At 35.4% G+C, this 72,089-nt stretch overlaps 7 protein-coding genes across 11 annotated transcripts in view; 1 reads left to right on the top strand and 6 right to left on the bottom strand.

Annotated features, from left to right (window-relative positions):
• Positions 1-8,501: 8,501 nt before the first annotated feature.
• On the bottom strand, positions 8,502-9,229 carry LOC112754098 (protein RADIALIS-like 3). The gene is made up of 2 exons (XM_025801688.2): positions 8,865-9,229; positions 8,502-8,638 (listed from the first exon to the last, which is right to left on the bottom strand). Exon 1 carries the CDS (start codon positions 9,118-9,120, stop codon positions 8,875-8,877), a length of 246 nt encoding a protein of 81 aa, XP_025657473.1. The 5' UTR covers positions 9,121-9,229; the 3' UTR covers positions 8,502-8,638; positions 8,865-8,874.
• Positions 9,230-22,122: 12,893 nt separating this feature from the next.
• On the bottom strand, positions 22,123-23,565 carry LOC112754097 (protein RADIALIS-like 3). Of its 2 annotated transcripts, none has more exons than XM_072219611.1 (2): positions 23,186-23,565; positions 22,123-22,388 (listed from the first exon to the last, which is right to left on the bottom strand). In XM_072219611.1, the coding sequence occupies exon 1, from the start codon at positions 23,444-23,446 to the stop codon at positions 23,201-23,203; it is 246 nt and encodes an 81-aa protein (XP_072075712.1). In that variant the 5' UTR covers positions 23,447-23,565; the 3' UTR covers positions 22,123-22,388; positions 23,186-23,200. The 2 variants fall into 2 exon arrangements, with proteins under 2 accessions (XP_072075712.1, XP_025657472.1); XM_025801687.3 differs by having other exon boundaries at positions 23,192-23,565.
• Positions 23,566-29,738: 6,173 nt separating this feature from the next.
• On the bottom strand, positions 29,739-32,080 carry LOC112755351 (uncharacterized). Of its 3 annotated transcripts, none has more exons than XM_025803386.3 (4): positions 31,845-32,080; positions 30,959-31,247; positions 30,296-30,489; positions 29,739-30,029 (listed from the first exon to the last, which is right to left on the bottom strand). In XM_025803386.3, the coding sequence occupies exons 3-4, from the start codon at positions 30,482-30,484 to the stop codon at positions 29,934-29,936; spliced, it is 285 nt and encodes a 94-aa protein (XP_025659171.1). In that variant the 5' UTR covers positions 30,485-30,489; positions 30,959-31,247; positions 31,845-32,080; the 3' UTR covers positions 29,739-29,933. The 3 variants fall into 3 exon arrangements, with proteins under 3 accessions (XP_025659171.1, XP_072077438.1, XP_025659170.1); XM_072221337.1 differs by having other exon boundaries at positions 30,959-31,226; XM_025803385.2 differs by lacking the exon at positions 30,959-31,247 and having other exon boundaries at positions 31,845-32,077.
• An 11,491-nt stretch (positions 32,081-43,571) lies between these two features.
• LOC140180286 (uncharacterized) lies at positions 43,572-48,841 on the bottom strand. The gene is made up of 7 exons (XM_072220744.1): positions 48,811-48,841; positions 47,960-48,155; positions 46,529-47,739; positions 45,471-46,417; positions 44,766-45,357; positions 44,111-44,682; positions 43,572-44,025 (listed from the first exon to the last, which is right to left on the bottom strand). The coding sequence occupies exons 1-7, from the start codon at positions 48,839-48,841 to the stop codon at positions 43,828-43,830; spliced, it is 3,747 nt and encodes a 1,248-aa protein (XP_072076845.1). The 3' UTR covers positions 43,572-43,827.
• LOC112755347 (protein phosphatase 2C 51) lies at positions 48,581-53,692 on the bottom strand. The gene is made up of 3 exons (XM_025803380.3): positions 51,848-53,692; positions 51,191-51,296; positions 48,581-49,325 (listed from the first exon to the last, which is right to left on the bottom strand). Exons 1-3 carry the CDS (start codon positions 52,739-52,741, stop codon positions 49,018-49,020), a joined length of 1,308 nt encoding a protein of 435 aa, XP_025659165.2. The 5' UTR covers positions 52,742-53,692; the 3' UTR covers positions 48,581-49,017.
• A 14,970-nt stretch (positions 53,693-68,662) lies between these two features.
• Positions 68,663-71,530, top strand: LOC112755345 (rust resistance kinase Lr10). The gene is given in 3 exon segments (XM_029294092.2): positions 68,663-69,352; positions 69,354-69,481; positions 70,214-71,530. Coding segments are annotated over 3 exon segments (1,809 nt in total). The 5' UTR covers positions 68,663-68,792; the 3' UTR covers positions 71,335-71,530.
• Positions 71,531-71,734: 204 nt separating this feature from the next.
• Positions 71,735-72,089, bottom strand: part of LOC112755344 (rust resistance kinase Lr10) — a 7,406-nt gene continuing 7,051 nt past the window's right edge. For both annotated transcript variants that reach the window (XM_025803377.3, XM_072221336.1), the window contains one exon: positions 71,735-72,089. This exon is cut by the window's right edge and continues 1,223 nt beyond it. In XM_025803377.3, coding sequence (XP_025659162.1) covers positions 72,057-72,089 — 33 coding nt within the window. In that variant the 3' untranslated portion in view covers positions 71,735-72,056.

Here is a 72,089-nt window from a genome sequence, read left to right as displayed (position 1 = left end):
TAGGACTAGGGGTGATCATGGATCGAACCTGAACTGTAGGTCTGCAGTGATTTATCCAGATTTGATTTGAAAATTGCGGATAAGATCCGATCTGTATAGTCATCGAATTGGATCGGATAGCGAATTTAAAATGGATACCTCATATCCGCAACAAATAAATAAATAATAAAAATATAACCTAGCAAACAAATCCTAGATTCTTTCTTCATTTCGACGCCTCACTGCCTCAGTCAGAATCTCACCTCATTCCCTCTCCAACTCACCGTCACTGAACATCACCATCATCCTTGTCCATGCTTTGCGCCACCATGCTGTAGGCTAGATTGCTCACCGCTGACGTTCCTCGGTCGCGCTCCTCGCTTCCTATTGCTCGCCAATCTTCTCCTTACCTCTATTCACCGCTTCTGTTCAAATGTTCTTTGAGATTCATTGTCATTGTTTTGGATTCTGGATTCTGCTTCTACTTTGGCTGCTTCTTCTGTTCCAGTTTTTTTTTTGTTCTTATTCTTTTAGATGCTGCTTCTACTTCGGTTGCTTCTTTTGACTTCTGCTTCTATTACTAATTTTTTTTTGGCTTCTGCTTCTACTACTTCTTTTTCGTCTGGCTTTTGCTTTTGTTTTTTCTTTCGTTTAAGTTCTGGAACTGATTAATTTTTTTTCTTTTAAATTTACAAACTATTAGATTAGATTAAATTTATTTAGTACTATTAGAAAATTTTAGTTCTCTAACCTTCTATACTATTGTTTGAATTATGGTTTTGCTTGTTGGTTTGGAAGAAGAGAATTTATTTGATTATTTTCTTAATTTTTGGTATCATTCTGTTTGAATTTTTTATGTTTTTCTTAATTTTTTGAATTTTTTCTTACTTTTTGGTTGGTTGTATTTGAACTTGTTTTATTTATTCTTAATTTTTGAAAATTTAAGAATATTTTATATTTTTTAATCGGATATATCCGAAATCTTATATGTAAATTTATAGATCGGATCGGATCTAAACTTAAAAAAGTGCGAATATTAGATTCAATCCGATGAGTTAAGTACAGATCGAATCGAAATTTGGGACATATTTAATCTGATTCGTATGCAACCTTATTGTCTTACCTAGGACAACGGTTGAGAGTATTTACAAGGCATTCTGATGTCAAATTCAATAGGCAAAATCTGTTGAGAATTGGAGAGAAATAGCAAAAGTCTGTTGATGACTTTAGTGTGGGTTAGTGTATTTTTTTATAAGCATGGGACATTGTTGATGACTTTAGTGTGAGTTAATGTAACTAATGGTGCGTTTGTTTACAGGCATGAGACACTGAAATAGAGACACAGAGTGTTACCTAAACTAATTAGTCATGTATAACAGTAATTAGTTAGGAAGTGCTGATGTGGACAAATTCTATTAGTAAGTGATCAGCAAATTAATTTGTTAGAATACCAATTAGATAATTAGTTGTACAACTTAGTTTAGAAAGCTATTATATATAGCTGAAAATGTAATATTGGAGGCAATTTTTGCAATCAGAATGTGAAAGTGCAAGAGTGATGGAGTTGTGACAGTTGAACATACTCTCCTCTGCATCAAGCTTCGTGAGGTTCTCACCTTCCATTTTTCCTTGAACTCCCAATTTTAACATGGTGCAGTGAGCGTGGAAGGAAAATCACAGTGAATGGTTGAGAAAATTCGAAAGAAGCTTATAAAACAAACTCTTGATTCTCTTCTTCTTGTGAATTCGTTTTTCCTTCAAGATTCTTCGATTTTTCTTCTCCTTTCTTCTCCTTCTTATTCTTCGTTCTTCTCATCTAAATTCTTGTGTTGTCGTGCACCGATTCAGCATAGACAAATATTTCCGATCAGCGAGATCGAGGAAAGAAGCTCTTTGAATCAGCATCAATGTTGATTCATTGATTTGAATCTCAAATTAGGGTTTGCGATTAAGAAGCGATAGAACCTCGAACAAATTTGTCGTTCTCTTCAGTAGATGTACAGGCATTAGCTGCATTGGTGAATCAAATCAATACGATGAATCAGTCAAATGCAAACAAAGCTCAAATAAAGTTAGCTTTGGAACTGGTAAGTCCTTATTTTTTACATCCTGGGGAAAATCCAGAATCAGCCATAGTTACAGTTACTTTGGTAGGAAATAATTTTCAAAAATGGGAAAGAGATATGTGGAGAACATTGAAATCCAAAAACAAGATAAAATTTGTTGATGGCTCAATCCAACGGCCACCAGAGGATGTGGTGTTGTTTGATGGCAGGCACAGTTGTGTTCTCTGATCAATTTTGTTTGCTAAATGTCTTTTATATTCCAAGCTTTAAATTCAATTTGATATCAGTATCAAAACTAACAGCAAATTTAAAATGCAAACTGATTTTTTATGAAAATGAGTGTGAAATCCAGGACAAGACTACCAAGAGAACAATTGGTGTAGCTGAACAAAGGAGAGGACTCTATGCTTTTGAGGACCTAACACCTATTCAAACTACATCACAAGCTACATCCACATCTTTAGCATCTACACTGTCTGCACAGCACAAACAAATAGAGCATTCTGCACTGTGGCATCTTACATTAGGACATTTACAAAATGATAGGATTGCTGTTATGAAAAGAGAATACAAAAACTTGAATTTTTCAATATGTAATAAGCTTTGTGATTCTTGCCATTATGCAAAGCAAAAGCGGTTGTCGTTTATGTCAAGAATCTTTATGAGCATGAATATCTTTGATATTGTACACATTGACATTTGAGGTCCTATCAATACTATTTCTACTTCGGGTTTTAGATATTTTTTTACTATTGTCAATGACAAAAGTCGATTCACTTGGTTATACTTTATGAAATTGAAAAGTGAAGCTAGTGAATTAGTCAAGAATTTTGTCAAAATGATTGAAACTCAATTTGGAGTGACAATTAAAAAAATCCGAACTGACAATGGACATGAATTTAAATTGAATAAATTCTATACATCCAAAGGCATCATACACCAAAACACTTGTGTAGAAACTCCCCAACAAAATGGTATTGTAGAAAGGAAACATCAACATATTTTAGAAGTTGCTAGAGCCATGAATATGATGTTTCATTCTAACATGTCAAAGAAACTTTAGAATTTTGCAATAAGGCATTCAGTTCATGTCATCAATAGAATTCCCAGTGTCTTATTGAAAAATCATTCTCCCTATGAGATTTTAAAAGGAAAACCACCTAACATATCTTACCTTAAGGTGTTTAGATGTCTAGGATTTGCTTCAACAAAATTAGCATATAGATCCAAATTATAACAAAAGGCAGTCAAATGTGTACATTTGGATGTTAAAGAAGGTGTTAAGGGATATGTTTTATGTGATATAACAAGTAGAAATATATTAATCTCAAGGGATGTATTCTTTTATGAAAATATATTTCCATTTTCATTGGAAAGTTCAAAAACAAATGACACTGTCACAAATTCTAGACCATCCACATTACATAATTTTGCATTTGATGATCCATTTCCTGAATCTCATAGTAGCATTAATCCTTATACATCACTATCACCTAATCAATTAGTTCTAATGCATCATCGTGAGCTTGACATATCTAAATGCTTACCTGCATCCGTAAGGTCGAATAATTCACCATTCATTAGTACTGCATCTGAGACACCTCATGTTATTAAGAAATCTACAAGAGATAGAAAGCGTCCTGCATATTTAGAGGAGTATCATTGCATGCCTATTGTGTCAGTGGATTCATACAACAATTGTTCCTCAAATTCAGGTCTTAACTCACATAATTTTCATCAGTTTTTTTTTTTTTGAAAATTTTGAAAACATGCTACATGAGCAAACAGCAAATTTTTTTTATTAGTCCACAATTATGTTTTTTGAGTCAATATCACCTTTTTCCCTTCTTCCCATTGATGCTTCTACCATTTTATCTACCACACACACTTCTCAACCTAAACACAAAGAGCCAAAATGTTATTCTGAGGCTATCTGTGATCTTAGTTGGCAGGAGGTTATTAATTCTGAATTGACTGTTCTAAGAGAAAATAGAACTTAGACTCTTACCAAACTTCCTAATGGGAAGAAAGCTGTGGGATGCAAATGGGTCTTTAGGCTAAAACTGAAGCCTGATGGTTCGGTTGATCGTCACAAGGCCAGGCTGGTTACTCAGGGATTTACCCAAACTGCTGGAGTAGATTATTTCGAGACATATAGTCATGTGGTTAAGATGAACACCTTCCAAATTCTTATGTCAATTGCTGCAGTGAGGGGCTGGTTCGTTCATCAATTGGACGTCAACACAGCTTTTTTGCATGGTGACTTAACTGAGGAAGTATATATGCGCCCACCACAAGGACTTGCTCTGCCCTCACCAGACTTAGTTTGCAAATTAGATCGTTCCCTTTATGGCTTAAAACAAGCCAGCAGACAATGGAACACCAAATTGTGCACCACTCTACTTAGTGCTGGATATTCTCAATCAAGACATGATTATAGTCTCTTCACCAAGTCATCTAATGGCAGATTCACCGCTATTTTAGTTTATGTAGATGATTTAATATTGGCTGGAGATGATTTGAATGAAATTACCTTTCTCAAACAGCACCTGCATGACCTCTTCAAAATCAAGGACATTGGGGACTTACAATTTTTTTGGGGTTAGAGGTAGTTCGAAGCAAGAGGGAGATTGCGATTTGTCAAAGGAAGTATTGCATCGACCTCCTCAAAGACTACGGGTTAATGGAAGGCAAGGCAGTGTCAACTCCAATGGATTATACCATCAAATTGACAAAGAGTACCAGAACTCCTCTAAGCTCAGTAGCAGAGTATAGAAGACTAGTTGGAAGATTGTTATATCTAACCAATACAAGACCAGATATAGGGTATGCAGTTGGAAGACTAAGCCAATTTTTGGACTATGCTACTGACAAGTACTTTGAAGCAGTCATAAGGGTACTCAGATATCTCAAGAATGAGCCAGCATTGGGATTGATGTTCTCATCTCAAACAGATTTAGAGCCTATTAGTTTCTTGGACAGCGACTGAGGTACATGCTCAGACACTAGAAGATCTATATCGAGCTATTGTTTCTTCATAAGAACATCTATTGTATCATGGAAAAGTAAGAAGCAAAATACAGTGGCAGTGTCATCGTGTGAAGCAGAATACAGGGCCCTTGCCATGGCTACTAGGGAAGCACAGTGGATTACTTACATTCTAGAAGACTTGCAAGTGAAGCTGGACAAATCGATTGTAGTGTACTGTGACAGCCAATCAGCAATGTATATTGTGGCTAATCCGGTGTTTCATGAGAGAACTAAGCACATAGATATGGATTATCATGTAGTGAGGGATAAATGGCAAGAACAAATAATCAAGTTGCTGCCAATCACCACAACTAATCAAACAGCTGATGTGCTAACTAAGGCATTGGCTCCCACCATATTTCAGAAATGTTGCAGCAAACTCAGAAGGGTGAATGTCACCGATTCTGGTTTGAGAGGGGGTGTTACCTGAACTAATTATTAGTCATGTATAATAGTAACTAGTTAGGAAGTGCTGATGAGAACAAATTCTATTAGTAAATTAATTTGTTAAAATACCAATTAGATAATTAGTTGTGCAACTTAGTTTAGAAGCTATTATATATAGCTGAATATATAATATTAGAGGCAATTTTTGCAATCAGAATGTGAAAGTGCAAGAGTGGTGGAGTTGCACATACTCTTCTCTGCATCAAGCTTCGTGAGGTTCTTCCCTTCCATTTTTCCTTGAACTCACCAATTTTAACATAGAGCCACAAAATCGTATTTGACAGATAAAATATAGATAAAGATATTGTGTCCAGAGATACTGAATTAGTGTATTTTGTATCTATCATGACAGAAAAGACCCAGAGACAATAACAAGAATACAATTTATTTTTCATTTTTTCATTTATTATTCTTGTCAATTTTTTATAATTATATTTTTTATTATTATATATATTTTTCTTCCTAAATTTTTTGAATGAAAAAATGAGAATAAATTAGACTTTTATAATTTATTCTAATTTATCACCAAACAAAATACAAAACACTAACTTTTATGTCTCTTGTCTTTTTTATCTTGTTTTTAGTGTATTTGTCTTATTCTATTCTCAGAACCAAACGCAGCCGAAAAACTGTTTGGTTAATCAAAACATCATATTGTCTTGATGGTAATATGCCAAAGAGACATTGTGATAGATGGATGTTTTTAACTGTAGGATTTGGGAATCTAACTCTTTAGGTGAATATGGGTCTAGGTGGGAAGGTGAGTAAAAGTGGGAGATAATTTGCGTGTATTACTATCATTTTCTTGTTGTTGTTGTCATCTTGAACTTTACTCCCCTTACAGGTTGATTGTGTGAAACAATGACAAGAAAAAGTCAGCAGATAAATGAGCAGAGTGAAATTAACTTGGATTTGAAAATTACCTGAGTAGAGTGGATATTTATATATATATGCACTACGGTAGATGGCCGTTTAAGAGTGTGAGGTTCTGTACGTTGCAGGTCGTTTAGTAGGAGGGTTGTTACTCCTTGTGTGAGGTTAAATTCCGCTCAACTTGCGGGATTATATTTTCGAGAGTTGAGAGTTTTTTAGTGTTCTTCAAGTCAGGTCGAGTGGCAGGTTATGAAACCCGACTGGGCATAGCTGACCCAACTTGGTGGTTGGGGTGGTTTTATTTTGTTTCAATGCTCGGAAAATTGTTTTTAGTGGCTATTTGTTTTAATTTTATCGACAATAACAATAGCCACCACTAATGTATTTATCGGCAATTACACATTAGCCATTTTATGCTTTATTGCTAAAAAATTTTAACAATTATATAATTATCAGTAAAGACTTTTTTTAGTGACGATAGAGAAATATATAATTATCATTATAATATATAATAATAATAATAACAAATATATAATAATTATAAAAATATAAGTTAAATAAGATATAGTGACTATTATGTCATTGTTATTAAAAATTTATCACTAAAAATAATTTTTGTTGTAGTGGGTGTACTTGACCTATTTGGTTTTTGGGTCATGCATGAACATTTTCTAATTTGATGTTGCTATCCAGAGAGAGCATTAGAGAATTTTCTTTTTTTTGAATGTTTTCCTATGTGTAAGAGAAAAGAGTATCTTTTTGGGTTATAAGAGAGAGTATTATTGATATCTTGATGTGTACAATAAAAAAACTAAAGTTCTTCTTAAAAAAAGGTAATTTAGTTTCCGTTTTAATATTGTGTGAAATTAATAATAGAACTCAATAATGACCTATAATTCATGTAATCAACCTCAATAAGTTTTTTTTCCTTTAGTCGTTGTTGTGAAAATTTTTAATTTCTCATTTCGGTATTCTAGATGCGTCGTAAGTTGGTAATGAGATGAACAGTAGTCTATCAATAAATAGTGACAGATTTTCAAAATCCTTTGTTAACAAGTTACAAACACCATTTTAAAGGCACACAATATCTGTAGATAGCATGGGGTGAAAATTTCGCCAGTAAATTTGTTGGAAACTCTAGTGTTTCTAGGAGTATTTATCTTGGCTTTGATGTCCCTTTTGTGTCGCAATACACATGAGGCTCAAATATGAACAAAATCTCTTGTAATTCTCTTTTTTTATATATATTTAAAAATATTATTTATACACTAAAATTAATGATTATATATATATATATATATATATATATATATATATATATATTTTTTTTTTTTTTTAATTTAGTTTTAATATATATTTTATATTTTAATATATATTCTATTCTAATGATTGATTTTAGTGCATCTAATATAATTGTTTCATATTATCATATAATATTAAAGAAATATTTTATTTTAATTTGTTTAATTATCCGTGATCCTGATGTGTATGATTTATTTATCCTGAATCGTTTTGAAATTTGTAAAGGTTTACTGTGTATAAACTATAAAGCACTGATACTAACACAATTATGAGATATAACATAGGACATGTAAGCGTACTAACTAAATTTTTTGTGAGATATTGAGACATATCAAACATATAAAATATTATTTAAATAAATTATAATGTTATCTTAATATTTTATTAATATTAAAATATATATATTTTTTAAATATTTTAATGTCTTTTTAAATTATATAAAATTTTTAAAATTTTTTAATTAACTAATAAATAATAATATATATTATTTATAAATTTATTTTATTTTAAAAATATAAACTAAAAATAAGATTAATATAATAATATACAATAATATTTAAATGTGTCTAAATATGTTAAGAGAAGTATTTTTTATTCTTATCAAGAGTCACTATAACATAAAAATCATGTGTGTCAGATAAATATCAAATAAGTTATTAACTAGTTCAAGAGACACATTTGATGTACATAAAAATTATATCTTTATTAATGATTTGAATCAGGATATTTATTTATCCTTGTTTGATTGAAAATAAATTAAAGTAGAACAGGGAATCAATGTACTTGATTCTTATGACCTATACTCCACTGCTATAGTACTTGGAATAAAATTACACCTATATATGGTCCTATAAATGTTGCTATTTGCAAAGAAAAAACGCATAAATTCTTTCTTGTCACTGCCAATTGGTCAATTGTGCTTCAGGTTTCCCAGCCTACAACTGAAAGAAAGAGACAAACAAGGAAAAAGTTGCCAATGCAAGAGTTATTTACAAAATAATATTTAAAAGATAATAAAAAATCAATTCAAATAATTTTAAATTATTTTATTTAATATTTATTAATTATCGTTAAAATAATTGTGTATATAATTAGCTATATATTGGTTATAAAACTGTTGGCTAAATAACATGATTCAAGAATTTACTAAAATATGCTTATTTTGACCTCTTTTGAGCTAATTAGAGCCTCCATTTGTCTTGTACTTTGGAAATGGCACTTGCCCAGATTCTATGTAGCCAACATCTCGGAGGAGAAGTTCGTAGTGGCGCTTAACTTCGTCGGGAGTTTTTCCGCCAACGGCGCGAGCAACGTTGTACCACCGGTCAGGGGTGTCCTTATCATAGACCGCCAATGCCCTTTCAAAGGCCTTATTGTCTTTAGCACTCCATGACCCTGAAGATGACATTGAACTCGATGCCATTATATTTATATAAGAAGGTTTTTGAATGAGGCAGGGTGAGCGGGCTCTATTCTAATAAGACTCGGAGGAATTGAAGAGCTGATGTTTGAAGAGAGGATGGTAACGTGTGTTCCTATTTATAAGGAGAGAAATGGAGTGTTCAAAGCTAGTTAGTTGGTAAGTATAATGTTTGGCCAAACGAAGTAGAATTTCAATTATTTGTTTTCTTAGGAGGAACCACAGAAAATAGAGCAGGACCAAGAATTTGGAAAGCAATATGGGAGAATCCGCATCTAACTACAGTTAAACAAACATAATGAATATATAGGACTTACCAAAATTACATAAATCCCTTCTTATATTATTGTATTCTCTCGCCATCATTCTACTTCTCTAAATGTATTACCTTCTTTTTTATAGAAATTTTCATGCACAAAAAAAAAAATTTCTTTTCTAGTTTTTAAAATGAAATATTTAGAAATAGGTTATACAAATGTGATGTTTTTGAATTGTACGTTTTGATTTGGTAAATTTTTTCAAGAAGTGTTTGTACTCTTTAAAAGTTTAAACTCCTCATTTTGTGTTTGGTAAATCAAGAAAATTATGTGCTTGTGCTTTCAACTTTTAAAAGATCGAAATACTTTTAAAAGTACTAAAATAGAATTTTTTAAAATTAACTTGTATTTTTTAAAATTTAAAAATCTAATATAATCTCATAACTAATTTTTAAATTTAATACTTATATTTATATCTATTATAATATTTTTAAATTTTAAAAATTATTTTACTAAATGTAATTGTTGTTATTTATGTTTATTAAAAATTATTTTTAATTTAATCTACCAAACATAAATGTTACCACTTTTAAAAAATCATCTTTTATAAACTATTTTTAAAAAGAAACTATATGAAATGTCGCATTTTTTACTAACTAAAAGATGAGGATCGCATTTTTTATTGGATACGTGCCACATATGTGCATTCTTTCTTCTTATTCACAACTGCATGCTTCTCCTTTTTTATGTGCATGTCTGCTCCACATACACAACAAGAATCTGGCTTCAAGAAGCAAAATTTTCAAACATTAAATTGAAACCTTTTGAAAAGTATTAACAGCTTCAAAAAATAAATAATGGAGAGATTGAAAAAAACTTTTACAGAAGTGAGTATATAAAAATAGAATAGAAGAAGAGTTAAAACATCAGAATAGCAAGTTTGTTTTAGGCAGAAGAGACCGGCAAACGGGCAAAGTATGTTTTAGTATGTGAGAGAGTATTTTTTATTTTAATTAAAATTACTGTGTAAAAATAAATTAATTTTATATTAAGTATATTTATGGTATAAATAAATTAAATGATATTCTCTCGACGTGATGTGGTAATAAACGCGATATAACAATAGAAATAAAACAATATATTGTTGAACGAGTATGTGGAGTTAAAATAAGTTTATATGTTTTTAATATTTATCGGTATTATTTTGAATATAATTTAAAAATTATTATTAAAATTTTGTATGTAAGTGTCATAATATGTGAAGTAATCAAATAATTAATAAATAATAACAACAAATAAAAGATATTAGATAGTTATTCACATTCTAGTAATACTTTTCAAAATTTTTTATCGTTGTTAAATCTATTTACAGATGCGATTTTTCGTTAAATCTATTTCTTTGTCGTTAAAGTTGATTCTCAAGAAAGAAATGTTATTTTCATTTCATAAATTTTCCATTGCTGTCGGTCGTGGTCACTCGTGGACGTGGTAGTGAGAGAGAGAACTAAAATTTTAAAAGAGGAGGAGAAAAAATAGAGAGGATAAAATTAAAAAAAGAAAAAAAATAACTTAATCAAAGGATAAAATTAGACCGTTTTGAAGTGTTCAGAAATATAAAATGTATTTTTTCTAAACTTTTTTTTTTTTCAATTTAGTAATTAATTTATAGATAAGTGGAATATGGTTACGACCGAGCAAAGTATCGATAAACAAGAATTTTGAATTGTGGTTCAGATACTGGCAACGTATATGAAAATTCCCTCCACAACTAGGTTTGCTAAAGCCTATATAACTTTATTTTTATGCCCTTCTTTGCATGGTCTCTTAGCGGGTCCAACCTACTGAATCTGCTGTGGTAGGAGACAACTATTAGCTTTCATGGAAGCATAACAAAATAACGATATGTAAGTTGTTTTTAAGAATATTCTAATTGTAAAAGATCAAATCCATTTTTGTTTCCATCTCATTATTTGCTGCTAATGATGATACTTTAATTTTCTTTTTTTGCACTTTGTCCAGATCAACATCCCAACACTCGAGTAATTAAGCCCGTGAATTATTATTATAGGGTACATGCTACAAACAAAAAACATGATAACTAAAAAGGTAGAGTATGCACTTTATCCTAATGTTTGTAATTTTTTTAATAATATTCTTTAACGTTTAATTTTATTCGATTTTATTTTTAACGTTGTTCTTGCCTACTTTCGCCGAGATATAGATCGTTCTCCTGAGAAGGTCGGCAGACTTCTAAGATGTAATACGGACTATGTCGACAATGGAAGAACCGAGGAGGTGGGTACCTGCAAAAGCACTCCAACGCTCAAGTCAGTAGAGGAATATATGTGTGTAAGTTTTTCTTGGAAAGATTGTTCACCTTTTTTCGTTCCTGCTTCTCTCCTTATATTTGTTTGGATGAAGTTGATCGTTTTGTCTAAGTCGTAACGTCTGGGGGGAGAATTAACTGCATATCCGACGTTATTGGATGAAAATAAATGTTGATTATTGTAAATGCTCGATTACAATCGTGGGTACGTTACCGAGCTATAACTCGTAACCAACTTTACTGGTCATATCACAGCCCCCAATCTTGGCCTGACTTGGAGGAGATAGGTTGAGCTTTTAATTGACGAGTTATAGCTCGGTATACGGAGCCCCCAGATCAACGTGGCTTACTCAAGTCTACCCTTGGCATATGAAAATGTGTGAAGTAAATTTGAAATATTACGTTTCATTGGTTGTTGTGTTTATTAATTATTATGGCTTGGTTCAACTTCCAATGCTGTTTCCTAACCGTTTAAAGTGGCTTTAGTTTAACGGTCAAGATTTAATCATGGAACTGAAAAGTTAATTAAATTAGTGGCTAGGTTCGAAGCTTCCTTAGCTTCATGCTTATTGTGCTTAAGTGGGAGGCAGAAGCTCTTATAGAAGCATGAGTACGAGAGGTTAGTGAACTTCCTTCACTTCTACTGTTTCTAATTTTTTCTCTGGTATATTCATTGAGAATGAGTGATAAAAAGAAGAAATTATTACCTCAAGTTGAAGATGATGAGACTTATGACTGGGTTGATAAAAATGTCCACATACGGGCTTCGTTGTTTTCTGATAGGGAGAGTGTGAACAGGGTGAATTTGGGTAGGGTAGTAAGAACTGGTTTTCGTGTAGAATTGCTGTCATGCAATCGATCTGACCGCATTTTCCATAGAAAAAAAGATTTTGAAAATTTTTATATGTACAGCTGTGTGATAGAAGAACTGCGGGTTAAGCTTCCTTTTTCCAGCTTCGAGTGTGATGTGATGAAACAAATGAACTGCGCTCCCTCTCAAATACACCCGAATGGCTGGGCTTTTATCAGATGTTTCCAAGCTCTGATGGATTTTCTTGCAATTGAAGCAGAGCTTGAATTGTTTTTTTCCTTATTCCAAGCCAAAGGGGTATGGAAGGGTCTGTGGATTAATTTAAATAGTACTCCAGGTTTTTCTATTTTCAAACTTTATAAATCGTCCTTTAAGAACTTTAAAGAAATGTTTCTGAAAGTAAAATCAGTAGATGAAGAGTTTTCATTTTACCTTGATGAGCATTTGGGAGAAAATTTTTCAATGTACTGGTGTTGCCAACCGCAACATATACTTGGTCCTGAATTTATCAATAGTCGAAATGAGTATATAATTTCGTTTCTGATTGAGATGGTTGATAAAGGTGGTTTGATATCTGTCTTTGACTTGCTTCCCTGGGAGGAAGATAAATCAGCTGTGTTAAAATACTTTGGTGAGAAATTGGAAAAATTATTTTTTGTTCTAATGTTTGATTATTTAATGGACTGAGCAGTTTTCTTTTTATGTTGCAGCTGGTAGCTTTCCTGGAGTAACTGCCTCGAGCTTAAGATCTCGGTTTAAGGCGAAAAATTTTGAGGGATCCTTATCGAATCCGGATAAGGTGGATGGTGGGGCCGAGGTCAACCAGCCCCCGCCGAGAAAAAAAGGGAATCATATTCAAAAAGAGAAAATCGAAGTTAGTTAATCCAGATGAGGTACAGGGTAAGGATGACAGCGTGCAACTTGAAGACTTATCAAACTTTACTATAAGACAAGAGAAATTGCACGTATTTGAAGAAGAAAGGGAGGGTTCTTCAGTATGGAATAGGAAGTTTCCTTTCAATGTCATGGCAGACGAGGTCGTGTAGACTATGACAGACATAAATCGGGTGCATGAGGTTGGGGATATAGGGGTTGATCAATTTCTGCAGGTTTATGTCAAGAAGTTTGCTCTTATTTATTACTTGCTGTTTTCTCTCTTTTTTTTATATATAAAACATTATACACCTGAATATTGATCTGAAAATTTCAGGTACTAGGATTTCGATTGGCTAGCATTGGGCGTAGTCAGGAGAAAAAACATAGAAAGGCAATCTGTGAGACTTCCAAGATTGCTGAGCTAAAGGAACAGCTAGTGCTGAAGGAAACAAGTGTGACTGAGTTGAAGAAAAAGGTATCTGAGGTTGAAAATGAGTTGAAAGTGGAACGAGAATGTCGTGAAAAGATTTCTGGCTTATTGAAAAAGAAAGAAAATGACTTGTCGAGTGTAAACGACCGAGTTATTGAGTTGTTGTCAAAAATGAAAGAGCTTGGGAGTAACAAAGAAGGGGATATTCTAGATGCTTTTGCAGAAGGGTTTCAACGAGCTGTTAATCAGGCAAAGTACCTTGCTCCTGATAGAGACTTTTCAGCTATGGATCCCGGTAAGATAATTCGGGATGGTAAGCTTGTAGATGACGAAGAGGCTGTCAAGGAGGGGATGACAACTTGGCTGACTAATGCTTTACATATGTATTACATTAGTTTGTTTTGTGTTAGTTAAGAGAGACTTTTACATGTTTTTACTTGTAATCTGTTGTTTGAACTGCAAATGCGTACTTAGGTACTCTCGCTAAGAATCTGTGTGATTAGGGTTTGCTGTTTCCTAATCATTTATTTTGTAGCCCTGAGTTGGCTTAATGACTGTTGTGTTTGTTTAACTTTTTTTGCGCATCCGTATTATGGTAATGCGACTTTTAGTGCAATCAGTAGTTCCGTTAAAGGAGTATGGTGTCTTATAATATAGAACAGCTCCATTCTTTGTGAATAATAATCGACTTAGTAAAAGTGTATGAAAAGATTAAAGTTTATTAATAGCAGTACATGTACAACCTTATTCAGGTAAACCAGCCTCATTAAAACCTCCATGAGCAAAAACCCCTTGGAAAAAAATTCTCAAGGTAGGAAAAAGAGTACTGGCATGCTGCTTTGTTAACTGTAATATTGTTTCAAGGAGTTGACGTTCCAAGTGCTAGGAATTTTGGTGCCATCTAGCTCCTCCAACTTATAAGCTCCTCGACCTAGCACTTCATATACTCGGTATGGACCATCCCAAGTTGCTGCGAGTTTCCCGTGAGAGGGAGGTCGGCAAGCCTGCTCAGTTTTTCTTAGTACTAGATCACCAGTGTTGAATGATCTTGGGATTACTTTCCGCGCATATCATCGGCTAAGTTGCTGTTGTAGTGCTCGGTGCCGGACAACTGCTGTCTCCCAAATTTCTTCAATTAGGTCGAGCTCTGCCTGCCGAGCTTGATCATGATGCTCGGCTAACGTCCGTATTGAGCTTTGGGACACTTCCATAAGAATCATTGCTTCAAATCCATAGACCAAGCGAAATGGGGTTTCCTTGGTCGTTGAATGTGCTGTAGTGTTATATGCCCATAATACTTCTGAAATGAGTTCGGCCCATAACCCCTCCGCACTGTCAAGCTTTTTTTGCAACGCTTGGAGGATGACTTTATTAGCGGCTTCTGCTAGCCCATTGGACTGTGGATGCTCCACAGAGGAAAAGTGTTGCTTTATCTTTAAATTATGCAAAAATTCCTTGAAATTATGGTCAATGAACTGCCGACCATTGTCAGTTATGATGTGACCTAGTATACCAAATCTACAAATTATGTTTTTCCAAACAAAGCTTATCATCTGGGATGATGTGATTTTTGCCAAAGGTTGTGCTTCAATCCATTTGGAAAAATAATCGATTGCGACTACCAAATATTTCACCTGTCTTAGGGCAGTAGGGAATGGCCCGAGAATATCGATTCCCCATCTGTTGAATGGCCAGCTTACCATTGAATGATGAAGATGCTCGGCAGGCATATTAATGATCGGCGAGTGCTTCTGACAATTGTCGCAGGTTCTGACTTTGTGACTGCTATCCTCCCATATTATCGGCCAATAAAAACCTGCTCGGAGTACTTTCTGTGCTAGGCTTCGAGCTCCAGAGTGTATTCCACAAATGCCCTCATGGGCCTCGGATAAAACAAGGTCGGCCTCTGACGTGTCCAAACATTTTAACAAAGGTCGAGAATAACCTCGCCTATACAGAGTATTATTTAACAAGGTGAAAAAGGAGGCTTGTCGTCTGAACTTGTTCTTATCTTCAATTTCCTCTGGAATGGAACCATAACAGAGGTATTGAATATAAGACTGCTGCCAACTGTCTTTATTAACTATGTTTAAAATGTTAAATACATCAATGCTCGGCTTATCTAAAGTTGACTGTAAAAGTGTGACAGTGTGTGCTTGTGTGGTCGCCAGTTTTGATAAAACATTGGCCCTGTGGTTTTGCTCTCTAGGTATATGAATAACCTCAATTTTGGAAAAGCCATTTAGTAATTGCTGGACAATGTCCAGATATTTCAATAAAATCTGGTCTTTTGTTTGAAAACTGTGATTCACTTGTTGAACGACTAACAATAAATCGCAGTAAACTTTTAAATTATCAACGTGTAAATTGGTAGCTAACCTGAGCCCAGCTATGAGGGCTTCATACTCAGCTTGGTTATTGTTGGCCTTGAATGAGAATCTGAGAGAATGCTCGAGAATTATGCCATCCGAGCTTTCGAGTAATATTCCTGCACCAGCCCCTTGAGGGTTTGAAGCACCGTCTACGAATAAGGTCCAGGATTGACCCCCATCATCGGAATCTAAGTCTGTAAGCTCGGCCACAAAATCGGCCAAACATTGTGACTTAACAGATCCTCTAGGTTGGTATTGAATGTCAAATTCCGAGAGCTCAATGGACCACTTGATTAGCTGCCCTGCTAACTCAGGCTTAGAAAGTATCTGCCGAAGTGGGTGTGCTGTTCGGACAATGATTGTGTGACTCTGAAAATAAGGTCGGAGTCGTCTTGCAGAGAAAACTAATGTTAGGACGAGCTTCTCGAGCATTGGGTAACGTAGTTCGGTATTTTGTAGTGACTTGCTCATGAAATATACCGGCTGCTAATCCTTGTTGTTTTCTGTAATAATAACAGAACTAATGGTCATATCAGTTACAAATAAATATAAATATAATGGGTTGCCGAGCTTTGGTTTTTGCAAAACAGGTGGTTTGGAAAGAAACTGTTTCAAGCTCAGAAACGCTTCTTCACACTCTTCATTCCAAGAAAAGTGTTTTGCATTTTTCTTTAAACATTGAAAAAAGTTAAAGGATTTGGCTGCTAAGCACGGCAAGAATCTTGACAATGCAGCTAATCGGCCTGTCAATTGCTGAACTTCTTTTATCGTCTTCGGACTGTGCATGTCGAGAATCGCTTGACACTTTTCTGGATTAGCTTCTATACCTCAACTTGTCAAGATAAACCCGAGGAATTTCCCTCCCCGAACACCAAAGGCACACTTTTCGGGGTTTAGCCTCATGTTATATTTTCTGATTTGTGTAAATATTTCATCGAGGTCCTCTATATGGGGATGGCCGATCTTTGTCTTGACGACCATGTCATCAATATATACCTCGATATTCCTGCATATTTGCCGCTCAAAGACCTTATTCATTAGTCTTTGGTATGTTGCACCTGCATTCTTTAAACCAAAAGGCATAACATTATAGCAATAATTACCATATTCAGTTATAAAAGCTATTTTTTCTTGGTTTGATGGATGCATAAGAATCTGGTTATAGCCAGAATATGCATCCATGAAACTCAAAGTACCATAACCATAGGAATTATCTACTAAAGTGTCTATGCAGGGTAGAGGATAAGCATCTTTAGGACAGGCTTTATTTAAATCAGTAAAGTCAACGCACATGCGCCATTTACCATTATTCTTTTTTACCATAACAACATTGGCCAACCACGTTGTGAATCTGATCTCTCGAATGAACTAGGCTTCGATAAGTTTGTTGACCTCTGTCATAGAGGCCAATCGCTTCTCAGCTCCAAGGTTCCGTTTTTTCTGAGAAACTGGTCAGGCTGTTGGACTGATAGCTAATTTGTATGTAATTACTGACAGACTGATTCCTGGCATATCCCCGAAAGTCCAAGCAAATAAGTCGGCATTCTGACGCAAGAAACTAATCAGCCTCTCCTGGACTTCGTTATCAAGTGATGTTCCAATAAAAGTGAACTTTGTCTTGTCGTCAGTCAGGGTGATCTTTGTCAGATCCTCATTTGGCATGGGGCGTTCTTGAAAATCGGCCCTTGTGTCTAGCTCTGCTAGGATTGGTTGCTCTGATTGTATTGAGTTGACACGAGCTTCGGGGTTCCTTTTGATGGGCTTCAGACTTATGTTGTAGCAATGCCGAGCTTCGTGTAGATCACTGTGAATGGTTGCGACGATATTGTCCTGCACAGGAAACTTGACACAAAGGTGAAATGTGGAAACAATAGCAGCAAATCTATTCAAAAAAGGTCTTCCTAATATAACATTATAAGGACTAAAATAGTCTACTACGAGATATTGGATGTCTTGTGTTTTAGACAATGGTTGTTCACCGAGTGTGGTTTTTAACCACACAGATCCCAGCACAGGAACTCGCTCCCCTGAGAACCCGACCAAATCTCCTGAGTATGGCTGCTCAGTTTCATTTTTTGAAATGTGGTAAAGAAAAAGGACATCAGCGCTACTCCCTGGATCAAGTAGGACTTTTCGGACTATTAGGTCTCCCAATTGGATGGAAATAACCACAGGATCATCGTAGTTGGTATGGATGTAATTAAAGTCGGCAGGTCGGAAGGTCATCTCGGGGATATCCTGAATTGGTTAAGGATTATGGGCAGTATCCTCGACTGCTAACATAGCTCTGTAGGTCCGCTTTCTAGCCGAGCTTGTATGTCCACCGCCAGCATAACCTCCCGAAATGCAATTGATCACCCCCCTAGGATGAGTTGGAGCTTTATCTTTTTCCTTTGACGATTGACCTGCTGTAGGTTGTTCGGAGCTGGATGTTATTCTCTTCTTCATATGTCCTGTGATGAATTTGTCAAGGTGGCCTTGTCGTGCCAACCGCTCTAGTATATCCTTAGCGATGACACATTCGTCGGTTGTGTGGCCGTGTTTCTGATGAAAGGTGCAGTATTTGGATTTGTCAATATTTTTTGGTTCGGGATAACTGCCTGCCTTTCCGGGGGGGGGGGTTTGATTAGCTTTGAATTCAGTATTTCCTTAATTATGTCGTCCCTTTTAGTGTTGAACTGGGTATAGGACTCATAGCGAGGAACTGGTTTGAAACTCTTCTTGTTATCGCGAGGTTTTTCATCATCTTTAGTGGCCGACTTATCTACTTTTCGCGCTTGGCGGAGCTCTTCAATGTCTATCTGTCCCTTGGCTTTCTCGCGGAACTTGGCCAAGGTTTTTGGTTTAGCGATGGCAATGGTCTCCTAGAATTTACCTGGGCGGAGGCCACTTTTAATGGTATGAAGGTGGACCTCGGGATGGAGATCGGGGATTCGCATGGCCACCTTCGTGAAGCGAGTAATATAATCTTTCAGACTTTCTTGTGGTCCCTGCTTAATGGTCGTTAGGTAGTCAAAATCGTGTAGATATATTGCGGATGCTGCAAAATGGTCTTCAAATTGCTTAGCCAACTCCTGAAAACGTGATATAGAATCTGTAGGCAAAGAGCAAAACCAGTCAAGTGCAGGATCATCTAAAAAAGACGGGAAACATCGACATAGAATAGGATCGGATGCACCGTTGACAATCATAATAGATCGGAATTTTTTAACATGTTGCTTCGGGTCGCCCAATCCGTCATATGGGGTTAGAGTCGTCGGAAGGGTGAATTGCCTGGGGAGTTGAAAGTTCATTATGTCAGCTGTGAATGGCCCTGCAGAATTGTCAAGCTTTTCTTCCTCATCATCAGGTTGGACTCCTTCACTCTGATGGTTCCCGTCATTGTTGCTCTGTGGTGTCTCAGAGACATGGGTTGGTAGTGATTGACGCTCGTCGTTTCCATGTTGCTCGTGATCCTCATTATTGTGTTCCAGGCGAGCTTGAACTAGCTGCGCGATTTGGTTTTGCATTCTCTGATTTTCCTCCACCATCCGCTGGTTTGCTTGTTGAAGCTCGGTCACCATCCGTAAAAGCTCGGATGGGTAGGGGGAGGAACATCAGCCATAAGAGAGTATAAGAAATTTGGGGCTTACAACAAATGGTATCTCAAATTGTGGCCCACGATGGGCGCCAATGTTCTTGCCTGCTTTCGCCGAGATATAGATCGTTCTCCTGAGAAGGTCGGCAGACTTCCAAGATGTAATACGAACTATGTCGGCAATGGAAGAACCTAGGAGGTGGGTACCTGCAAAGGCACTCCGACGCTCAAGTCAGTAGAAAAATATATGTGTGTAAGTTTTTCTTGGAAAGATTGCTTACCTTTTTTCGTTCCTGCTTCTCTCCTTTTATCTGTTTGGATGAAGTTGATTGTTTTGTCTGAGTCGTAACGTCTGGGGAGAGAATTAACTGCATGTCCGACGTTATTGGATGAAAATAAATGCTGATTATTATTAATGCTCGGTTACAATCGTGGGTACGTTATCGAGCTATAACTCGTAACCAACTTTACTGGTCATATCAAACGTTTTTAATTCATTCAGTTTTATTTTTAACGTTTTTTATTTGTGTCAAAATTCGAAAATTTTTTAATTTTTTTCCTAACATGTTATATTGAATTAACATCTAGAAGTAATTTTGACACAAATAAAATATTAGGAACAAAATTGAAAGCAACTAAATGTTAGAGATATTTTAAAAAAATCACAAACACTAAAAGAAATTATATATATACTTTATCCTAACTAAAATTTAGATTAGTTAAGATAATAATTTTTTTTTATAATTTTAGAGATAGAAAATAATAGGAAGTAGTTGATTTCTTTCTTTGTTATATGAAGAGTTAACCCATGTCTTGTAGTTAGGTTATCCGTGTCCCAAATAAGTCGAGTAGGTTAATCTCTGTCGCTTTTGATATAATCTTCTCTAGTTGCCTGTTAAAGAAGGGAATTTTTTTTCAAAGATAGATGTATTTTATTCATTGATCGAAGCAAAATATAATGGAGTCTATGTTAGGACATATAGCAAAAGAAAAAAAAAAGTTTTAAAGTTCACTAAAGCTTGAATACACCGTCAAAACATGAATAAAAGAGAAAACAGTTGCTTCTGGAGGGATCAAAGATCATCCTGTTCTGAATTTCCAAATTTCTCAGCACAACATTGCTAACAACATCAAACTCTAAAGTGACCGACAAAAAAAAAAAAAGTGAGTTGTTGTTGACAAAATCTATGGTAATGAGCCTTTTATTCGATATCTCTTTTGCTTTCTTACATGAGAATAGAGCCTTAACCATTTGGCCGATGATATAAACAAATTTATTATTTATAAAGCATTGACACTAATATAAATATAAATATCACTTATAGAACATTTAAGCATACTAATTTTAATTTTTATGAGATACAACTATACAGAAATATGTCATATATATAAAATATAAAATAATTTTTAGTTAAATATAATAATATTTTAATATCACTACAAGAAAATAGAGTTATTTTGACACTTTATTTTTTAACACCATAATTAAATGTCAAAATTAATATATATTTTTGACAAATATTACAAATGTCAAATTTTCTATGTTTTCTTGATGAATAATTTGACCGTAGAAAATTACTCCTCAATTTTGACACTCATTTGTTTTCAATTTACTCCACTATTTTTCTTCTTCTTTGGCTCTGTTAATTTTGACATCACACTGCTCTCAGTTTAAGATTATACTACTCATTCTTTATTTTTAAAATCTCAATTTATTCTTTAGTTTCAAGATCTCATCTCATTCTTTATTAAAATTTTTTGTTGAGAATATTTTATAGTTAATAAGTGTCAAAATAAATAATATTTTTGACAATTAATAAGTATCACAGAAATATGTTCTCAAAATTTTTTAATAAATTATTTTTGACAGCCAATATTTATCAAAATAAGATTTAAATTTTTTTCACAATCACTTATATGTTAAAAATACTATTTTTGACAAAACTTTTATTAACATATTTTCATAGTTAAAATAGTGTCAAAATTTGTTTTTTTGACAAATTTTAATTTTCTTTTACACATTATAACCCTCAAAAATAATCTATATTGTTGTAGTGTATTTTATTAATATTATAATATAAACTAATTTTTTTAAATGTTTTAACGTCTTTTTAAATTATATAAATATTTAAGATACTTTTCTATACTAATTAATAAAATAACAATATATATTATATATCTAGATTAATAATAAAGTTATATGCCAATACGTAATAATATTTATATTAGATGTGTTTAAATATATTTAGAGAATTATATTTTATCTTTTTAAAATACAATATAACACAAAAATCATGTATATCCAACAAATATCAAATGAATTAGTAATTAAAAGTAGAAAAAAACACACTTAATGTGCATAAAAAATTACATCTTTATTAATGATTTGAAGTAGAATATTTGATTATCCTTGCTTCATGGATAACAAATTAAACTAGAACGGGGAATCCATGGACCTATTCTTATATATGATCTATAGTCCATTGCTATATTACTTGCAATACAATTACACCTATTGACCTATATGGTCCTATAAATGTTGCTTTGCAAAGAAAAAATGCATGAATTCTTTGTTGTCACTTGTCAATGACAGTTGGTCAATTGAGCTTCAGGTTTCCCGGCCTGCAACGAAAGAAGGAGACAAGAAAGGAAAAAGGTTGTCAGAGTTATTTTAAAAAATAATATTTAAAATACAATAAAAAAAATTAATTAAAATAATTTAAAATTCTCACTTTTTTATTTTTAATATTGAATTAATAATGGTATTTTTTTTAAATTATGATTTATTGTGATATTTTTTTAAAACGTGGGATGATTTAATGTACGGAGTACAAATCGGATCGTCTGATTTTTAATTTTTAAGAGGTATAAAAATTAGACCGTCTGTGCTCCGATTTGTGTACTCTCATTTTTAATTTTTAGATACACAAATCGGCCGATTTCTGTGCTTCGACCGTCCGATTTGTGATCCGATTTGTGTACTCCAAATTTTTTAAAGGTCCAATTTGTGTACCTCCCATAGTTTTAAAAAACCAAAAATTATCAAATTAAGGTATAACATTCATTCTACTTTCATATCTAAATTTCTTAGCCTAAAATTCTCTTATTTAATTTTTATTAATTAATCTTAAAATAATTCTGTATATAATTATTTATATATTGATTATAAAACTGTTGAAAAAGAAAAATATTAGGATCATCAATATTTATATTAATTTTAATCATTATTCAATCATCAATTTAATTTTTTTAGTTTAATAATTTAACAATATTTTTTATTTTTAAATATTGATGTTAGTTTTTTAAATATTGATGATTAGCTAACAGAAAAAAATAACAAATTCTTATAGTCTTTTAAGTTTTAACATCTTTTGGTTAGCTAAATAGCATGATTCAAGAATTTACTAAAATATGCTTACTTTGACCTTTTTGAGCTAATTAGAGGCTCCATTTTTCTTGTACTTTGGAAATGGCACTTGCCCTGATTCTATGTAGCCAACATCTCCGAGGAGAAGTGCGTAGTGGCGCTTAACTTCGTCGGGAGTTTTTCCGCCAACGGCGCGAGCAACATTGTACCAACGGTCAGGGGTGTCCTTATCATAAACCGCCAATGCCCTTTCAAAGGCCTTATTGTCCTTGGCACTCCATGACCCTGAAGACGACATTGAACTCGATGCCATTATATTTATAGTGTATGGTGAAAAAATGGTAATTAAAAATAAGAAGGTTTTTGAATGAAAGCGAGGCTCTATTCAATTGAATAAGACTCCAAGCTGATGATGATGTTTGAAGAGAGGATGGTAATGTGTGTTCCTATTTATAAGAAGAGGAAATATAATGTTTGGGCAAACCAATAAGTAGAATTTGAATTATTTGTTTGCACAGAATATAGAGCAGGACCAAGAATTTGGAAAGCAATATGGGAGAATCCACATTTAAACAAACAAATCCCTTCTTATATTGTCTTCTCACCATTCTACTTCTCTACATATATTACCGTCTTTTTCGACCTTATTGTGGATTCAAGCTAGCTGTAGGATAAACTCCTCAATTGCTTGGTCAGCATGCAGTTGAAGTGTAACTTGAAAAATATTTGATAACAAGAAAATATTAATAAAAAATTACTAAAATTTACTATTTTTTATTTTATTTAATGTATTTTACAATAAACAAATATTAATAAAATAAATTTAAATGATTTTTTTTATTTCTTAACATTATCATATTCACTAATACGATTTTTTATTAAATTTTTTTCTTTGTTGTTAAGGTTGATTCTCAAGAAAAATAATCCGGTATTTTCATTTCATAATTTTTCTCAAGTATTGCATTAGGTGGTGGTAACGAGAGAGAGAATTGAAACTCCAAAAGAAGACCATGAAAAATGAAGAAGGATAAAATTGAAAAAAAAACTATTGACTTGTTGAATTTTAATCAAAGATAAAACTGAAACGTTTTGAAGTGTTTGATAGAGGTATAAAGTATAGCTTTTCCTAACCTTTTTTTTTCCCAATTTAATTAGTAGTTAATAGAAAACACCGTACCAAACAGTGATACAAATATGGATCGAGTGGAATATGGTCACGACCAAGCAAACTACCAATAAACAACAATTTCGAGTTGTGGTTCAGATACTGGCAACGTATATGAAAATTCCCTCCTCAACTAGATTTGCTAAAGCCTATATAACTTTATTTTTATGCCCTTCTTTGCATGGTCTCTTAGCGGGTCCAACCTAGTGAATCTGCTGTGGTAGGAGACAACGCTAAGCTTTCATGGAATATTCTAATTGTAAAATATCAAATTATAAATTATTTTTGTTTTCTATTTTAAAATAACTGTCACTTTGATTTTTTTGTTTTTATATATTTAAATATCAAGGTGAAAACAAATCAGGTACAATAGACTTCACGTGAAGTTGATAACTGAGAATCGTTAGATAATTTGACTAAGTTTTCATCCAACGGCTCTTAACTCCTGCATCTGAGTTTCAACCAAACATCAATGTACTTAGACACAAAATAGGTCTAGATATATATTTTTCCAAATGTATCAAAAAGTCAAAGCAATAGCTATTAGTGGTCAATTATCTTGTTAATTAACTCATGTTAAAATCTTCTACACATTTAATATATTCTTCTTCTCCTCTAATTTTGCTTTCATCTTCTTCTTGAATGTGTAGCAAGAACGAAACTGTGCAACAACAAATAATTTCTTTTTACTTTTCTCAACGGGGAAAGTGAAAGAGCTAGCATGCAGTGTCATTTTCTTTTTCCTACAAGTCAGTTTTTACTGTGTAAATATAATAATGGTCTAATTGATTTCTATTTTCATTTAGTATCTTAATTTTCAATAGCTTTTGTTTTTAAAAATTTGTGAAAAAAATATTAAAAACATAATTATATTTTTTAATTTTTTACAAAATTATAAAAGTAGAAAAGATTAAAAATAAAAATAGAAAAAAGGTCTTAATATTTGTGGTAGTGGGCTTGCATGTGTGGTGTGCAGTCAAACCATTTCTGGCACACTAGCATTGCCGAATGCTAAACATCCAATTATTTTAAATTTTTAGAATAACGACAAATCAAATCATATAAAAGCATCATATTTTAAAAGTCGGTGTAGTGATGTAGCCATTGGAAGCTAAGCAACTTGTATTTACGTATATTCATCAGTCCTATATATGGACAAATTAAAACAACTTTTTCTTTCTTTTTTTTTCCCTCTAATATCTACCAAGTAGGCCAATATGCTTAGTATATTCGATCTTCGAAAGTATAGTAAAAATGCTTGGTATTTTAGGATGCACGAATTCACAAGCATTAATATGTTGACCATATTATGCATCATACTTTGTTGAAAATCTTTATCATGCTCCACTGATAACTTTGAAACAATGCATGTGGAAACAATTCGATCAACCTCATTCCTTCACTATAGTTCTATAAAATGTGTCCGAAAAATAAACACGTACTGCCAATATAAAAAGTGTCTATATATATATATATATATATATGATATTAAGTGGGCCTAACTTATTACAAAAGTTAGTTTAAGAAATAAAGATTGTCTCTCAATTATAAAGACTAACAGGTTTTTAATTTTAGACAATGTAAAACTTAATAATATACACATAAAAATGTCCGACTAAATAATTTTTCATATTTAACAAATTTGGATTAGTCAAGTGGTTAGTTTATTCGTCCGTTTAAATAAGTATTGGGATTCAAATGTCACCTTATACATGCAACAACACATTAATCAGCAATAAATTCTTAAATAAAGCTCAAATCTGCGTGAATTAATTCCTATTCGGTCAAGTTAGGAGAATACTGTGAAAAAAATACAATATTTAAAAAGTGATACAAAAATAGACTTGGCCATGAAAGGGCATAGTTGATGCATAAAAGTTAATTTTGTCGGCGTTTAAGTGAATCTATTTACGTGCATGCACATTGTCAAGTGGCATGATCATCAATCAATATCATTAGATCGTCCAAGGCACTATGTGTGGCAATGGGGGTAATACTGTAGTAGGGTAGGACATGATCATTGGATGATAATTACTGGATTCACGAGGATTCCGATTCTTTTTTAGGACCCCATCATATCCAGGATACCTACTATCTATAGAGTCCTTTTCTCGCAACTCTATAAACTCCACCATTACTGGATGATTCCCTTTCAATGTGGTCCTTCCGTATGAATAGCAGACTAGTTAAGAGTTTGATTGACTAGTAGTAATATTAATTAGAAATCGTTTTAATATTTCAAAAAATACTAGTATTTTAATAGTTTTAGTCATTAATCTTAATCATAAAATATATATATTGTTGAAATTAATATTCTTGTACTTAAAAATTAGTTAATTTGGGTTTTGTATCAGAGCCGCGTGACATGGTATTATTGCAGAGTATACAATAAGAATTTTGTCGCAAAGAAAAGTGTCTAGGTGCAGTCTAGTATCTAGGTGGTCCTAAAATGGCCACAAGAGAATAAATAAAGAAAATACTTTAGCTTGAAGGCATATTAATTTAATTTGGTCCAAGAGGAAAATTGCTTCAAAACATGTACACTACTATACTCATCTATGAAGCTTTGCATTAACTAGAATAAAACTATTTTGAGATGTTACCTGAAACAAGATGAGAATGTTGGGTCTGAATCATGTGCTTTTAGACGACGGTTGAGTAATATCTACAAGAGACTTCAATGACAAAATTAGCAAGAATTTTGATAGAATGTAGATAAAAATTGGACGATTAATTACTTGAGTTAAGATGGTATTTATAGAGATGAGGTTCGAACATTAACTAATCGTTTCCTAGTTGGCCTGTTTTTCTCTGTGATGTGGTTTTGGGTCTTAATATTTTAAGCTCATGTAGGAACAAAAACCTTAAAATATCTTCCGGAAATTAGCTTGAGACTTGCTTAAAAGATCAGCAGAAATAATGCATTCTCCTTGTAAAAAGAAGAATAATTATATCTATGATTATATCAAATTTTAATTCAAGAGATGTAAAGCGTATCAAAAAAGTCTCACACTATATATTATATTTGATAGATAACATATTACATATTTTATTTCATGTAACTATGATTGTAGCGTTCAACAAAGTTTTAATAAAAAGTTGCAAGCAAGAAGCCAAAGACCACCAAACTAAAGAGGGTCTATCAACAATCTACTTGTCAATATTTTGAGGCAAAAGGACATGCCAAGATAAGATGACCTAAGAGGAACACTAATGATGTGGTAGTTGCTATTGTTCTAAACATGCAGCTAATTGAATACTTTGTCTTTCTTTTGTAAGGTAAGAAAAGGAATGATTAAATGACTATGACTAAACATTGGAATTTTCATTTATTTGCAAACTAAGACAAGTACAAGGATACATGATGCTAAATTGTCTTCACCATTTGCATACTAAGACAACTACAACAATCACTAAGACAATCATAACCAACACAACAATTCCTCTCATGTTCAGAACTATAATTTCATATTCTATACTTCTGAGCTTCCAAAGCAAAGTTATCCTTCATTTCTTTTTTATTTTTTTAACAAGAAAGTTCAACATAATAAAGTGAAATAAAAAAATTACGAAATAAAAATATACAAATATGTGTTGCTTACTTTTTTTCCTTTAAATTTATCGACCTAACCAAACAACTTATACCACTTCTTGCAAACACTCTGCTAACAAAACTACATAACTTAAGCAGATAAGACTTAATTTGATGGGAAAATTAATTAACAGTACGAACCTCCAAGAGAGGTTAATTATTAGAAAGACCAAGTATACAAAAATTATTAAAGCAAGACCTAAATAATAAAAGTTAAAGAGAAATACCTTATAACTTTAATAAGTTGACGATAGTATCCTTCCTTTCACTTTTTTCGGTGAACATAAAGGGCCAAGGCCCAAAGAAACAAACGGCTAAGTACTCTCTATTTAACAGGGGATTAATTTGTATTTAGTTTTATTTTTCTTGGGTTTAGTCCCATTTCAATTAAAACAAAAAAGAGAGATCACGTGGCGGCGGTGAGTCTAAGAAGATGAACCCAGATTGCTTTCCTAGGCTCCTTTTCGCCAACCAATCAGCACATTTATTGTCTTCACAGAACGTGTGATTGAAAGCAAGTTCCCATAGTCTCCTTATCATGTCTTGAATATCTCTTAACAAGAGATTAATTTGTACTTAGTTTTTCTTGGGCTTAGTCCCATTTCAATTAAAACAAAAAAGAGAGATCACGCAGCATTGAGTCTAAGAAAATGAACCCAGATTGCTTCTCTAGGCTCCTTTTCGCCAACCAATCAGCACATTCATTACCTTCACGGAACGTGCGATTGAAAGCAAACTCCCATAATCTCCTTATCATGTCCTGAATATCTCTTAATAGGGGATTAATTTGTACTTAATTTTTCTTTTCTTGGACTTAGTCCCATTTCAATTGAAACAAAAAAGAGAGATCACGCGGCGGTGAGTCTAAGAAGATTAACCCAGATTGCTTCCCTAGGCTCCTTTTCGCCAACCAATCAGCACATTCATTACCTTCACGGAACGTGTGATTGAAAGCAAGCTCCCATAGTCTCCTTATCATGTCCTGAATATCTCTTAACAGGGGATTAATTTGTACTTAGTTTTTCTTTTCTTGGCTTAGTCCCATTTCAATTGAAACAAAAAAAAGACATCACGCGGCGGTGAGTTTAAGAAGATGAACCCAGATTGCTTCCTAGGCTCCTTTTCGCCAACCAATCAGCACATTCATTGCCTTCACGTAACGTGTGATTGAAAGCAAGCTCCCATAGTCTCCTTATCATGTCCTAAATATCTCTTAATAGGACACTAGTCTTCTGCGAGTGAAACTTTTCGACTCAGAATGTCATAGACCTCTGTTGAATCTACTTCCACAATAAGCCTTCTCATGTCCCAACCTATTCTCATCCCATGGTAGGCTCCCCACAGTTCCGCTTCCAAGACCGAACAGCTTTCCAGTTACGTCCATGTGAATCCTGCAATTATTGATTACATCCATAATCATGCAAGTTTTGGTTGTTGAGTTTGCCTCTAAAGGTTCTTTGCTAGGTTCGTTCAACATTAACCCAAGCCTATTAATGCGTTCTCATTATTAATTTATTTCGAAAGGAATATTTCTTGGCGAAGACTAGAAGACGAAGATTGCACAGCAGGTCAATTCTTTATGTTTTTGATGTGATTGTATGCAATCAATTATTTTGTTATGTAGTGTCGAACAATTTATTGCTTTAAACCTAAATGAACAACGGTAATTTGGCATGTAATCTATTGTTAAATCCTTATCGTCGGCCGAATATTTTTTCCGAAGTGGGTTGGAAAAGTTTCAGTAAAAAATTGTTACATTTATTTAGCAAAACAAATTCAACGATGACTATTTTTTATGTTTGGGCACCTTGACCTGAGTTTTAACAGTTTTTTCACATCTCAAAGCAGTTATGAATCTCTTCTACCATTGATGCTCTAATGCAATTCAACGAGCAATTAGATTACCACAACGGCAATTAATTGCATACATTTATTTTGTTAACTAAATTGGTGATGAAAACACCAACTTCAATGATGATTGTGAAACTCAGAAACATTATCGGTGAAAACAACTAAACATAATGCAATTCCTTTACAAGAAAACTAATCTTGTACAGTTGTCTGAAGATGCAAAGAACTTTCAACTTCTCTTGCAGCATTAGCGTTCTGCTCAGCAACCACCTTAGATAAACCAAACATCTGAAATTCATGCAAAACAACTTACATCAGCAAATGTTAAAGAAATGTTACACAAATAATTAGGAAAACTAATTTGACAACCATTAGTAAAAGAACAACCAACAATTATGAGGGGGGAAAAACGAAGATAGAATTGTCCTCAACGTTATCCCTTAAAATTAAACTATGAGAATAATTTTGATTCTTCTACATGATTACTATTTACTTCTTGATGCTTGACTTGTGGTTGTCAAAGCATTTTTCAATTTTAGGTACAGAGGACAAACCTTCTGAACTGTATTCTTAAAGCAAGTCTTGTGTTCATCCATAGAAGCATGAATGAACTCGTCAATGTGATCTTTCAAATCCTCCAAGAAAGTTGCTTCCTCGTTCTTCTTCTTTCGACAAGAAGTAACAACAGATGGATTGGTTGTAGGTAAAGACTGCTTTTCAGATTGGCCTTTCTGAGTGTCCATGCTCTCTGAGATTGCAATAGTTCAAAAATTCATACCATTAACTCAATGATCATCAACGAATATACTTTTAACATATTTTCAATCAAAATAAGTAACTAAAACATAAATTTTTAGAAGAAATACACTCTCAGATAGTTTGCTTGACTTTATTCGGAAGAAGAATATGGATTTCAATGCATAAGAAGACTCTAAAAGAAGAAATAAGACGACACTATCTATGAACAGTTAGAAACACCAACAGATGAAACTAGAAAAAAGAATTCTGAGAAAAGACTTTCCCCTGTAGCATATGTACATATAAAATCAGATATCTAGTTACTTTTAGCTTGAAAAATGCAACAAAGAAATTAAAGGGGGCAAAGATAATGGCTGCAACCTTGACGAGCTACCAAGGGAGTCAGGGACTTATGGCAATTAGAGTAAACTTGAGTCATCTTAATCCTAAATTCCTAATGTAATAGTAATACGAACAACCTCAGAAGTTAGACGCGATTACAGGCATATCAGTGCAAAGCATCCCGCATTATACTGGGTTCGGAGAAAGGCCACATCCAAAGAATGTAATATAGACAGCCAAATCTTACTGCAACTATCGGTGGCTAATTCCACTGTTTGAATCCATAACCTTGAGGTATAAGAGACCCCCAAAAAAGGGGCTCTATAGGCATTGAGTTGAGTACTTGAATTGAAGATGTAGCATTAAAATCAAAAGGATGCCTCATCATCCAAGTCTAATTAACGTCTGCAAAAACCCGATTCAAACCTAGTGTTCAAAATTAGTAGACTCAAATCAGCCCAGATTACCTCAGAAGCATTAATTAAGAAAAATTCACCTCGCAAAAAATATTCATATTTGCATTTTAGGCGGGTTAAAAACTCCAGGATAACCAAGAAGTGAGAACATGCCATTTACTACTTTTGACATCAAAACAAAGCACATGCTCTTGATTTGAATGATCGAAGCAGCAGCAGCACGCATAAATTATATTATATCAGGACAAAAGGCATGAAAATTGGAAGCAATTTCTATTTCATAGCTTTCATAGGGCATATTTGGAGACCAATCCTAGCACAAGCACATACAAAAACGAAATCTTATTGGATTGCTCATAACCCTAAGCAATGACCCTTAATAATAATTCAAGATTAAGAATATATCCAAATCTAATACCAAACCCAACCACTCAAATGCCAAAAATCATTTTCGCAAACATTACTACACGCTAGCAATAGATTTTTAAACTATGCGTAAAGCATTGAATCAAATACACAGTATAGAGAACATTATATTAGTAAATACACAAAAAGAGCACAGTAACAAAATGAAAAGCATTAATGGACTGTTTGCGGAAGGAATTACCGGCAGACGGAAAAGGAACGAATAAAATCGAGGAATAATGAACCCAAGCTGATTTGTAAAACTTTCGCGCTTTCTCGAGAAGATTCTTCGACAGTTGTTGGCTGAATGCAAGGTGGAATTTAGAGAGTTGTGATGTGATTACTTGAAGAAGAGGAAAGAGAGTTAACTGGACGAGAAAGCACAAAATACAAGGGACTAGTAATCGTTTTCCTGTAAACAATGGGCTGATTTTTACAAGAGTTTAATTTTGACCTTCTTTTATAATTCTTTGAAAAAAAAGTTTGATTTTGATGCACGTATAAATCATTTTACACCATTGTTTAATCATTTTTTATTCAAGAGAGTGAATCACCAACTGACATAGAAAAATTTTAAGACAGCTTAGGGTGTGTTTGGGGTTCACGTTGTGGAATAGAAAAGTCCGTTTAAGTGTTTTGAACGTCTCATTGTCATGTTTGGCAACTTTTTGGAACTTCTAACCCAGAAGTGCTTTCACCTCCTAACGTAGGTTCACGTGAAGCTAAAAATTCAAGCTTCTAGGTTCACGTTGGAAAAGTTAATTATCATTGAAGGAATTAGATAAGAAATTTATTCCATATCTACCAATTGTACCCTTCATTTCTTCTATAAAAATGATGCACATAACCACATAATTTCACATTTTCTGTATGTTCTTCTCTGTATGTTCTTGGTTACAAATTTTTTTTCCAGATTTATTTTCATCATTGTCAGGATAAAGATTTTAATTTTTTTTATTATTTTTAGTTCTTTCTTTCATATTTTGATTTTTATGTTTTTTATTGTATTTTTTATTTATATGATAAATATTTTTCATATCATTTTTTTATGTTATTTTTTAATTTTCTATTGTTATATTTTTATTGTATTTTTTTATTTATATGACAACTATTGTTGATATAAATTTTTATTTTTATTAATTTTTATGATATTTTTATTATTTTTTGTTTATATAAATTATTTTTTTATCTTTTATTGTACTATATTTACGTTGTGTGTAAAATTTTTTATTTTTTATTTGATTTTTTTATTATAATTTTTTTATTTATATAATATATGTTGTTGGTTGTGGTTATTATATACTATGTTTGTATGAATTTTTTTTTTGTTTTTATTTTTTATTTTTATTGTACTTCTTACTGTATTTTATTTTTGTTTTTATTATATAGTAATTATAAATAACAAAAAAATTATAAATAATAAAAATTTATAGTCCAAAATGACACTAGATTAAAGAGTACTAATGACACTAAAATAAATTATAAAATATATTTTTTTTTTTAATATTATAAAATGTATAGTACTCCCTTTTATATTTTTATTTCTTATTGTTTTTTAGTTCATATGAATTTTTTTTATTGTTTACTGTTCTTTATGTTTAATATGTAAAGTGTCTTTTTTATTTTTTATTCGACGATGTAAAATTTATAATTATAATTCTTATATATTATATTTTATTGTAACTTTTTTATAATATAGATTAATTGATCCCATTAAAAAAAGATAAATTAATTAAAAAATTATTCATAAGTATTAATAAAATTATGAATGTTGGACGCCAAAAAAAAGTCTTATATTGTCAATTTTTATATGTTACTTTAATTTAGTAAGTAAATATTAACATTATTATAAAATAAATTAAAAAAATTTATTCAAATATCTAAAATAAAATAATAGAATAACATTTAAAATTATTTTAATTGATGTCTCTTTTAGTAATTTTTCATCTAAAAGTGATTTTGAGTAGACCAAACAACATTTATTTTATTATAATCCATTTTGATATAAAGATTGCCAAACATAAATCACGTTAACACAAACTTACTTTTCATCAAAATCAAGTTTGCAAAATCAATTCTATGCAAACTCCCGTTTGCAAACTGTAATCCAAACACACACTTAATATTGGTAGGAGAATTGGAAAAGTTGGTTGAGACTATGAATATTAGAATTAGGTGTGTTTGGCATGTTGAAGAGGAGAGAAGTCCCTTGAATTTTTGAAAGTTTTACTTTAGTGTTTGGCAATTTTTATTTTTCTAAAGACAGGATTGATTCTGTCACTGGACATACGTTTAGGAGAAGCTCAAATTTGTAACTTCTGCATTTCACGTTCATGGTTGCTATTACTATTAGAAAATTACATAAAAAAATTTTTTTTTTTATCAATTCTATCCTTCATTTTCTTCTATAAAAATAATATTAGTAACTATTACTTTCATAGTAGTTCTTTCTACTTCTTCACAGTTTTTCGTTCCAATTTTTTTCATCAAAATCATTCAAATTTATTTCAATCACTAGCAAATTGAATATTTTAATTTTTTTTATTATTTTTAGTACTCATTTTCATATTTTAATTTTTATGTTTTTTATTATATTTTTTATTTATATTTTTTTATTATATTTTTTATTTATATGATAAATATTTTTATATTATTTATGTAGTGTTTTGATTTCTTATATTATGTTTTTATATGAGTTTTTTTATTATTTACTATATTATTTTTTATATGTATATTTTTTTATTTTTGTTTAGCTTTGTTTATATGATTTTTTATTTACTTTATTATATTTCTTTTATTCATATGACAAATGTTGTTGATTTTTTTTATTTTTTATGGTACTCTGATTTTTCAGATATTTTATTAATTTTTATTATATTTTTATTATTTTTTTATATGAATTTTTTTTTATCTTTTACCGTATTGTATTTATGTTGTATATAAAATTTTTTATTTTTTATTTGATTTTATTCATATGAATATTATTTACTTTTTATTATATTTTTTTTGTTCATATGATATATGTTATTGGTTTTATAGAATTTTTATTATTTCTTATCTGTATGATTTTTTTTCTATTCTTTGATGTACTCTAATTTTGTTTTGTATTATTTTTTTATTTTTTATTTTGACTTTGTAAAATTTGTAATTGTAATTATTATATACTACGTTTATTATCAAAATTTTGTATAATATAAATTATGATCCTATAAAAAAAGGACAAAATAAATAAATTAATTAATTATAAGTAACAATAGAGTTATAAATAATAAAAATTTATAGTTCAAAATAATATTAAATTAAAGAGTACTGACAATACTAGAAAAATGATAGAATATTTTCTTTTTGTCTGACATTATAAAATTTATAGTACTCTCTTTTATATTTTTATTTTTTATTGTAATTATTTTATTTATATGATAAATATTTTTTATATTATTTTTTATAATATTCTGATTTTACATGTATATAAAAAAATTATTTAAATTGATGTCTCTTTTAGTAATTTTTCATCTAAAAGTGATTTTAAGTAGTATAATTCAAGCAACATTTATTTTACTATAATCAATTTTGATATAAAGATTGTCAAACATAAATCACGTTAACCCAAATGTACTTTTCATCCAAATCAATTTTACAAAATCAATTTTATACAAACTCCTATTTGTAAACTATAATCCAAACACACACAATTATGTTAAGGAAAAAAATTTCTCACCAGAAAAAAGTAGCGCCGAATCTAAATTTCTTTGACAAGTTCAAAATTTTGGTGAGGCAAAAGAAAATAACAGATGATCTTAACGAAAAATTTTTGAAGTAGAAGGAGTTCAACACAACAAGGTGGAGCGAAGAAAACATGTAAAACTGCACAACACCAGCTTACATCTCAAAGGATTTAACAACCCTAGTCATCTTCGGCATTGCCATCAACAACTAAGGGGTTCACCTCTGAACCAGTCATCGAAGAAACTAAAGAACTTGTTTATAATTTTCACCATACTTGGGAAATGGATCCTCTCCATTTTTTTTAATACTTGAGAAAATAAAGTGTGATATCTCATCTTTAATTTTATAAGTGGGACCAAAATTAAATAGGAGAGAGAGAATAATGAAGGGTGAGATCAAACACTGGACACCATCCAGTTTTTTGTCCACCGAAGAGGATCCACTCCCCCATACTTGAGGCTTTATTTGTGAAGATTCTGTCATTTCTTTCCTGCCAAATTGTCCAAATAACAACAAAGAAACCAATGAATCACCGCTTTTTCTCCGCCTTTCTTGCTGAAACAGATATCCAACTTTCAAAGTGTTGCTTTAGTGAGCCTGGCATCGTCCAACTCCTCCCTAGAGCGAACAGTCAAGCACCCCGCATCTGGCAAGAGAGCTCACATCTAATAAACAAATGAAAGACAAACTCTACAAACTTATCACATAACACACACATATGATCATTTTGGTCAATAACACCTAATCTACACAGTCTATCCTTAGTATTCACCGTTCCAACTAACACAAACCAAGCAAACAACTCAATCCTTGGTGGGACGACGCCTCACCAAATAGCATTAGTGAAGCTATAGCTTGTGATATCCTCCTGGAGTGCTTCTGCTTGCAATACTTGCACAAAAGAGTTAGTTGAAAAAATACTTTGTCTATCAAATTTCCAGACCACTCTATCCTCTCTCTCAAATGTTAGCTTAACTGATTGTAAACTCTCATGAAGATGGTTTACTAACTCCAGTTCCCATTGGAATAATTCTCTCCTTCATTGGAAACTCCAAATCCACTCTAACCCATCCCAGAACCCACAATTTCCTATAACAGATCCTCTAAGGTTTGAGACCGAGAAATGTCTTGGGAACATATCTTTCAACACCCCATTAGGTAACCAGCTATCCTCCCAAAATCGGGTTGTTCTGCCATTCCTGACTTCCATAGACAAGCCTCTAATCATCTTCTTTCTACATACGGTTTCCTGATCTGTAATGGGTAAATATCCTTCCATGGACCCCCTCTCGTAGGTATAGGCTGGCCGCTCAACATCTCAGAAGAAATTATGTTATTACAGGAGCAAACAACTTTCTTCCATAGAGGACAGTCTTCTTTTGAAAACCTCCACCACCACTTAAACAGTAGGACTGCATTCCAAACCACTGCATCACCAACTCCCAGACCACCTGCCTTTTTTGGGGCCATAACCAACTCCCATTTTACTAACGGCATCCCGTACCTCCCATCCTCTTTACTCCACAAGAACTGTCTTTGTAGGAAAATCAGCTTTTTCGCCACTGCTTTGGGCATCTTATATAAGTTGAGGTAGTAAATAGGCAGGCTATTAAGCACGGACTTAATGAGCACCAGCTTTCCCACTTTATTGAGGGTCTTTATTTTTCACAGACTCATCTTCTCTTCTACCTTGTCAATTACTGGCTTACATGTCTTAACCAACCTCGGATTTGCTCCCAGAAAAATGTCCAGGTATTTGACTGGTAATGATGCCTCCTTACAGCCCAATAGTAAACACATCTTCTACGTCTAACGCTGCTCACAATTAACTGGAATAAAGTTGGACTTCTCAAAGTTAATACTCAACCCGGACATCAACTCAAAATAATGCAACAACCGTTTGTAGTTTCTGATGATTTTCTCCTCAATAGGGCAGAACAGGATAGTATCATCCGCAAACTGCAAGTGAGACAACTTAATGTTATCTCGCTCTACCAACAACGGAGAGATACGACCATTTCTCACCGCCTTTCCAATCATTCTGTGGAGAACATCAACTACTAACACGAACAGAAAGGGAGACATCGGGTCACCTTATCTAAGACTCCTTTCCATGTTGAAGGGCTTAGAGGGAGACTCATTTATAAGAACCGACATAGAAGTAGAGCAGACACACTCCTTGAAGAGAAATGCTTTCATTAATTCACAAATATAAAGATTTATGAAGATAAAACCACTAATGAGTGCGAGATAATATTTAGACTAAATCATGAATCTCAACTTGAAATAATCAGAATGTACTTTGAATCTTTAAAAGCCAATTCATATATCGAAAATCAAATAATTCTAAAATAATATTAATAATTTTTTTATAAGTTGTTGTGCCATATATGTATTAAGTTTGGATTTTTTATTTTTGTAGGTTATCTCGATAATGTGTCAAGTTTTGATCAGTAAAAAAATTGAAATATTTAAAAAATTCATAAGTTATAGTACATTAAAATTTGGGTGTATTGTTAAAATATATTATTTGTTGTAATTATTATTTTTAGTGTTATACAAATTTTATTGCCTTGGTGAATTATAAAGACAAATTCATTCTTTCAAAAACTAACAAACTTTTTCAAATTGAAGATTATAAAAATTACATGTCACTTTTAGACAAAAAAAAAAAAAGCTTGTATCTTATTCATTTATAAGTTTCATTTATAATTATAAATCTTCTTAAATAATTCTTTTATTAGATGCCAATTAAACTAAAAAATTGTTGTTTGTAACGGCGGAATATCATCAATCCGACGGAGGGAAATATACGAAGAGATTCCAATATTTGTATCAGATAGGTCTTCTAGTGAAAATGTGAAATAGACAAAAAAAAAAAAAAAAATTTGGATGGTGTGAATGTGTGATGATGAAGATCTTGGAAAATATACAAGGGCTTAACTACTCCTTTTTATATAGTGGGCTTATTTGATAGAGGAGTTTGTTGGTTTGTGATTTCTTCTCCAAGATTTTAGGGAAGTTAGGAGAGATTGAACATAATTTTTTGTTTTTGTTATTTCATGATATCTATCAATCCAATTTGTTGCTAATCATCAGGTTACATACGCAAGAATTTAAATTCCCGAACGAATATTTAAATAATGAAAAATCGTTAGAATTATGTGCATGAGTTCTAGCCCAGTGAGATATGGGCCTTGTATCGCAGATTTTTAAACACGCAAGCTGTATTGACATTAGGGATGTACATGGGTCGGGTGAAACCGGATTTGATGTGACTTAGATTCGATCCGAAATATATATCGGGTCTATTTGTTAGACCTGAATCTGGTCCTAGACCCGATGAAACCTATACACTTTCGGACCACGATTATACCGGGTAAAAATCGGGCCGTTAACATTATATTACCTTGATACCTTCTTGTAAGTTAGCATATAAAAAATCCAAATTTTCAAGACTCCAACCATTATTTGACATGGTAAAATTCACTTAGAAAAATATAACAAGAACCAACTATTCTCTAAAATTAAAGTATAACCATAATCAATACTAATATTGTCTAATAACACCAAATATTTAAATCAATACAAATAACACAATATTATGCATTAGTCTAAAGTCTTATGCATTTTAAACATAAAACATTAACTTATAGTCTTATATATAATGATAATAATACAAAATATTAAAGTTTATCATACTTAAATTCCACATAATAATAGTCATTATTCATCACTAATAACACAAAATATTAATGGTGTATGATGACCGGGTCACTAGGCCGATTTCGGGTGGCCCGAGCTATGGCCCGGACCCGACCTGAAATAATGACCGGGTCTATTTTTGAGACCCTTAGATCCGATAAAATCACACTAAATTAGCCCCTAAAATGTTCGGACCCGGGCCAGACCGGGCCATGCACACCCTAATTGACACAACGGATCATTGAGCTATAATCTCTCATACAATGGGAGATAACTTGCGATTATGATCAGATATAACTTTGTCCGCCGCTCTAATCTAGTAATCTATAAATATTCTTTCATTTTCAGGTATTTTATAATTTAATTCTCATTTAAACATACTTAAATTCTTAATGATTTAGGTATTGAAGTCTTTGAATATACCTCCAACCACTATTTTAAAACTGATATGAAAGTACTCCAAACACATTTCCTATTATTTCTGACCTCTTTTATTACCAAGTTCATTTACACAATTTGTTTCGGATACACATAGGAACAAATAACAGTCCTGTGAATTATAGAAAAGGTATCCTTTCAAATTTTTTTTTTTAATTATTTGATAAAATATGATCTCTCACCTTATATTTTTTAAGTAGGACAAAAAAAAAATGTGAAAAAAAATATTAAATGGTGAAAAATTATAATTTATCAAATAATTAAAAAAAATTAAAAAGATCAACTTCCTTAATACCATCTTTACAATATATTGTAAAAGTTATTATATTTATGAAGCACATATAAATATAGACATACAAATATAAGTCACAACACGATACAGAATACATAAACACATTAATTTTTTTTTTGTAAGACATAGAGACATTCTATATATAAAAAATATATAGTATTTTTTTAAAATATTATAATAATATTTTGATATTTTATTGATATTAAAATATAAATTAATATTTTTAAATATTTTAAATATATTTTTTAATTATATAAAATATTTAAAATATTTTTTTAATAAATAAAAAATATATTATTTTTAAATTTATTTTAAAAAAATAAATTAAAATAAAATTAAATACGCTTATATATAATAGTATTCAACTATTTTAAATAATAATTATATTTTTTATTAAAATATAATTGAATACAAATGATACGCATATCCGCTTGAATAAATGTCAAATGAATGTCATATTGTCATAACGATTCGCAAAAATGAAAACTAAGCGAGGTGGCTGTGTTTTATTATTTATAGAATTATATTATTCCTATATAATGTTACCTATTACATCCATTACATACTACAATTGAGTATTGACTAGATCATTAGTGCAAGTCCGGAAATAGATTTGAGTAGCCAGTTGTCAGGGATACACGGTTGCTCACCATTTTCTTTTCTCTTTGTTTCGATATTGCAGGTAATTTGAGACGGATAAACCACTAAATATTTCAAGTATTGGCAAAAGTATATTAAAAGATTAAAAAATAAAGCGACTTAAAAAAATTGACCAAAATAAGTAAAAGAGACGATAACAAACGATTTGATAAATGGTTTACACATTGGATCCAAATGTATGAAAAGGAAATAAAATTCCATTTCTAGATATTTTTTAATTTTTCATAAACAGATTTCATCATTCAAAAAAATGCAAAAATTTTTACGGAAAATTATTGAATTTTGAAGAGATCTAATTTTTAAATCATGCTTAAAGAAACACATCAAATATTATCACCCTGATTTAAAACTTTCTTCTCAAATATTGATCTTATTAGATTGAGGAATGCTAGGGGCCAGCAATTTTGGTGTTTTGTAACTATCAATTGGCTATTAATAGTATTTTTAATGGTGTGAGATTACATCTAATGGTGGGAGATCACTCACTTTTATTTTGATGGTTAAGTGCTGACCAAAAAAGACAAAAGTTGCTGCCCCCTAGACTTTTCCTATTAGATTAAGGAATAAGTACTTTTTTCGTCCCTAAGGTTTGAGGTCAAAATCAAAATCGTCCCCCGACTTTTTTTTTGTTATTAAAATCATCCTCAACGTTACAAAACGTTATAAAATCGTCCTTTTTTATTTTATTTTACCAAATTATCCTTATCAATTAATAAAAATAATATTAAAAAATAAAATTAAAACCCCACCCCGATGTCTCTTCACTGTCTTCCCTCCCCATCCCCTTCTTTCTACCATTTCTGCTTTCATGGACCCCTCACCGCCACCGCCATTTTATCTTCCGCCCCCTCCACCTGTACCCCCACTCCCTTATCTCTTCTCTTTTTTCTCTCCCCATCCAAGCAGAAAATCTCACAACAAACTCAGATTATGCAATACAAACAGAAATTTCAGTTCACAAAGAAGAAGAAGATGAAGAAGACGCAGAAGAAGAATCAGATTTCTGTTTCTTAATCCAACCACAGCAGCAACAAGCAAAATCAACAGAAATAGCAGCTCAAGCAACAATTCAGCAATCCTCATTGTCAAGTTATAGTTACAAATATGCGGTGCCATAATTTCAGCAACAACAACAAAATTCATGCCAAACTTCAAAAATCATGGATACAGAAGAAGAAGAACTCGATGCAAACTCAGATTCAACAAACAATTCCACCACAAATTTGCAGAATGGATCAACAATTTTAGATCCAGATTTTTAATTCCACATCCAAACAAAACCGCATCAGAGATATCTTCTTCCAGGAACAAGTTCAATCGATTTGAACACACAAGCAACCCAAATTTCAATTCTGCAATCAGATTTCTTGATTCAGAGACCAGCTTACCTGTATGTCGGAACGCAACCTTTGGATGCCGGTGGTCGTCCGTGGCAGGGAACGAATCCGGTCGAGGACGAAGCAGCAGCAGATCTGACAACAGGTAGCGGCGCCGAGGACGGCACCTCTGTGAAGGGAGAGTAGATGCTCGCGACGCCCTGGGTTGACGGAGTGGCAGCAGCGACCGGCACCGGAGAACATAGAAGACACAGCAGCAGCTACAACAACAGTAGAACTAGCTGCCAATTCCAAAACCTCATTTTCCTTAATCTTCTGCCCTAATTCCTTACTTCAGCGATGGCGACTGGACCTCACTCCTAGTGGCGGTCTTTCCTTGGAATCGAGACGAGGACAAAGCGGCGAGGGCTTACAGGGGCAAGTGGCAGCTTCGGGAAGAGGCAGGAAGAACTCGAACAGCTAACAGCGGAGGGTCGGGAGTTGAACGGCAGCGGCGGTGCCTCCATGCAAGCTTGTGACGGCCGGTGGTGGCGGGTTGGACACAGGGGCGGCGGCGGATGCACCTCCGAGGCAGCCCAAACGACGACATGACCTCCCCCCTTCCCCCACCCTCTGCGTGATTCCCCCTACCTCTTTGTTTTCTTTTTTATTTTATTTTATATTTTTTATAATTTTTAATTATTTTTATTATTTAATAAGGGTAATTTGGTGAGTAAATAGCCAAATTGGTCCCCGAATGATAGTCCATTCTGCAAACGAGTCCCCGTAAGAAAAAGATAATAAAATTTGTCCCCGAAAGTTTTAAAATTGGTAACATTAGTCCTTCCGTCAAATGTCCGTCAATTCCGCCAGTGACGCCGTTAACTGTTGCTTAGTTGGCTGTCAGTGTGGCATATGAGCATGCCAGCTTGGTGCAGAGTGGCTGGTGACAAGATATGTTTCCATATGTTTGTCAAATTAGTCCTAGGTTCCCAAACCCTAATCCCCTCTTCGTTTTAAATTGCCATTGTTGCTGCAGCTTGAGCTTGGTTCTGCAGAGGCCGAAAATTCATGAGCGGTTGCACGATGGGTAGCGTAGGTGGGGGTCGCAGTGGACATGTGTCGCAATCACACGGAAGCCATGCCTCGAGCTCTTCGCTGCGGTGGCGGAGGAAGAACTCCGACCAAGTTTGCTTTTGTGGGCTGAAGACAGTGATCAAGAAGTCTGGGACAAGAGAAAATCCTGATAGATTGTTCCATGCTTGTCCAAGATACCGGGTGAGTTATCAGTGTAGTGTTCTTGAAGCTTCAAATGTTTTTAGTTGGATTTTGACAATTTGGTTCCCTGAGGTTGTGCAGAAGGGCAGCCACTGCAATTACTTTAGGTGGGCTGAGGACGACGACTATGAAGGATTAGAGAACTTAGGAGAAGTTAAAACTGATGCACAAATGGAGAATGATGCTGCTTTGTTAAACCATAACATATCTTGGAGAATGATGACCGTAGAAGCTGAAGTAAAAGCACTTAGGATGCAGCTGTATTTTGGATTAATAGTTGTGATTTTGGTTTTTATGATTATGTGTATGTTCTTTAGTGGGAAGTGAAGCAGTTACTGTCAAAAGGTGAAAAGGATGATGCTGTGAACCTTGACAGTTTTCTGTTGTTGTGAAAACCCTGTATGTTGATGTTTATTTACTAGTAAAAAGGTTATTTACATGCAATTTTGTTGTTGATCATAACATAATATAAGCAAATCAGTCATAGCAGAATAAAAATTAAGTGAAATAGGAATAGAAAAACATGACAACATCACCAATGGTGAAGTAGTTTCCATTGTCTGAAATTCAAATAAGAACATTGTTTTAACATGATAATAATCCAGAAGGTTGTAGCTGACAGTTCAAAGCAGTACACCATAAAGGGCTATACAAAAAACAGGGCTATTGAAAATACCACAACTCCCACATTGTTTATAAAAACTAAAATTTAGCCCCGACAAAATAACAGATACTAGATGCCCTATATCTTATGTCTTCAAGTCTTGAAATCATTCCATGTCTTTCTTTCTGGGAGGTTTGAAACCCGGAGTTGGAACAAATGTCATGAAGCTGGCAAGTTTCTTGGCTGTTGCGGAGCTGCTACCCTTGATGGTTTCAGCAAATACAGCATGTGCTCCTGGAGAGGCATTTCCCTTTGCCCTGGCCCTGGTTACATGGAGTTTTGGAGGCCTTCCTCTTTTTCTAGTCTGCATCAAACAGTTTTCATCATTCTCTGAAATCAAAAATAGCTACAGTAAACAATGCTAAAATTAAAACCTTTTACAACATTACCTGAGTGACATTGCTTGAGGTTTGGGACTGTTGTGTCAGGGGAAGCTGAGGCTGCTGAGTAACAGGAATTTCAGTTTGTTCATCTGGAGCAGCTACTGCAACTGCAGGTGGTGTCTGTATAGGCTGAGTGTGATCTTCCTTTTCTGCTTCTGGACCAGGTGCAGGTTGTGGTTGTTGAACAGCTGCAAGTTGCAATTGCATCATCCTTGCTTTCTCCTGAGCATCGTCCTGCTTTTTCTTGCTGCAAGTTCTCTTGTTGTGGCCCACCTCTCCACAGTACATGCACCGAATTGGAGCATACTTCCTTTTCATTTTTGTGTTCGTGCCAGTGGGTCCTTCATCCTTGTCCTTCCTTTTATTTGTTGTTGGCCTGCCTGGTTTGGGTTTGATAGGAGGTGGAACAGGTGCAGGAGAACCAGTTTTCTCCCATAGATCTTGTCCCTTGACAGGATTAACATTGAATTGGTATGTTCTTCTGTAAGCATCCATGCTCAACCATTCGTGGCAATACTCCTCAGGACTCTTATCATTTTTTTCTTGGATGGCTGATATTGCGTGCATACAAGGCATGCCTATATTTTTCAGAAAAAAAGGCATTCAGTTAAGTATTTTTCAAGGTATGCATATGAAAGATGAAATAAGTTATGAATTCAACCTGTCAACTGCCAAAACCTGCAGGAGCAAGTATGCTTCCCCAGATCTACCACCATATTAGTAGGCCATCCTTGGACTTCATATACTTCCTCTTTCGCATCACCCGACCAGTATGGAGCCCAGTTTCTGGATAACTTAATAAGAGATTCCAGCCTACTCTGCTGAACTGGAGCAAGTTTTCCTTGATAACTCAGAAGCTTCAGTCTATTATCAGACATGCTTTTCATAACCATTCTTCGTACCTCCTCTGCCAGACTCAGAATAGGCTTACCTCTGTCATGCTTCGTCTTTGCATTAAAGGATTCACAAGCGTTGTTGCAAATGTTGTCCACCTTTGGCCCTTCACTGAAATGGGCTTTGCTCCAAGCTTCCTTTGGCCACTTGGCTAAGTACTCCCAAGCTTTTTGATTGATCCTTTTGACTCTATTCATATTCCTCTCGAACTCAACCGGGGTCCTCGATCTTGCACACTCCCAGACCAAGTCCTTAAGTTCGACGCTGCCCCACTGTTTCGAGAAGTTCCTCCACAAATGCCACACACAAAATCTGTGTGGAATAGCTGGGACGAGTTCCTTGACTGCTGGTATTAACCCCTGGAAAAAAAAGTCAAGCCCGACAAGATATACAGTCATAACAGTCCTCAAAGAAGCATCATTAAATCAAAAGAGTCCTTAAAAATCAAATCGTGATTCAAATTAGTCCTCACCTTCTGCATGTCTGATATGAAACACAAGTTTTTTGCCTCATATTCTCCCAGGTCTGATAGGAGCAGCTCCAAGAACCATTTCCAGTTCTCTTTGTTCTCAACATCAACAATTGCGTACGCAATCACAAAAATGTGATTGTTTGCATCCTGTCCGCATGCAGTGAGAAGCTGTCCTCCGTGTAAAGTTTTCAGGAATGCACCATCTAGACCTATCAATGGCCTACAACCTGCTTTGAAACCCTTCTTACAAGCATCTAGACAGACATAAAATCTCTCGAACTGTGGTGGATTATCAGTTATGGGAATCACACCCACCTGAACTGTGGATCCTGGGTTGGCAGTGAGCAATTCATGCGCATAATCCCATATCAACCCGTACTGAGCAATCTCATCCCCTTCAACTATCTTCCTAGATGCCTTAAGGGCTCGGGTTATGCATAAACTATTCAGCTTCACATTGCACTTCCTAACAAACCACTCATACACCTCCCTATGCTTCATCTTAGGGTGCTTCCTAAGTTTTGGGTATAACTTGTTCACAGTCCATTCTAATGTTGCAGCTCTGTTTTTTCGCTTTCTTGCGCAAGTGTGATTGTCAACTAGTGTTTTTATCTGCCAGGAATCATCACTGGGGTTGTGTCTACAATATACTACCCATGGACAGTCTTCACACTTACAAACCGCCCTCACTCTAACCTTGTCATTCTTACAAAACCTAATATTCCTACCCCATTGTATAGTGTAATCTCTAGTGGCAGCCATAAAATGTTGCTTGGATTTGAAAACCATACTTACCTCAAACTTCAGATCACCAAATTTGGCCTTGTCATTATAATGTGGATACACAGCTGGCCCTTCATCTTCAGAGTCTAACTCATGGGCAGAATCTTCTGACTTCCACTCATCGCCATCTGATGAATCTTCCCAACCAAATTCGTCATCTGAATCTGAAATTACATGAAAATACCATGAGATTTGTGTAGAAAAACTACATTAGTGGAATCAGATCTGTTAAACAAGTAAATTCAATAACAGACACACAATTAATCACTAAATACCTCCATCAGAGCATTCATCAGATTCGATGTCCTCATAGCTCGAGTCATCAGTGTCAATAGCTTTCTCCCTTCTTCTGTCAGCAGCAGGCCTATGTTTCTCTCTGTGATCTACTTTCCTGGCCCAAGAAGACTCTACTCCATCAACTCCACTATCACTCTCACTGCTGTCTATGGAATCTCCTGCACCTTTTGCAGGCTTGTACAAACTGTCTTCAGCACTATCATATGAATCTGAATCATCAGATTGACTATCAACTGCAACTGGAGTTGCCTTAGCCTGCCTTCCAGATCTTGTAGTGGTTGTGGCTTTCACCTTCTTGCTGATCTTCTCGGCTGCTGTAGCCTTGCTACTCCCTTTAGCAGCCTGGGGTTTAGTCCAAGGTTTGGGTTGCTGGACGGGCTTTTGCATGGGCTTGGGTTTGGACTTTGGAGTGGGCTTAGGTGTGGGCGTACATGTGGGTTGGGGGTTAGGCTTAGGTGTGGGCTCAGGAGTGGGCTGAGGTGTGGGCTTAGGTGTGGGCTGAGGTGTGGGCTCAGGTGTGGCTTTAGGTGTGGGCTTATTTGTGGGCTGAGGAGTGGGCTTAGGTGTGGGCTGAGGAGTTAGCTTAGGTGTGGGCTGAGGAGTAGCCTTAGGAGTGGGCTGAGTTTTGACTCTTTTTGGCTGAGGTGATTTTTTTGTTGTCTTACAGTAATCTTGGGACATTGCATCACTGTGGTCCTTCTTCGGTTTCTCTGCTTCTTCAGGGATGGTTGGCAAACAAAGTGTTTCATCATCATCCTCACTCATGCAGTCAACCACGTGTGGCTTAGACACAACATGCTCGAAATAGATGTTGATAAGGTGATGATTCCTCCTGCAATCCTTAACCAATTTCAACAGATCCGTGTCATTTTCTAGCTTCCTCAACCCATTTTCCAGCAGCGTTCCAGGAACTTTCCACAGGCAGTTGTTCATCTCAGCATATCCCAGCTCCTTGTAGTATCCCTTCACAAAGAAAACGTCTAGAGTGTCTGCATCTACACCCATTAATACTTCAGTATTATCTGGTTCATAACACAGATAGCCTGACTCATCTGTTTGGAACTTCCCGCCATGGTGAAATACAAAGGTCATTGGGGGACCTTCCATCTGAAACCAAAACAGCAACAACTCATGCAAATTTATTTCATGGAGAGGCAAAGCATATTCAACATCAACTCCCAAAATGTATCTAACACACACACATGCACATACACATAGCACAAACAACGTTCTCAACAATCTAAAAACAGGGTCATATCATGGCTAATCACCAAAGCCCTAAGCCTGAACACATTCTCCTAAACCCTAACATTGCAAACAGTAAAAATGGAAGTCCAACAATAACACAACCACATTGATCAGGAGATAAAACCAGAATCACTCTCACAAAATAAGAAAAGCTAGCTAACCTACCTCTCACGCAAGGCGATGGAGTGCCCTTTTCGGTTGACCAACGTCGTCGCAAACTGCTCACCAACAACTCCAGCACACTGTCGTCGTCGGTCAAGCCTGGTCGTCGCCGTTCAATGCTTCGTCTTCCTGGAGGAAACAACTTGAGAGATGAAGGGACTACAGGGGTTCTTTCTTTTCGGGAGAAGGATGCAACTTCAGAGAGAATACGAAACAGGGATGAAAACCAAGCGTTGTAAAGGAGCCCCTAAGAAAACGACGCCGTTTCATCCTTAGCCTACGTGTCACACTAACGGCCAGGTCAGCATATCTTCACGCCGTTACTGAAACATTTGACGGAAGGACTAACGTTACCAATTTTAAAACTTTCGGGGACAAATTTTATTATCTTTTTCTTACGGGGACTCGTTTGCAGAATGGGCTATCTTTCGGGGACCAATTTGGCTATTTACTCGTAATTTGGCAAAATAAAATAAAAAAAACAATTTTATAACGTTTTGTAACGGGAACAATTTTGATTTTGACCTCAAACCTTAGGGACGAAAAAAATACTTATCCCTTAGATTAACAAGGTAATATTAGCCACCCATTCTGAAATCGCCTTCTCGAAGCGACAGAAATTAAATAAGGAAAGAATTGCATAGAACTATATACCAGCAGAAATAATGTTAAGAAACGTGCAAGCTTGCCACAAGAGATAACAAACTATTTGTTAATTTTTACACAAGATTGTTAACTCCTAGCTAGGCCACCATCACTATCGAAGAATTGAGCTAAGAAGACATTACACGATTGTAGCTCAATTTTCTGATTCTACACACCTCACATGTCACATCAATTATTACACAACCTCTCATGGCATTAACAGCGACCAACTTCATGGATATGGCTTGATTCATTAAACAACACATCACATGTCTTTGCTGCTCCGAATTCATTAGAGGAGATGGATTTGGATCCTCACGGAGGAAGTCAGCAACATGATAAAAGGAGATAACCTCCTTCACTTTATCACCTTACTAAGTCGGAACGAAAAAAGTAAAATAAAATTGAGGGATCAGCTGGACGAAGATGTTCTGCTTAGCTCCACGACGATGACACTGGTGTTATCTCTGCTTCCCTTTGCCATTGCTATCTCAACCAAGAGTGCCGCAGCCTCGGTGGCGCAGCTTTGCCTCCCAACTCCATTGGAAACTCTCTTAATCTGGCCGTTGAGGCTTCTCCTTACAACCTGGCATGCTGCTTCGCTGGAGATCACATCCCACAAGCCATCACTTGCTAGTATAAGGAATTCATCTTTGTTGGTTCGCTTTGTCACAGTGACTTCTGGTTTTGATATTACATATGGCCTAAGGTATTGGTCCCCTGAATAAAATTGATGTGCAGATAGATCAAAACATAACACAGATCAATAATAGTAAAGAACAAAAAAAGAATAGAACATACCATTACAAAATAATTAAAAGAAAAGAAATGAAACATAGATTCCGAAATTCCTAAATAATATAATGCACCTTAGAAAACGACAACAGATTTCCAAAAAATTTATCCTTTCATAATTCCGCTCCTTGTAGATCCGATCCACAAGTAGCATGCAAATTCACTTTTGGCATATTAAGAAAGTAAATAAATCATTCAATTACTTTTTTAATCAAATTTGACTACGAATTACTACATTCCATGATATTATGTCCTTATAGAATTGATTTCCACGTGCTCGACCAAACCCACAGGCCACAGTCGAGAGAAGAAATTTCTTTTCATCAGAATAATAATCATGTGAAGATTGTTGGGGACTTTTTTTTTTTTGTTTATTAATGTGCTAATTAAAAAAAATTGTATAACCCTGTAAATTCAACTCATTTGGATTGTCTATCAAACTAAATATTCATTTTTAAATGGAGGGAACAGGGAGGTTACACATTTCCTCCCAAGAATTCTCTATTTGATACTCAATCTTTTATTCTTGTCCTAACGGGTAAAGTTGCTTACTATCTTGATTCACATGTGGATATGGTTCAAAATATTTAAATCATTATGTTAGTGTCGTATCTTAAGCTTTAAGACTTTTAACATTTTAGATAACCACACGCTACCAATAACTTTCATATAAAAACCCAGCTGTGTATCTTTATTCATTTATACCACCATAATGCCTTTGTATATATATGTATACATATTGATTGATTGCAGGCAAACCTGATCTATGCAATTGCTTGTGAACTTGATCGGATATGGACTAAAAATGCAAGAAATTGGTACATGGTCAATTTATGGTTAAACATACCTATTTTCAAAAAGTTGCTCTGCTACTTTAAAAAGCTAAAGAGATTGCCGTGATTATTATGCTGTTTCAGGGGCTCATAAAAGAAAAAGCGTTTTAATGTTTTATTACTAAACGGGGACAAACATCTACCAATGCAGTAACGCTGAAAGGAATTTGCTATCCACCATCCTTGGATTGGTTAAAATTTCATATGATAAAATCAATTTTGTAGTTTCAATACATAAAATTATGATTTTTTATTGAGATTTTCCACTTTAATAACTTTAAGGGTTCTTAATTTATATGAAAAAAATTTACACTATAATTCCATCAAATCATCTAATAACCAGAACTGCTCAAAATATTGAAAGCTAATAATTATAACGAGGTATTCTCTATGGAGAGATAAAAAACAAAAGATCTTATAATACGAATTATTAAAGTCGCACTGTTGCGACATCACTGAAAAGAATATGCTAAATAAGTATCCTATGAAAATGTGACTTTATATAACGGCTTTCTATTAGACAACTTCCTATGAAATCGCAACGCTGCGGCTTCAAACTAATCAAGTCAGTTTCATATTTACAATTTTATACTGTATTCCAGTTATTTAAATCCAAAAATTTAACATAAAAATCATCTCTTGAAGAGAAAGGAAAAGTCTAAAAGGATAAATGATCCCTTCTTCTCAAAATAAGTATTAATATATTTAGACAAAGAAAAAATGTAAGTACATTATTTTTTTAATGAATTTAAAAGTAAAAAATAAGGTGTAAACTTAGGTGCAACTATTATTTTTTAAAATTATTAATTAAAAAGCCTGTAGATAATTCCAAGTATTTGACTAAATGACAAAAAGACAAGTGCTCGTCAATGTTCAGTAAAAAATAATTATTTCGAGAGAAGGGAATAGAAAATAAAGTATTGGGACATATATGAAGGCTCCAAAGTTGACACTAACCTATAGATCGCGAAGTGGCAAGAACACCTAGAACGCGCTGGCCATTCCAGTTTATGACCCTTCCACCAGCCTCTTCGATTCGCATCAACTCATCAGGCCTGTCGGGCTGTGCACATAGAAAGGAACCAGCATGCCATTATATATGTCACAATAAAATTCCTTTACTACATATGCGTCAAAAATATGTCAATCGTGTTTACAGAATATTAATTTTATGCATCCCCCCATTAACATATACAGATCTCAAATCTCAATCATAATCGAGATAATTAATTCCGCCGCGACACGTGTACTTAACATATTACTAGGCATTCTCTCGTCAGCTCGCAACAATTTCAGCTAACTAAACATTTTTATGATCAAATTACCATCTATGTGGAAACTTTTAGATAACATCAAAGTTGTCAAGCAAAATTGATGCTTGCGCCAGCTCTAACGTTTGAGTGCTAGCATTCAGCAAGCAGTTATTTTCAAGCCAATGTACAATAACCAGATCAGATATATAAAAAACAAAAAAATACAACGAACAGAAAGTTCCATTCCCAAAAAATTGGCATTCTTTTTTCGGGAAAAATAAAAAAATAAAAGAATAATTTGCAAGTTTAAATTATTAATTAAGATTTTCAAGAAAGATAGTACAAAACAAAACAAATATACCTTATGATCACTAGACAAATCAACGGCCTCGCCATCTCTTCCCAACACGGCCCTACAATCACCGCAATTTGCGACGACGACTTCCTCCGTTGCCACGACGGCTACAACCGCCGTAGAACCCACCGTTCTCACCGCCGCATTTCCCGCAACCTCTCCGTCCATTTTACGGAAACAGCCTTCCATCACACCCTCCCAATCCCACTCGACCTTCTCATTTCTCCTCTCTACCTCCTCCGCCACCAGCCGGTGCAGCCGCTCCCGGCACACCTGCGCCACCTGAGCTCCGCCGTGACCATCAAACACCGCGAAGAAGTCGCACTTCGAATTCTCCTTCCCAACAAAGCCTATCTCCACGCTCACCGCATCCTCCATCTCCTTCCTGTTTCCAATAACCGACACCGAACCGTACGACAATACGCCACCGAAGTTTTCCCCGACCGACGGCCGATCCTCCTCCTCAGATGACGTTGACGACAGCGACAGTGATATTTCCATGGATTCGTGAATCTCACTCCGCTTGCTATCAGAATCAACAACCTCCGCATCAGCATCCGCCGCCGGGGAACCTCCATTCTCGACGTGGATCTTGGCCTCGCAGGTGTACTTCATTCGCCGGATTCTGAGCCTCCTCCGGCGAGCATTCTTGAAGCTCGTGATGGTACCGTCTGAATCGCCGACAACTCGCCGAAAAGTGATCCGCCGCGGCGAGAGTCGTTTTGGATCCTTCATCGTCGTTCCGTTGTTTGCATGCAATAATGAGAGGACAAAAAGACCAAAGACAAAGACAAGAGAAGAAGGAAGAAGAAAAAAAAAAAGAGATGCAGTATTGGAAAACGGCGCTAGTGGGGAAATGAAGAAGAATTTAAAGGATGGTTGTGAGATCTGAGAGAGCATTGAATCTGAACCGTTGGTTAGAAAGTAAAGGGGGTTATGTGTTAGGGAGGTACAGTGTTACAAGGATAACAGGTGGGTTCTTAGGGACCAGTGAGTTGGATTTTTGTGAAGAGAACGTGGACGGTCGAGATTAGAAGGTGGGTACGTGGAACGCTGATGTTTTGGGAAGTGATACGGTTGGGTAAAAGATGTGGTGGTGGGTGGGGCCAGTTGGTGAAAGGAGAGAGATAAAGAAGGAAGGAAAGAGAGGGGTCGGAGTCATAGGTTAGATTACGTGGCGTAGGAGAGGTAGCTATCAGTAAATTTTGCTTTGAGCGAGGTTGGAAGGGGACAGGTGTTGAGTGAATGTGGGTTGCGTCTCAGATTTTGGGGCCATCGATCATCATTGATGCCTTTGCCTCTTTCCTAACTACTCTCTACTGCTACAGTAACCACGGTGCACGAACACACTTACACTTAGCTATGCAAGTAAGCATGCCAATGCCTCCTCGTAGGGCGGAAACACTAGTGTAGAAAAGAAAAATGCTTTCTCTTTCCGTTTTTCTTTTTTTAGGATAATATTAAGTTTTAAATTTATTTTCAAATAAAAGTAACACAATTATAATAAAATCGAATATAATTTAAATATAAATAATATAATAATATACATATAAAATTTTTAATATATGAATTTTAAAATTTTTAATATATAAATTTAATTAAAATATTACATAATTTATATATATAAAAGTATTTAAAAAAAATTTTTTTCGTGAGATAGATATCTCAATCCCTATCTCTGACGAAGATGGATCCCATCAACTTCTCCTCAGAGATAATTCCGGAGGTGCGAATTCTTTTTTCCATCCTAAGCTCAACTGCATGCTGATATTTTTCGTGCTTTCACTGGCCAGCCGTGAGAGCTAATTATGGACTTGCTTTTTTTCTTTTCTTTATTGCTTTTCTTTCTTCATTCCTTGCACCTTGCTTAGCTAGTCTAGTAATATTTAATTTTATTTTTTCCTTTAAACGCTCTTTTTTAAATGTATGGCTCTGTAAGATATAATTGCTTTTAAATTAAAAATATCAAGTACTGATACAATATAATTGTTAATTAAAACAAGAAAAATAAAAAACTTAAAAATGATAATTATATTCAATAAATATATCTAATATTTCGCTAGGTTTATTTAAAAAATAAATAATTTATTATATTGATATATAATGTTAGAATTTTTTTTTACTAAAAATATAGAGACTTAAACCCACACACTTTTTAAATGAGTACAAAAAAATTATGCCATTTAAGATATAATTCATTGACTATAATATCATAATGTTTAGACTAACGAATTTGTGTGTATTGAATATTAAATAATTATTAATGGTTGATAAAAAATTTTAATATTATATATTTGTCGTATCTTATAAAAATTATAAACAATACTATATAACTAATAAATATTATTTTAAATTAGTATTTGATCAATAATAATATACATTTATATATAAAAAAAATTGTGCATGTAAATTAAAATACATAGTTTGTATTTATATTTATTATAATTTATATATATGAATTAGTATAATTTGTATTTATATTTATCAGAATTTATATTTATAAATTAATAAATTTATCTATTAAAAATAATTTAATATTTTACTGATTAAATATTAACCAAAATTACTAAAACATCAAGATTGTAGATATATATTAAAATTAATTATTAATATAAAATATATATTAAAATATAAAAATATATTTGTATGCAAATATATAGTAAGTCATTTTAAGAACTAATTTTAGTTCATAAATAATATTTTTATTTTCTGAATTATAAATTGGATATACGTATATTATAATATATTAGAGTTTTTTTTTTTTTTTTGTGATCTTCAAATTACTTCTTTGAGTTATTCATTTATGTAGGGTGAGATATATTACTATACTAGAAAGAGCATACAAAAATTAAACGACATCAGGATGTGGCAATAAGTGTACAAGTGATTTTTAAACCAAGTGAACAAAAAATGTAATGCTTTTTTCTCCTCCTCTTTTTCATTCTAACAAAAAACAACACACTTAAGAATTAAGATATATGTGAATTACCCGAACGATACTTAAGAATTCGAGAGATATTGTGATTATTGTTCTCCCTAAGTACACCGTTTGTGAGTCAGAATGTTAACCTTACCTTTCGAAGAATACAAAGATTCACTTTGAATAAACAGTTGAATTAATTTAAAAAAAAAATTTAAACAATAAATATTTATATTAAAAAAATTTATAAATAAATTATTTTATATTTAATTTTTTAATTTTAAAAATATTTATTTTAAAAAGATATAATTAAAAAAAATTTTTATTATAAAAAAATTCATTTTTTTTAATTTTTTTTATAAATACTTAAATAATTTTAAAAAAAACATAATTTAATTTTAAAAATTATATAAAATATTAATATTATTACTTTTTATAAATCAAAATCTTGAAAAAATAATTTTTGAAGTTTGCCAAACATACAGATCCAAAATACAAAATACACTAGCCATACGCCTTATTCGCATAGTATTGAATAATGTATCTGCTCTCCCACAATTATTACTAGTTTTTCTTTTTAGGGGTTGTATTCTCCTCTTTTTATGAGACTATCATTGTTTACAAAGAGCAACTTATAGTAGTATTTTATTTCTCTAAAATTGACGATATAAAGATATTTGCAAATAATAAATTTATATTGAAAATGACAGCTGTTGGCTTGTGGCTTCTGGGTGAAGTCTACACGAAGAAAAATATCTGGTTAGTTTCCATCAAAAGGATACACGTAATCGGCAACAAGCAATAACTTCACTAACTTCCTTCACTTGGCACGTGTAAACTTTTCTTGCTTTAAGGCTTGTAAGAATGTGTCAATTTTCTGTTTGTACTCTCCATATAATACGTACAAGCCTCTCAATTCAAGTCTCAGCATGTTTTTGGTGTAGTTTTATTTTTCAGTCGTGTTTTTGGATGTGATAGTGTTTCAAAGAGGCCCAAAACCATTATTGGATCAAGTTTTGCTGCTACAATTGAACGCATAACCTAAGTTCACACCATTGTTTGTATTATTCTCGCATGTGCATTTGGTTGATTTAACATACTAAGTGATTGCCGAAGAGCTTTAGCTCAGGTGGCATTTCACCCCCTCCCCACTACTAAAGTCTAGAATTCAAATTCTAGAAGATGCATTTAAAGAAAAAATGTGATAAATATGTGAAGAGTGTGTGAATATGTTGTGTACCTAGAATTGAGAGTTGTCCAATTTATTGGGATACTTTATAGTCAATTTTTTTTATTTTTATTTTTTTTAATATAAAATTATTTCTAAAGTTTAAAATCAAATTTTAAAATTATTTTTTTATATTAAAAGTATTAAAATAAAAGAAATTTATTAGATTGACTAATCTAACCTTTCTAATAATTTATTAGGTCGAACACTTTAATTTCAGATATATTTATATCAAAACACATGAGTATTTTCTTTTATTATTTTGTATAAAATTTTGTATACTAAACAAATAAATTAACTAATTAAAACTTTATATACAGAATTAATTTTATATAAAATTAATAATAAAAAATTATTAAATAATAATTTATTCAAATCTATTAAATCATCTAAATAACTGCACTCAATCTCCTTTTTTACCGATCAACTTTATCAAAATTTTCAAAATCATAGTTGTCAGAACCGAATCGATAATCGAACTGATTAAACTATTGTGTCACTGAATCACTGATTCAACCAATTAACCCGGTCCCACATATATAAAACATATAAAATAGCCACAAATTTAAAAATTAAATTTAAAATACATATCTTCAATAACATTTTAATAAACATTAAGTCTCAAATTATAAAAATAAGTAGTCAATGAGTTATAACTCAAATGGCATAGATTCCCCATACTCAATTAAGAGGTTGCGGGTTCGAGTCACATATCTTTCCAGGCATAGACTCCCCATACTCAATTAAGAGGTTGCGGGTTCGAGTCTCCTATCTTTCCAAATTTTTGCCAATGAGTTATAGCTCAAATGGCATAGACTCCTCATACTCAATTAAGAGGTCGCGAGTTCGAGTCACATATCTTTCCAAATTTTTAAGCCAATGAGTAATAGCTCAAATGGCATAGACTCTCCATACTCAATTAAGAGGTTGTGGGTTCGAGTCTTCTATCTTTCCAAATTTTGATGCCAATGAGTAATAGCTCAAATGGCATAGACTCCCCATACTCAATTAAGAGGTTGCGGGTTTGAGTCTCCTATCTTTCCAAATTTTAGTCAATGAGTTATAACTCAAATGGCATAGACTCCCCATACTCAATTAAGAGGTTGCGGGTTCGAGTCACATATCTTTCCAAGCATAGACTCTCCATACTAAATTAAGAGGTTAAGCCATTGAGTAATAGCTCAAATGGCATAGTCTCCCCATACTCAATTAAGAGATTGCGGGTTCGAGTTTCCTATATTTGGTAAAAAAAAATTATAAAAATAAGTAATACGATAAAAATAACAATAATGGATTATATCCAAAGAGTAATTTCAAAGTTTGGATATCTTTCTTCATTTGAAAATCTAAAATTACATTCGGACTGGTTTCATTCTGATTTGCATTTTTCACAGAATTAAAATTAGCTTCATCATCATGACATCATATCGATCATCTTCCAGATTCAATTGATCTAGCATTTCAATAATGTTTCACAAATCATAATCAATAATGCAAAATATTTGGTTAAAGTATTACAAAATCATCCCTAACAAAAATATACTCAAGTCATCTAAAGCTGATTGAAGAGACATATTTGCAAGATCATTCTGTAAAGTATCAACTTTTTCAGGAGTTAAAAATGATGGTGAATCTTTCATTATCCATTTCGAATGATCCTCAAATGCATCAAGACAAATTGGATCATAATTTTACTTTCTCATTCGTTTCCTATATTATTAATTAACTTAATTATTCTTATTATGACTAAAAATACATAACAGAACAGTTTTTTCTTTATCCACTTGTTTACAATGGTCCCATACTGGATCAGTTTTTCCTCTATTGCTATTTTTTTGGGTTTCAATTGTTGCATCAGTCCTTATTCTTGAAAAGTTGGTATTTTCTGATGATGTATTTGATGAAGTCATCCTAAATTCCTAATCAACCAGGACTAAATGACTAATTTACGAAAATAATATACAACAACAATCTACTAAGAATAATATACAACAGTAACCAGATATAACAATAATATATTACATATAAGAATATATTACACTATAATCAACATATTACACCAACAACATAAAACAAAAAGCTGAACAATCTAACAGAAATCAAATAGAAATCAATAAGTTATACACTTATAATCAATTAATTCTAACTAAAGTACTAAATTATTAAAAACTTGAAATACTTAATAACTTAAAAAAATAAAATAAAAATACATACTGTTCATATCCTGACCCAACGCTAAGGCCCAGGATCCAAGTAAAAAGGCCCGATCCAAAGGGTTGAGCCTCACCTTTTCACCAAATCAGCCGCTACGAAGTCGGTACTCACCACGACTTGCTCTAAAGAAGTCGAGAAGAAGGGTTAGCTGGCATATAAGCACTCATTTAAATGAGTAACTGCCCCTAGAATCTCTCTAACCACTTCCACGAGCCATATCTTAACCTCCCTAAGATAAAGGGACGGTTAACACCCTAAAAAAGCGGCACTACTCCAACGGTGGTTATTGGTTCACCACTATAAATACACTGACACTTCTCAGGTATCTCTAAGTCCCAATACTCTCTAGACCTACTCACACCCTTGCTGACTTAGGCATTGGAGTGTCTTTGCAGGTACCACCCCCCATTCTTTCACACGCACAAGCCGGACGGAGGTCCCCGAGTTGCAGATCCACTTGCAAGCCTCCTCCTTCATACGTTTGGGCCAACCAACGCCATCCAGCCCATTAATCTCCGGTTACCTACAGTAACATTGGCGCCGTTGCCGGGGACCCGAGAGATCAACCAGTGATGGCGGACAGATCCCTCGAAGAGGGTCATGTCGAGTCAGATTCTGAACAAGAGAATCTGGACACCAGAAACAATGATGCAGACTTGACCCTTCACCAGGGAACCAACGATCAGCACAGAGAAGGTACCTCCGGAGTAAAAAATCCGAAGGTGAATTCTTCAGAGGGGCGCGAATCAGAGAAAGATGGACCATCCCATGCAACTGAACTCATGGGATTAGTCCACGTCCACCAAAGTCGCCTGGAACAGTTAGAACAGGAACGGGAGCGACAAAGGGAGATCGAAAAGAACCTAAAAGAGGAGATGGAACGACAAAAAGAGTTAGAAAGAAAACTCTTAAAGTTAGAATCCTCCTTCAAAGGTCGGAACTCCCGTGACGAACGAGAAGAACCGCCCCTAGGAGGAGAGGATCCTTTCAGCGAGGACATAATGAGGGCAAAAGTTCCAAGGAACTTCAAAAGCCCCGATATGGACCTCTATGACGGAACCACGGATCCGAAGCATCACTTAAGCAATTTCAAAAGTCGGATGTACCTAGCTGATGCTTCCGATGCTACGCGATGTAAAGCTTTCCCGACCACCCTATCGAAAGCAGCGATGAAGTGGTTCGACAGCCTCCCTCCGAGGTCGGTCACCAGTTTTGAAGACCTCTCAAGGAAGTTTTTGATGAGGTTCTCTATCCAGAAAGACAAAGTGAAACATGCGCCAAGCCTCCTGGGAATAAAGCAGGAGGTCGGAGAATCCTTACGAGCCTATATGGAAAGGTTCAACAAAGCATGTTTAGAGATTCAAGACCTGCCCACAGAGGCAGTCATAATGGGGTTAGTCAATGGGCTTAGAGAAGGTCCCTTCTCACAGTCCATATCCAAAAGACACCCCATCTCTTTAAGTGATGTGCAGGAAAGAGCCGAAAAGTACATCAACATGGAGGAAAATGCTAAGCTGAGAGACCTGAGTTGGCGACATGGGCACCCTCCCTCAACAAAAGAGAGGGAGAGGGAAACCAAGAAGAAGGAAGAACTCGGTCTCGATAGACCAAGGAAATATCACTCTTATACTCCTCTAAAGGTCTCTATAGTGGATGTATACAGAAAGATTTGTAATACTGAAAGGCTGCCACCCCCCAGACCCATTAAAAATAAAAAAGGGGGGAGCCGCAGCGACTACTGTGAGTACCATAAAATATATGGTCACTCCACAAACGACTGCTACGACCTTAAAAATGTGATAGAAAAGCTGGCTAGAGAAGGTCGGCTTGACAGATATCTCATAGAAAGGTCGGACAGTCATGGGAAGAGAAAGCGAGATGATATGGATAGAAGAGACCCACCACCGCAGACTCCGGAGAGACATATCCATATGATCTCAGGGGGGTTCGCGGGAGGGGGACTCACCAAATCCTCTCGCAAAAGGCATCTCAAGAGAGTCTACCAGGTCGGAGAAGAGTCATCCGACCTCCCTACCATTTCATTCACAAAAGAAGATGGGCAAGGAATAATCCCTGGACACGATGATCCAGTGGTAATAACTATGATCCTAGCAAATGCCCATCTCCATAGAACCCTAGTAGACCAAGGAAGCTCAGCGGATATTCTTTTCAAGCCCGCTTTCGACAAACTAGGGTTGGATGAAAAAGAGTTAAGATCCTACCCCGACACCTTGTACGGATTAGGTGACACGCCAATAAAGCCACTGGGATTTTTGCCCCTCCCCACCACTTTTGGAAAAGGGGAAAATCAAAAACTCTGAGTATAGACTTCATAGTCATCGATGTAGGGTCAGCATATAATGCTTTAATCGGCAGAGCTACCCTTAATCGACTCGGAGCGGTGATATCCACTCCCCACCTTTGTATGAAATTCCCGACCTCAGCGGGGATAGCAACGGTAAGGGGAGACCAGAAATTGGCAAGGAAATGCTACAATAAAAGCCTAAACCTGAGAGGAAAAGGCCGAGAAGTCCACACAATAGAGCTCGGAGGTGCAAGGGCTAGAGAAGAGCTGCGACTACAGCCGGGAGGAAAAACCGAGGAGATACAGGTAGGCGAAGAGGAAGGAAAAAATACTCACATAGGAGCCAACCTAGGGGTAACCCTAAAACAAGGGTTGACTAGACTCTTAAGAGGTAACTCCGATCTCTTCGCCTGGAAGGCCTCCGACATGCCTGGGATAGACCCCGAGCTCATGTCCCACAAGCTTTCGGTCTACCCGGGGTCCCGACCTGTACAACAAAGAAGACGCAAGCTCGGCCCAGAACGAGCCCTGGTAGTAGAAGAGCAAGTACAGGCGCTCCTAGAAGCCGGCTTCATCAGAGAAGTCAAGTACCCAACATGGCTAGCCAATGTAGTGCTAGTCAAAAAACAAAATGGCAAATGGAGAATGTGTGTCGACTATACCGACTTAAATAAGGCCTGTCCCAAGGACCCTTATCCACTGCCAAGTATTGACACCCTAGTAGACTCCAGCTCGGGGTATCAATACTTGTCGTTCACGGATGCCTACTCGGGGTATAACCAAATCCCGATGTATGAGCCAGACCAGGAGAAGACGTCATTCATCACGCCCAAAGCTAATTTCTGCTACGTGGTCATGCCATTTGGATTGAAAAATGCAGGGGCCACATACCAGAGGTTGATGAATAAGGTGTTCGCCTCTCACCTTGGAAGCCTAATGGAAGTATACGTCGATGACATGCTGGTAAAAACCGAAAAAGAAGTCGACCTCTTGTCAGATCTCTCACGAGTCTTTGACACCATAAGGTTACACGGGATGAGACTAAATCCCGCAAAGTGTGCCTTCGCGGTAGAGGCAGGAAAATTTCTAGGGTTTATGCTGACACAAAGAGGGATCGAAGCAAATCCCGATAAGTGTAGAGCTATCCTGGAGATGAAAAGCTCGACTTGTTTAAGAGAGGTCCAACAACTGAATGGCCGACTTGCAGCCCTCTCCAGATTTTTGGCAGAATCAGCACTAAAATCCCTTCCACTGTTCTCCTTATTGAGAAAGGGATGTCAGTTCGAATGGACTCCTGAATGCGAGGAGGCGTTCCAAGAGTTCAAAAGATTCTTGAGCCAACCTCCTATTCTGACCCGACCTATAGCTGGAGAAGACCTCGTCCTATACTTATCTGTAGCAGACAAGGCCGTCTCATCGGCCCTGATAAGAGAAGACGAGGCCGGTCAGCACCCAGTATATTTCATCATTAAAGTTCTACAAGGCCCTGAGCTAAGGTACCACAAACTAGAGAAGTTTGCCTACTCCTTAGTAGTAGCCTCACGAAGGCTACGACCTTACTTTCAAGCTCACACAATAAGAGTCCGCACGAACCAACCCATGAAGCAAATCCTCCAAAAGACGGATGTTGCAGGGAGAATGGTTCAATGGGCAATAGAGCTCTCCGAGTTCGACTTGAAGTATGAAACTCGGACGGCAATTAAAGCCCAGTGCCTCACCGACTTCATTGCAGAATACGCAGGAGACCAAGAGGAAAAACCAACTACATGGAAACTCTATGTAGATGGATCCTCAAACAAAACAAGAAGCGGTGCAGGCATAATATTGGTGGATGAAAGAGGAACCCAGATAGAGGTTTCCCTCAAATTTGAATTTCCAGCTTCAAATAATCAGGCAGAGTATGAAGCCTTGATTGCTGGATTGAAGCTGGCGGAAGAAGTCGGTGCTACAAAGGTGATGATATACAGCGACTCGCAAGTGGTGACCTCCCAGATAAGTGGAGAGTATCAGGCAAAGGACCCAAATATGAAGAGGTACTTGGAAAAAACTCTGGAACACCTTGGGCACTTTGCAGAAACCGAGGTCAAACACATAACTCGGGATCTAAATAGCAGAGCAGACGCCCTATCCAAGTTAGCAAGTACCAAGCCAGGAGGGAATAACAGAAGCCTGATCCAGGAAACTCTCCAGGAACCCTTTGTAGTAAAAGAAAAAGACAAACAAGAGGTCCTTGAGGTAGTCGGATTAAGCCTCGGATGGATGAACCCCTTGGTCGAATACATGAAATTCGACATCCTCCCGAAGGAGGAAAAAGAGGCTAAGAAAATCCGGAGGGAAGCACAACACTACACCTTGGTGAAAAATATTCTCTACAGGAGGGGGATATCAACACCATTGTTAAAGTGCGTACCGACCTCAAAACCCACCGAGGTGTTAGAGGAAGTCCATAATGGGATCTGCGGAAATCATCTCGGAGCAAGGTCATTAGCCAGGAAAGTGATCCGAGCTGGATTCTACTGGCCGACCTTGCAGAAAGATGCGACCGAGTTTGTGAAAAAGTGTCAACCGTGCCAGATGCATGCAAATTTCCACGTGGCTCCCCCGGAGGAGCTCATCAGCATCACTTCTCCATGGCCCTTTGCGAAATGGGGAATGGATTTGTTAGGTCATTTTCCCCAGGCGCCAGGACAAGTCAAATACCTGATCGTGGGAATAGATTACTTCACAAAATGGATAGAAGCAGAACCATTGGCCACCATCACCGCACAGAGAAGTCAGAGGTTCCTCTACAAAAATATCATCACAAGGTATGGGATACCCTATTCCATTACTACAGATAATGGAACCCAGTTCACCGACGCTACCTTTAGAAGCCTAGTAGCCAGCATGAAAATCAAACACCAATTCACCTCGGTGGAGCACCCACAAGCCAATGGGCAAGCCGAGGCAGCCAACAAAGTCATATTGGCAGGGCTGAAGAAAAGATTACAAGATGCCAAAGGAGCCTGGGCTGAAGAGCTCCCACAAGTGATGTGGGCTTACAGGACAACCCCCCAGTCCGCCACTGGAGAAACGCCCTTCCGACTAGTCTATGGCGTAGAAGCCATGATACCAATAGAAGTCAACGAACAAAGCCCAAGAGTAATTCTCCATGACGAGATCGGAAATATACAGGGGCACAAAGAGGAGCTCGACTTGCTCCCCGAAATCCGAGAAGAAGTCCAGATAAGAGAAGTAGCGTTGAAGCAAAGGATGACTACAAGGTACAACAAAAAAGTCATTCGAAGAGCATTCGCCCCGAATGACTTGGTCTTGATCAGAAACGACATTGGAGTCAACAAATCAGGGGAAGGAAAACTCGCTGCAAATTGGAAGGGACCATACAAAGTCAATGAGGTCTTAGGAAAATGTTATTATAAAGTAACCGACCTGAACGGAACCGAGTTACCGAGGTCGTGGCATGCTTGTAATATGAAAAGGTACTACAGTTAAAAGCAAACTCTACTCTCTGATGTACTCTTTTTCCAACTTCATGATTTTTTCCAAAAATCAAAGGGTTTTTTTCTGGAGAAGGGTTTTTAACGAGGCATCATAGTAGAGGCTAAGGGAAATAGATTGTCAAAAACCCTTAGTAGCAATAAGGTACCTCCCCAATTAATAAAGATCTCTTTCATTTTTACAAATATCTCTTATAAATTCCTTCTTTGTTTTCTCTTTCTTTCGACGAAACGCGCCGACTTAAGCTCGACAAAACGTGAAAATCCCATGAACCGACCTAGATGGTCGTCAGGATAAAACGACGAGGTACAAGTCGGTATAAAGAGGTTATAAAAGATGATCGCGAAGAACTCAGAAACGTTCAGACTCATAAGTCGAAATGAAAATTCGAGTAGAAAAGAAAACGCATCGCAAAAATAACCTAAGTCATAAGAACTCAATAAATCACAAGTTGAGTAAAAGGAATAGCAAAAGAAATCGAAAAACCTATTGCAGCATAAGTACTATCCTGAGCTCCTTAGAGAAAAGGAACCCAAAAAGGACAGACAGCCAGGAAAAAGGTTTTCAAAACTAAAAAGATCAAAAAGGGTTTTTTCAAAAAACAGAAGTCAGAAAAGCATACATGCATAAGGTAACTTAAACCCTTATCCAAAAAAGGGTATTTATTTTGTTAACTTAAACCCTTATCAAAAAGGGTATTTTTTGTTTACGGCCTTATAAGGCCAAAAGCAAATTGTTCAAACACCACCAAACACAAATAAAAAGTTTAAAAAAGGGGGGACCCACAAGCCGGGCCCCCAAATAGCCAACAAATTACTTTTTCGGAAGAGGAGTAGACGGATCACCACCACCAGAGTCAGGAAGAGCGCCACCAGGACCAGGGAGAGAGGCATCCATAGGAGACGAAGAGGAAGTCGGAGGAACTGCTGAAGAACTCGGAGCGTCCTTTGGGTGAGGAGGGGACTCAATGATCCTCTGCCCCCGAGTCTTCAATTCTGACTCGGAAACGATCACGGGAGCAGGGGGATCAACTATGGCACCGTCAATGACGACTTTGTCAGGATCCAAAGGAGAAAGATCCAAGTCAGGAGCAATGACTCCAACTTGCTCCTTAAAGATCCTCCAAGCCTCCTCGGCAGCCTCAGCAATAGAGTCCTCCAACTCGGTATATGCCTTCCGAGAATTCAGCAAATCATTCTTCACAGACACAAGATCTTCAAATAAACTTTGGTAGTTGTCCTACGCTGTTTTCCTCAAGCCCACCTCCATGTTGCATTGGGCTTGCAACTTCCTCTCCTTCCCCGAAGGCCATCTCTCTCCTCCCTCAGCTTGGCGACCTCCTCCTTCAACCCCCTCTCATGCTCTTGATATATAAGAAGCCTTCCTTCCAGCTCCTCAACCTTCGAGGTTGAACCCAAAGAGCTGAGAGGAGCCTTCTCAAAAATATCTAAGAGTTTACCACAAACACCCGCCGCCCTGAGACTCTCCTCAACCAAAGTGGTAAGGTGATTCCGAACAGATACATCATCCATACTTATACGAGCATGGGGGTAGATGTACTTTCGGACGAATGCAAGGGCATCCGCCTTAACCTCACCTTCAAAAGAAGAGCCAGACTCTAAAGTCTTGCGCTTCTTCTTCTCGGGCTCAGGAGAAGGTCGGGCGGAGGGGAGTGGCTGAGAGGAAGCTGAAGAAGAAATCACAATGGGCTGGAAAGGAGTCCCAACGTTCCGAGGAAGAGGAGGAGGAGGAGGAGGAGAGATAACCGCCTTGGAGTCACCAGTCCTGGCTCGAGACCTTGCTTTGGCCTCCTGGACTCTCTGGTAAGATTCCTGAGCATTCTTCTTTGCCATCTCTACAAAAACAAGAAGTATCTAAAAGTCAAACAAGTCGGTACAAGAAATCACAAGTCGGAAGTAAATTAGAAAAACAAAAGCTACCTAGTTGCGCCTGGATAAAAGTCGGAGATCCCTGGAGGAATTTCTTAGTGTCCAGATATGGGGCCCTCCCCCACACTTCTCAGAGGAACCCCACAACGGTCGCCTCCACTTCGTCTAGGTCATCCAGACCATATTTTTCACAGGGGGAGGCCTCCAACCAGTACAGGGGAAAGCGAGGAGAAGAAGTATCATCCAGAAAAAAGGGGTGGTGACCCTCTACAGCTTGCACTTTGAAAAAGTAATTTTTAAAGTCATGGAAGGATTCGTCAAAAAGGGTGAAAACTCTCCGACCCTGTATGGCTCGGAAAGACACCCACTGTTGCTTATTATTTAACCCACTAAAGGGTTTGGTCATATGAAAAAGATAGAAAAAAATCTTCAAAGAGGTCGGGAACTCCAAAGCCTGGCTGATAAGTTGATAAATTTTCAAAAAACCCCAAGAGTTGGGGTGAAGCTGAGTAGGGGCAACTCGGCAGTGATGCAAAACAGACATCTCAAAATTTGAAAAAGGAAGAAAAACACCCAAACGGGTGATCAGACACTCATACATAAAGAAAAAATGAGGGGCCGCTTCATTGGCCCTCCCGAAGCAAACCCGGTCTTCTGGACCCGGGACTACCAACTCATACTTCGGCTTGTCCTCTTCAGAAGTACAAATTCTGTGGCGAGTACGAAGGTGGGTGATAAACTCAGTATCGACCGAAGGTTCCTCCCCTAGGACCGTGACATCAACCCACTGAGAAAGAACATCTACGGAAGCCATTTTCTTTTCCTAAAAAGGTGACAAAAACCTACAAGAGAAAAAGAAAAGGAAAATCAAAAAACACGGTCTCTAAAAGGAGGGAATACGGAACTAAACGGAAGTCTACAAACCAACCTATCTATCTACAAAATAAAGGCATGCAAATAGAAAAGCATGTTACAGAAGAAACTAACCTTTATTTGAAAATGAGGGTTGGAGGAAGTAAAAGCCTTCGAACACAAGAGTGCAGCACGAACAGATGAAGAGGAAATTTGAAAAATCGCAGAAACGAAACAAGGAAAGAGAGGGAAGGTATTTATAAGTACGTTAGGGGCACAATGATAAAAACGGGGCAGTCATTAATAAAGACGCACCGTTACCAAGACCATCAATCCCTACGCACATCCCTAACGGACGCGACGCTTGATTAGACGTAACTGTCAGAACCAAAAGGTCACGAAAAGTCACATCGGTTTCAGACCATCACGTCGGTCCTCCAACAAGTCGGCTACAATCCCGAGTAAAATACTCGAACCCAAATCTTGAAAAGAAATTGGGCTCGAGTAGGGCACTGTTCATACCCTGGCCGAACGCTAAGGCCCAGGATCCAAGTAAAAAGGCCCGACCCAAAGGGTTGAGCCTCACCTTTTCACCAAATCAGCCGCTACGAAGTCGGTACTCACCACGACTTGCTCTAAAGAAGTCGGGAAGAAGGGTTAGCTGGCAGATAAGCACTCATTTAAATGAGTAACTGCCCCTAGAATCTCTCTAACCACTTCCACGAGCCATATCTTAACCTCCCTAAGATAAAGGGACGGTTAACACCCTAAAAAAGCGGCACTACTCTAACGGTGGTTATTGGTTCACCACTATACATACACTGACACTTCTCAGGTATCTCTAAGTCCCAATACTCTCTAGACCTGCTCACCCTCTTGCTGACTTAGGCATTGGAGTGTCTTTGCAGGTACCACCCCCCATTCTTTCACGCGCACAAGCCGGACGGAAGTCCCTGAGTTGCAGATCCACTTGCAAGCCTCCTCCTTCATACGTTTGGGCCAACCAACGCCATCCAACCCATTAATCTCCGGTTACCTACAGTAACACATACCTTATAAAAAAATAAAATAAAAATACATGCCTTATGGCTAATGCACCACCGGCAGAGAAGAGAGAAACCGGAAAAGAAGCACGGTGCCGACAACGATGACAAGGACGATTGGACGATCGGACCGGCAAAATGAGGACGACGACGATAGACACATAGCGGCATAGGACAGGAGGCGACGAGCCAAGATACTCAAGGGCCACCGAGACGATGACTCTGAGTAGCAGTAATCGACAATGTCGCACCGTTCAATAGAATTGGCGCTGGCTGTGGTCGGGTGGTGCGAGAGCGAGACTACGAGTTCGGTGAGAATGACAAGGGTTGAACGGGTCTCTTTCTTGTCTTGGAATTTGGGAAAAGGGAATAGGTTTGGTGTGGAAACTGAAAAGCTTCGAGCTAGGGTTTCAGATTTTCGGTTCAGATTTTTTTTTTTAAATAATCAAAACACTGCCGTTTCACTTAAGAAAAAACAAAAAACTAGAGTTCGAACTGATCCAAAATTTTTCAAATCCACCAGTTTGTCCGTTTTTATCAAACCCGATCGATTCAAATCGGATCTCGTTGGTTCTCTTCCTTGTCCATTTAGCTAGCTCACTCGGATCAATTTTGTTACCAATTCACCGTATTTTTAGTCCGACTAGACCGGTCGGTCTGATTTTGATAACAATCTCTAAAACAATGACCAAGTATTTACTCTAAAAGATATTTCAATACCAAGCACAATCATGGTGAATTGGTGATAACTCATAAGTCAAAATATCCCCATTTCGGGGAATGACTGGACCCAGGAACACAAGGCCGCCACAAATGACCAAGACTTAAAAAAGTGAACGGAAATTAGTACCCAAAAAGGGAAAAAAATAAAAATTAAAATAAGTGGCAAGTTGCTGTTGCTTGTTGCCATGGGATGCCTGCCTGATCTATCTTTAAACAAAAAATGCATGACAACCAACATCTTGAACCTCTGCAAATCCTTTCTATTTCACAACTAACCCAATGTTCCGTTCTCAGAATTTCTCCATTTTGCTGTTGGTTCTTTTTCTGGCGCCAAATTCCGTTACAGTTAACTGCCGATGTACGGACAAATGTGGACGCATCAAGATCCAGTTCCCATTTCATCTCAAAAATAGCAACCTGAATCAAAATGCTACCTATCTACCTGGATTTGAACTCTCATGTAACGATAAACATCAAGCTCTGCTGAAACTTCCAAAGGTTCCATCAGTAAGCTTCTTTGTGAAGCAAATCGATTACAAATCTCAGCAAATTCAGATCTATCACCCAAATAACTGCCTTGCTAGCCAGCTTTTAGCGCTCGGAAATTCGTCAACTTCACCTTTCCGATTCATATCACCATATTACGGCGGCGAAACTAGTTACAGTAATGTCTCTTTCTTTAGTTGCGCTTCGAGTTCTTCCTATTCCTGTCCAATTTTGCAACTAGATTCTAGTAGCTTCATCATTGATCCGGGAATACTATCGTGCACCAAGGTGCGTGATGTTTTATCGGTCCAATGGAGGTTTACGGATGATGATGAGACTAGTTTGTTTCTTGATGGTCGAGCAGTGTGAAGCACAGGGCAAGAAATGCAGACTCAAGAGCGATGGTACGAAAGAGGAAATTGAGTGTTTCGTTTGCAAAACAAACAAGATTTCGACATCCACTCTTGTTCTAATTGTTGCAGGTATGAAGAATCCATACGTGTTGCTTACCACCTAACTTGCTTTCGGTTATTCATTGTTCTCAGTTAGAAATATTCACGGTGAAAATAGTAAGGTCTTTGACACCTAATACTATTCATATTTTTATAGTAAAAGAGAACTTTGATTAGAGAAATAAAAGTTTCAGGTTATCAATGACCTCAATGTAGCCATGTAGGTGGCTTCCAAAACTTTGTAATATTGAAAATTAGTAGTACTTGCAGCAGCTATAAAGAATAAGTCACTTTAACCTGTTGTACAGATTTAGGTTAAGTATTCAAATCATAAAACAAAAATGCTACTGTTTAATTTGTTTTAACTTATATCTTATATTTCAACATGTATTCTATACGACATAAAAATCAGTTACTAAAATTAACCAGTAGTATAAAATACAAATTAAAATACAAAATTCATATTAAAAATGAGTTAAACAACATATGTATTTATTTATACACACATATAATGACTGGTTTTAGTGGTTAATTTTTTTTTACATGTAGTATAGTTTATAAGAAAAATATAAAAATCTTAACTCATTTTTTAGTTATCTTTTTAATTTGCTAAATGAAAATTTTATTTTTTTTATCTTTTTTATATTTTCAAAAATAATGTATATTTACATTCTTACTCATCTAAGGACAATTATGAAGATAAATTAGCACTCTCAATCATTATTCTTAAAATAATGTTAAATTTTTTTTCTCTAATTGAAGGGACAATAATTTGTTTGATGCTTTTGGTCTTGTTGGCCTTTGCAATGTACCATATTTATCGGTACTTTAAGACTAAAGGAGAAGACCAAGACAGGATAGAAAAATTCTTGGAGGATTACAGGGCCATGAAGCCTACAAGATTCACTTACAAAGATATTAAGAGAATCACAAATGGCTTTAAGGAAAGCTTAGGCGAAGGAGCACACGGAGCAGTATTCAAAGGAATGCTCTCCAAAGAAATTCTTGTTGCCGTGAAGGTACTCAACGATACGCAAGGTGATGGCAAGGATTTCATAAATGAAGTGGGAACTATGGGAAAGATTCATCATGTCAATGTTGTTCGCTTGCTCGGATTCTGCGCAGACGGATTCCACCGTGCTCTTGTCTATGATCTGTTTCCGAACGGTTCGTTGCAGAAATTCTTAGCTCCACCGGATAACAGGGATGCTTTCCTTGGTTGGGTGAAGCTTCAGAGAATTGCTCTTGGTGTTGCCAAAGGCCTTGAGTATCTCCATCTTGGTTGTGATCATAGGATACTCCATTTTGACATAAATCCCCATAATGTGTTACTAGATGATCACTTCACTCCAAAAATAACAGATTTTGGCCTTGCAAAGTTGTGTCCGAAAAATCAAAGCACGGTGTCTATGACTGCGGCGAGGGGGACATTGGGCTATATTGCCCCTGAAGTATTCTCAAGAAATTTTGGTAACGTGTCGTACAAGTCTGATATTTATAGCTTTGGAATGTTGCTACTTGAGATGGTTGGAGGAAGAAAGAACACAAATGTGTCTGGTGAGGAAATTTTCCAAGTTTTGTACCCAGAATGGATCCATAATATGCTTGAAGGGAAAGACATCCACATTGATATTGACAATGAGGGAGACATGAAAATTGCCAAGAAACTTGCCATTGTAGGACTTTGGTGCATTCAGTGGAATCCTGTAGATCGTCCATCAATGAAAACTGTGGTACAAATGCTTGAAAGGGAAGGAGACAAGTTAACGGTCCCCCCTACACCGTTTGACTCCACTACCAGCTCAAGTAGAAACAATAATAATGCAGTTGTTTCATCAAGACATCTAAATTTTGAGCTAGAGGTTATTCCTGAGTTAGAGTAAAGGCAATTCACCTCTTGCTAATAAAATGTATTTATATTGGAGACTGATGCAAGATGCAATACATAAAGATTCTTCCCCTCGTTCATATGCTACTTCCACTTGTAATTTTCATAACATGGAATCATGCATGACACGAATCGAAAGCATGTAGCACATTTATCTTGCAAATAAATCATCCTTACTATTTACGTCTTTATGACTCTGTGTAGAGCAATTTTGAACATTCTCTCTTGAATTGCGTCTATATTTTTAGGTGGCCTTGATAAACAGGACCCAACTCCAAAAACAAAATTACACAATCAAACTGGAAAGAAAAACACGCCTAATATCATCCCATCGAAAGAAAATACACATAGAAGGATGAGCCAAAAGATACTTATGAACACCCAATTCAATAGAATGACCCAAACAAGCAAACGCATCAGCAACTCGATTAGTATTATACAATTTGTCTATACAACTTTTATCAGCACTCAAGAAAATATACAACTTTTATGCCTTGAATGTTCTAAAAATTACATCTTCAAAATGATATTCACACCCAAAAAATTATTCTAAAAGATCTAATTGAACGAGATAAACTACACCGTCCTTGGTAACAATACAACAATTATGTTGCCATAAAAAACGAATCTGTGATCTCATCAAACATGGAGAACTCATATCACTGCCATAACATAATCATAATCCTATATGAAATGGATATGCTCTGTTCTAATTAGTTAATCATCATCCTCCATTGAATAGTCAGTTGT

Source organism: Arachis hypogaea, chromosome 16 (assembly GCF_003086295.3).
Source record: "Arachis hypogaea cultivar Tifrunner chromosome 16, arahy.Tifrunner.gnm2.J5K5, whole genome shotgun sequence".
In the NCBI taxonomy this organism is placed as follows: Eukaryota; Viridiplantae; Streptophyta; class Magnoliopsida; order Fabales; family Fabaceae; genus Arachis; species Arachis hypogaea.
Note: the sequence above shows the minus strand (reverse complement) of the source record. Positions and strands in the feature narration are given on the sequence as shown.

Bases quoted from the DNA above. Each gene is read 5' to 3' on its own strand.
- LOC112755347 (XM_025803380.3), bottom strand. From the start codon at position 52,741: ATGCTCTCTCAGATCTCACAACCATCCTTTAAATTCTTCTTCATTTCC. The intron at 51,297-51,847 runs GTATATTTGTTT...CTATGTGCACAG, and splicing joins ATTTGTCTAGTGATCATAAG to CCCGACAGGCCTGATGAGTT. The intron at 49,326-51,190 runs GTTAGTGTCAAC...AATTTTATTCAG, and splicing joins TGCCACTTCGCGATCTATAG to GGGACCAATACCTTAGGCCA.
- LOC112755351 (XM_025803386.3), bottom strand. From the start codon at position 30,484: ATGGACACTCAGAAAGGCCAATCTGAAAAGCAGTCTTTACCTACAACC. The intron at 30,030-30,295 runs GTTTGTCCTCTG...CATGAATTTCAG, and splicing joins TTAAGAATACAGTTCAGAAG to ATGTTTGGTTTATCTAAGGT.
- LOC112754097 (XM_072219611.1), bottom strand. From the start codon at position 23,446: ATGGCATCGAGTTCAATGTCGTCTTCAGGGTCATGGAGTGCCAAGGAC.
- LOC140180286 (XM_072220744.1), bottom strand. From the start codon at position 48,841: ATGAAGTTGGTCGCTGTTAATGCCATGAGAG. The intron at 47,740-47,959 runs GTTAGCTAGCTT...TGTGTGTGTTAG, and splicing joins TCGCCTTGCGTGAGAGGTAG to ATACATTTTGGGAGTTGATG. The intron at 46,418-46,528 runs GTATTTAGTGAT...ATGTAATTTCAG, and splicing joins TGATGAATGCTCTGATGGAG to ATTCAGATGACGAATTTGGT.
- LOC112754098 (XM_025801688.2), bottom strand. From the start codon at position 9,120: ATGGCATCGAGTTCAATGTCATCTTCAGGGTCATGGAGTGCTAAAGAC.